The sequence below is a fragment of the Artemia franciscana genome, chromosome 3 (assembly GCF_032884065.1).
Source record: "Artemia franciscana chromosome 3, ASM3288406v1, whole genome shotgun sequence".
In the NCBI taxonomy this organism is placed as follows: domain Eukaryota; kingdom Metazoa; phylum Arthropoda; class Branchiopoda; order Anostraca; family Artemiidae; genus Artemia; species Artemia franciscana.
Genome location: NC_088865.1, coordinates 19,248,600 through 19,320,688, shown reverse-complemented (window position 1 = coordinate 19,320,688; position 72,089 = coordinate 19,248,600). Strand labels below are relative to the sequence as shown.

Below are 72,089 nucleotides of genomic sequence, written 5' to 3'. Positions count from 1 at the left end.
AACGAGTTTACCTCTTTTAGAGCTGTATTATATAACGTTATTAGAAGGCCATTAACATTTACATTAAAAGAAATAAATAAACTGTACAGTTCGCCGATATCTATATTAAATCACCCAGCACCAAGAAAGTAGTAATTAATTAAATCACTTCAAATACATTAATAAGTTGTGTTAACTTTGTTAAAATAAAAATAACTCAGGGTTACACAGAATCGAGGACAAAGCGATGCAAATCCACAGCGGCCTTGTTCCCAAAGTAGTGGTTTGAATCGTCTTCATTTATCTTGGGGAGGAGAGAGAATTAGAAAATAAAATGGAAAGTGAATAATATTTTTCTTCTAGATCTGTATCCTGTGGTTTCATTTGGAGAAGCAGTTTATCTTATAGAAGATTGGGCTGACAAAATTTGTCATTCCAAAATGACATCTAGCTCATGATTTGAGCTAGATCAAGCATAACAAGATTTGTTGCTATACCTAATCGGAGCGGCGTTTTTCATCTACATACCATAGTTTCACATTTCCCCCCTTACTTAAATATTTGAATATAAAGCTATTCTCGTGATAATCTAAAAACTTATATTCATTTTTTAATAAGTTACAAAAATGTTGGACGTCCCCTTTGGTTTCAGCACAAAATATTTATCGTCCTACTACCGATATGGCTTATAGCAAAAAAATGGGCGACAACTAAAGCTGCCATCTGATTTGCGGCAGCTTTGAATTTTAGCTAAAAAGAAAAAAAACTTTGAAGGCACAAATTTGTCAAGTTGACAAGAAAGTAGGCAAGTTGACAAAAGAAGTTGACAATAAAAAATTGAGTATCAATTTTTGCCACCCTACGGTATTAGTGACCATTTGCTGTCCATACAGACTATACAACCCTCGATAAGACACTGACTTTAATATAAACCAATTTTCCATTCCCTGTGGGCTTCAACTTGCTCCAACCTTACGTTCTTAATTATTTTTACTCAGTAGTTCAACTGTAATAATCAGAGAAACTTTAAGTTAATTTCTTTTATCATTCAAGATTTTCGCTTTTATTCAACAAATCGTATGAAAACCGAGTCTCAAATTTCAAATGTAGGATCAAACTTAAAGCCCTCATTTCACAATATACATTCTCAATTTTGCGCTGAGTTATTTCTAGTAATTAAGACCGGCTTAAGGATCTCTTTATTCGACCTCCAATGGCCTAAAACTGATCTAATTTAGTCTATAAATTTTCCCCGTCTGAAGTAAGTCAAGAAATTAAGTTCAGTAACTCTATAGACCTAATGGTTTCCCTCCGTTGAGTTTCCCAAGAGCTTCAAGAATTTATTCATTCAGGAGTTTCAAAGGGCGTTCATTATGCATCGAACCTTAATGTAGAAGACACGTATTGGTAAACCGTCTTAAATAAGATATCAATTGTTATATTAGGTGAGTGGAGTAGCTCTAGAACAATTCAAAAATTATGAAAAAGTTGGTTATGGAGGATTTCAGGTAAGAGACAAAGCTAATATTGAAACTAAATTAACAAAATGTTTTTGTTTCGAGAATACTGTTAGAAAAGGCATACTATAGTCACATTGCGTTTTATGGGACGTATCCTTTCTATCTGATTAAAAACCTTCCCTCGCGATTGTAGAAATTTACTTCAAACATTTCAAACATCTATAGAAGTCTGCCACTACCATTGCGTGTTCAAGGTTTTCATTAGTTAATTATATGAGAAGTACAGCCTGCATATCTTGATAAGATTTCTGCGTAACCCTGATAGATCCAAATGGACATGACCATGATCAACGATTTCAGAATCATGGCTGCCATCCTCGAGTGATTTATCACTATTTCCAGTGATTTTTTAAACTAAAAAAAGAATAGAATATAATACTAAAATAATATAATTAAAAACTAAAAAAAACTAAGACAGGCTAATATATATATTAGGATTATATTTTGGCATCATTAAGTCCATTTTGAATTTAAGGTGAACGAGGACTGACGCTTCCCTTGTTTATTGGGGTACGTCCCGTCTAGTCTGTATAAGCTAACGCTTCCTGAACGTTTTATTTGCTGTGTTGATGTTGTTGCATATTTGCGATGGCCGGTAAGCTCATTTGGAATCCGTATTAAATTTTTGGGTCATGGGTTGCAAAAATTGTAAAAAACAATCATGAAGTCGCAAAGAGAGGAGCCCAGTTTTTCCAGAAAAAAGACATCAGGAAAGCAAAAGAGATCTTATGGACAGAAGCGAATTGTCTTGATCGAATGTCCACAAAGGCTGCTATGAGCGGCAATATTCTGGAAATGATCAAATTGTTTCAGGCTTGTGATGACGATAAGGTTGCTCTACTTACTTTCCTTATTTTCGAACCAGAAGAAGTCCCCTCGATCCAAAGTGAAAGTACAGTGATTGTTACTCGCAAGGTTATGGAAATTTGTAACAAATTAGACATTCTGGTGGAACAAAACTTCAGTAAACCTGTAACTGCTGAAGAACCTGCTGAATATATTTCAAAACCATCCTATCCCGCGATTGTCAAAAATCTACCAAGTAACCTAACCAAACCACAATCAAAGAAGGCCTTCCTAGAACAAGCATGTGGTGACGTTAGCTCAAAAATTGTTGAGCTAAAGTGCACCCGAGGTGACTGGAAAGTAACCACTGCATTCAAATGTGATGCTCACGCAATAGAGAATGCGCTTCGTAGCCTAGAAGTACCATTATTGCTATGGTTAAAAGTCCTTCTGACTTTAGAATAGCTAGACATGTCCCAAATGATCTGTCTTCTGGTGATGTTAAGTCTCTTGTGCCAAATTGTAATGAAGCAAAGCAAAGTGGCTCTAACAGATCCTTCAGGCTGAAATTTGACACAAAAGAGGATTTACTATGAGCAATGAAGGTCCCATTAGTAATTGGTTTCGAACGATTCCCCATTCAAGAGTTTTTGTATTTACCCCTTCGATATTTCTAAGGTCTTGTAGTCCCATGACCTAGTTATGATTCAGGAGTATTTCCTCTCGGAAGACCGTCAAAGCCTGTTAATACTATTTTCTAATTTTTATCTCCTCTATCGTAGTGTTGTGATACTGCGAGGCAGACCATCTGGTGGTCTCTCTCTTCTATCCCAATTCCCTTGCAAACTATTAGCGGAGACTGATTACTTTATTGCCGCTAAGCTTGAAAATCATGTAGTAATTAGCGTTTATATGCCTACAAATTATAACAACGAACAGTCTGATTCACGATTTGCGTCAGCCTGCAAGCTTTTAGGCAGGTTTCTTAAAAAAATTGCCTCTAAATCTGTTATTGTCAGCCGAAATTTTAATGTACACCTAACAAATACAATATCTCCCCTATCATAAATCTTTTGGGGCTGCGTCCCTCCCGACTATTGTGTATGGCCCAAAAATGACAACTTTTCATATATTGGGCCGCTTTCCTCAACTTCTAACTTAGACTATGTTGTTGCTTCGTTTGGCAGTCATGAGTTCATAAGTTTTAATAGAAGGATTCTGCTCCGACCACCTTCCTATCTATACTAGCTTTTACTCATCCCCACCTATGGCTCAAAATACAGAATCAAATTGGTTTTCCTACCAAGATTGGAAAAATGTGGCAAGTGAGTCCTTCAGTAAAGTCTGTGACGAGATGCTGAGCAAAATCAAAGTGCCTTTCCATCTTTTATGCAACCGTGCTGTGCTGCCACTAAGTGAAAAGAAAATTTCAGTTGAACTCACATCCTACCAGGTACAAACAAATCACCTGTTTAAATATGCTGAAAGAAGCACCGTTCTTCTTCGACGTGTTCGTAAAAAGTCTCAGGTACAAGATTGGTAAAAAAAATAAAGATCTAGTGAATGCGTGCAATTCGGCCAAGCTATGGTTTTCTATTTGGAACGACTGTGGTCGCCCGAGAGATGGCTTAGTAAATGATTGGAGGCTCCGTACGAGACGGAAAAAACCATAAGTTAAGGCTGATCCAGAAAAACGTAATCCGTACTGCTGAAGATCCCTCCAAACTCTGGAAGTACAGCAAGGCTAGCAAAGTCCAGAGTGCTAGTGTGCCTGAAAAAAAGTGGGTTAAACATTTCGCGAGGGAGTTAGGGGCTCCCAACAAAACAAAGAGGTGTTCTTTGAAAAACCACTTGACCTTGTTCTTTCAAATAAAACCAAATCTCTCCTCGTTTTGTCACCAAGTGCTGTCCACTATTTGATTCCGAAATTAAAGGAAAAACTTCCTCTGGTGTTGATTCTATTACAGCAAGACACCTGCAACTTGCAGGTTCTTTAATCAAGCAGCATTTAGCACTATTGTTTCAGATGATCCTTGTTTGTGGTGTAGTACCTTTGCAATTTTGTATCATAGTGAGCAGCTGATTTACGAAACTTACTAAATAGACTGGGGGGAGATAATCTCCATTTAAAAGTTTTGATCATTGAGGTTAAAACTGCATCCTTTTAATGCTTACAATCCGTTCAACTCGAGAAATGGCACAAACAAGTGTTATTTTTGGTGCTATACAGTCGCAATTTTTGAGGGCTTTCGAGACCTTTTGAAATCACCATAACTTAATTTTTGCAATGAGCTTTCAACACTAAGATTAACGGAAACAATAATTATCATTTCAGAATCAGTGTAAAATGACAGTTCTTCCCCGTAAGATACATTCTTTAAAGCCAGGTTCATCTCTTTATTTTTTACTAGGTTGCAGCTATCACTACCAGCATGATTCTGTCATCTTGAGACCGTGCGAAGTAAATTTCGACCACATTCACTTCCTTCTGTTGAAGCTTTCGATTAATGCTTGACTCCCACCAAACACAAAAGTTGTAGTCGCGAAATAATTTTTATATCACACTGCGAAAGCCATAGTCTTTGCAAAATTTTGTTACATACACTCCAAATTTCTGTGTCCGATCAAAATTGAATTTTACCAACGACCATTAGAGTTGGTAGGTGAAACTAATAATTTTCGTTTGCTTTATATGCCTGCTGCACTGAATCCTAAGACTACAACTGAAGGTTTTGTGCAATTCACTTGTGAATTTACAAATCCTTTTCTAATACATGTTTTATATTCTTCTTCTTTTATTTCTTTTATCCAGCGGTATTGGTCCATACTGGAATATCCTGGATGTGACTTCTTTCCTCGTTTCCTCTTTTTTAGGTTCCTGATGATCAGTTGGGGATACTTCATGTAATGAATAGAATCAAAGCGGTTTTTTTTTTGCACTCCTGAAAATAAAACAAAACCAGTCACATTTTTTTCTTCTTTTTTTCAAACAGTTCGTGGTAACGAACTGTAGTAAGGAGCGACCCGGCTCAATAGTAAACCAAACTCTAAAAAACGGAATTTTGATGCTAAAAGATACATCAAAAGAATCATATTTTCATGCTGATTTTAAAGATATAAGTTTCATCAAATTTAGTCTTTGTCATCAAAAGTTACGAGCCTGAAAAAATTTGCCTTATTTTAGAAAATAGGGGAAAACACCCCCTAAAAGTCACAGAATCTTAACGAAAATCACACCATCGCATTCGGCGTATCAGAGAACCCTATTGAAAAATTTTCAAGCTCCTATCTACAAAAATGTGGAATTTCGTATTTTTTGCCAGAAGACGAATCACGGGTGCGTGTTTTTTTTTTTCTCCAGGGGTCATCGTATCGACCAAGTGGTCCTAGAATGTCGCAAGAGGGCTCATTCTAACGTAAATGAAAAGTTCTAGTGCCCTTTTTAAGTGACCAAAAAAATTGGAGGGCACCTAGGCCCCCTCCCACGCTCATTTTTTCTCTAAAGTCAACAGGTCAAAATTTTGAGATAGCCATTTTGTCCCGCATAGTCAAAAACCATAATAACTATGTCTTTGGGAATGACTTACTCCCCCGAAGTCCCTGGGGAAGGGGCTGCAAGTTACAAACTTCGACCAGTGTTTACATATAATAATAATAATCTATATATATAAAAATAAGTTGTCTGTGGATGGATGGATGGATGGATGTGTGGATGGATGTGTCAGGTGACGTCACCTGAAAAAACTGGATTAGGTGACGTCAAAACTGAAAAAACTAAAAAAAGGCAAAAACTACAAAAAAAACTAAAAACTAATAAAAAAAATAAAAAAGCTAAAAAACTAAAAAAACTATAAAGGTAAAAACCAATAAAAAACTAAAAAAAAAACTGAAAAAACTAAAAAAAGGCAAAAACTACAAAAAAAAACTAAAAACTAATAAAAAAAGTAAAAAAGCTAAAAAACTAAAAAAACTAAAAAAACTAAAAAAAGGTAAAAAACTAAAAAAAATAAAAAATAAAAAAAACTAAAAAAAAGGAAAAAACTGAAAAATAAGCTAAAATAAAGGTAAAAACCAATAAAAAACTAAAAAAAAAAGGAAAAAACTAATAAATGACGACACTCAAAGAGAAAGCGACCAGGACAAAAAACTAAAAAAAAAGGCAAAAACTACAAAAAAACTAAAAACTAATAAAAAAAATAAAAAAGCTAAAAAACTAAAAAAACTAAAAAAAGGTAAAAAACTAAAAAAACTAAAAACTAAAAAAAAACTAAAAAAGGTAAAAACTAAAAGAACTAAAAAAGAAAAAAATAAATGACGACACTCAAAGAGAAAGCGACCAGGACAAAAGGAATGTTCGATTAGCAATCAACAAAGCACCGGGACACAGGGAGTATAAATGACGACCAGGACACAAGTAAAAAAAAAAATTAACAAAACTAAAAAGAAGGTAAAAACTACAAAAAAACTAAAAAGAAAAAAAAACTAAAAACTAATAAAAAAACTAAAAAATCTAAAAATCTAAAAACCAATAAAAAACTAAAAAAAAAACTGAAAAAACTAAAAAAAGGCAAAAACTACAAAAAAAACTAAAAACTAATAAAAAAAGTAAAAAAGCTAAAAAACTAAAAAAACTAAAAAAAAACTAAAAAAAGGTAAAAAACTAAAAAAAATAAAAAATAAAAAAAAACTAAAAAAAAGGAAAAAACTGAAAAATAAGCTAAAATAAAGGTAAAAACCAATAAAAAACTAAAAAAAAAAGGAAAAAACTAATAAATGACGACACTCAAAGAGAAAGCGACCAGGACAAAAGGAATGTTCGATTAGCAATCAACAAAGCACAGGGACACAGGGAGTATAAATGACGACCAGGACATAAGTAAAAAAAAAAACTATCTATATATATAAAAATAAGTTGTCTGTGGATCGTGGATCAGGTGACGTCACCTGAAAAAACTGGATCAGGTGACGTCAAAACTGAAAAAACTAAAAAAAGGCAAAAACTACAAAAAAAACTAAAAACTAATAAAAAAAATAAAAAAGCTAAAAAACTAAAAAAACTAAAAAAAGGCAAAAACTACAAAAAAAACTAAAAACTAATAAAAAAGCTAAAAAACTAAAAAAACTAAAAAAAAGGCAAAAACTGCAAAAAAAACTAAAAACTAATAAAAAAAAATAAAAAAGCTAAAAAACTAAAAAAACTAAAAAAAAGGTAAAAAACTAAAAAAACTAAAAACTAAAAACAACTAAACAAAAGGAAAAAACTGAAAAATAAGCTAAAAAAAAGGTAAAAACCAATAAAAAACTAAAAAAAAACTGAAAAAACTAAAAAAGGCAAAAACTACAAAAAAACTAAAAACTAATAAAAAAAGTAAAAAAGCTAAAAAACTAAAAAAAACTGAAAAAACTAAAAAAACTAAAAAAAGGTAAAAAACTAAAAAAAAAAATAAAAAAAAACTAAAAAAAAGGAAAAAACTGAAAAATAAGCTAACATAAAGGTAAAAACCAATAAAAAACTAAAAAGAAAAAAAGGAAAAAACTAAAAAAAATTTTCATCTAAAAAACTAAAAAAAACTAAAAAAGGTAAAAACTAAAAGAACTAAAAACCGGGACACAGGGACACAACTACAACGGGGACACCGGGGGAAACAGGGGGATATAAATGACGACCGGGACAAAAAAACTAAAAAGAAAAAAAAAAACTAAAAACTAATAAAAAAACTAAAAAATCTAAAAATCTAAATAAGCTAAAAAAGAAAAAAAAGGAAAAAAATAAAGGAGAAAAACAAAACTAAAAACCGAATGTATATACAGACCGGGACACCGGGATACAAATGACGACCGGGACACAGGGAATATAAATGACGACCGGGACACAACTACAACGGGGACACCGGGGGAAACAGGGGGATGTAAATGACGACCGGGACACCGGGACATGGAATGGTCGATTAGCAATAACCATCAACAAAGCTCAAGGGCAATCATTAGAATCATGAGGTATAGATCTGAATACAGATTGTTTTCCCATGGACCATTATATGTTGCATGTTCAAGAGTCGGTAAACCTGACAATCTATTTATATGCAAAGACAATGGGACAGCAAAGAATGTTGTATATTCGCAAGTTTTACGTAGTTAAAACCATATATATATATCTATCTATATTCACAGGTGGGACATAGGGACACAACTACAATGGCGCGTAACTATTATGGCGCGTAACGACTTACGCGCGCGGGGGGGCTTGGGGGGGGGCGCGAAGCGCCCCCACCAACTAGGTGTTGGGGTGGCGCGAAGCGCCACCCCAACAGCTAGTATAATATAATATTTATTTCTAACCCACTTACATCAAAAAGATAAATAGTGGAGTAAAAACTTGAAGAAAAACGGAAAAAAAAAACGTGATACAAAAAAAAAACGAGAGTCAACAATAGACATTAATCATACAAACGGATCAGACCGTGGTGAGGCAACAAATGCCGATACGCCGTTTCTGAGAGCTTTTTGTGTAGATTAGTCAGCTTCTCAGTAATGTTCGGAAGATGGAACTTTTTGATTATCTCTCGATTCCTATACCACAGAGGAAGATAGAGAAGAAATTTACAGAAACGGAAATAAGAGGATCGAATATCGCTAATATCTTTTTTCTTAAATATAGGGTAAAGCCCAGAATGATCGGAAAAAGTAGAATAAAGCTTACCAAGGGCAATACGATTGTATTTCCCTCGATTGGCAACAATTTTAGAGTAACCAATCTGGATTTTCACTCTAGCATCCCAGACAGCACGCTCCCGAAGAGTTTTAAGATTTTTTTGTAAGTGTAATACCCAACCACCGGATCGAATCAACATGAGGGATAGAAAAATTTTGAAAAATTAGAGGCCTAGGAGAAGAGGCAACATTGGAAGAAAGATACTCACATTTATCAACATTAAGCGAAAGACCGATTTTAGTAAAAGAAGAAGAAACTTTATGAACCATCTGCGATAGACTGAGTTTAGACCGGCTAATTAGAAGAATGTCATCAGCATAAGCAAGGTAAGAAATATCACTCAAACCAACAAAACACATAGAAGAAATATTCTCAAGAATACCAGAGATACAAAATTTGAAAATACTCGGAGATAACACTCCACCCTGCCGTACGCCCCGACGAACAAGAACATTAGAAGATGAAAGGGCACCATTAGTTTTAATTCGAAGATAAGAATTACTATACCAAAACTTTAGAAGAAAAATAACTGAAAGGTTAATACCGTGACTATAAAGAGAGTAAAGAGCCTAACTATGTACAACACTATCGAAAGCCTTAGAAAGATCAAGGGCACAAATATGAAGACCATACCCTTTAGCCGAAGCATCTTTAAGAAGGAAAGCAAGAGCACGGTGAGCGTGCTGGCACCCGATGCCAGACCGAAAACCAAACTGATTCTCCCCGAAATTAGCATTCATACTTCTGAAAGGAAGTAGGATGTGTTCAAGGATTTTACTAAAATTACAAGCAACCGTGATAGGCCTGTAAGAAGAACAATCCAAAGGAGTCTTACCTCGTTTAAGTACAGAAGTGACAGTTCCACACAAAAAGCCGTCAGGAACGAGGGAACAACAAAGGCACATTTGGAAAAACAACTGTAAATGGAAAAACAAAGACGGGCAATTTATTTTTAGATGACAAGCACTGATACCGTCAATATCAAGAGAACTTGATTTCAATTTCTTAACAGATGCAATTACAGCGTCAACTGAAACGGGAATAACTTGTGCCTGAGTCAGGGAAGGCGGGAGAACCGAATCAAGCAGTTTCGAATAAAGCGCGTGCACTACATAATTCACTTTGGAAAATATAACTGAATAGTGGTCAGACCATGCGGAAGGCGTAATGGGGCAATTAGGATTTGCCGAGTTATTTAAATTAGCTGAATTAATCACTTTGTCCCATTCTTTCTTATTGGTAGGATAGTCTAACCCTTTGTAACGGCTCGATCGCAGACATTTCTTAAACTCACGCTTAGTTTTTTGTTTTATTTCAAACACATTCCCAGCTAATGGTCGACCGTTAGCAACCCATATACGCAGCCACAATTTGGCTTTATTTTTCACACTTTTCAGCTCAGGGTCACACGACCAGATTGGTTTCCTTGTACTTTTCCTCACTCGCTCCTGAGGGACAGCAACCTCCTCAGCGCGTTTTAAACACCACACGATTTGGTTGTAATAATGATTCAGATCGTAATTACTTTTAGTAGGACTAACACTCAGCTGGAGTAGATGAAAAGGTACACGTAAAGAACCAAGGAGAATGGCCAGGGTTGAAATATATAATGGGATATTAACATTTTTCCAATTACTCCGCACAAACCATTTAGAGGCAGGAGCAGAAGCCTGGTCAGTAACATCTTTTCTAATCGAAAAGCATAGCGATAAAGGAAGGTGATCAATATCTTGCTCATCTTCGTGGACATGCACTGTTGAAGATGTTATGAACGGGGAACAAATCACGTGATCAATATCCGATAAGCTGCCGGAATTATGCACATACGAGAAAGGTAGATCCTTCGCAATTATTCTGTAATCAGGGAGACAATCAAGTAGGTTCACAGTACGAGCAGAATCACGTTTTACATCAGTGTTCATATCTCCAATAATAATAAATTCGTACCCATTTTTGCTTATACTTTGAAGGAGAGTTTTCAAACTAGAGCATGCTTTGGAGAATTTATTAAGCGATGTCATATTCTTCCCATCGTGAGGCAGGTAAGTGTTTATCAATACGGTTTTACCAAGTCTTATAGCCAATAAATGTTCATCAGAGAAATAGCATGACGGGGACAGAAAGCTGAGCTTTTGTTTTATAATACATGCTAAATCCCCTGAAGGCCTTCCAAAAGTAGATTTAGCATTTGTTGTGAAAACAAAGTGGGCGGAACTGCGGCGCAGGAAATTAACACTCGTTGCGGTCAAAAGATGTTCCTGAAAGCATACAATGTCAAACTTACTGTACAGTTCATCAATGGTCAGGTCCTTGTTTTTCGTCCCATTAATATTGAAGGACACGAGTGATACTGATTCAGACATTAGTTTGTTTTCGGTAACTTGTGACTGACAATTGCTTTCAATTTAGGGCAAGTGAGGCTAAACGAAACATGATCACCTCCACAGTTTGCGCACTTAGGTGACAAATTGCAAGGCGAGTCTCTATCTGAAACATGAGGACCGGCACATCGCGCGCATTTTGGTGTAACACTGGGACAAGACGACTGGAGATGGTCAGGGGATCGGCAATTGTTACAGCACCGGGGAATCGCTTTGAACTCATAAACACTTAGGATTTCGTATCCAACTTTGAGACCATATCTAAATGCTTCGACTCTTGATGTTGCATCGGAGAATTCAAGTTTTACTGCAAGCGATTTCCCTAGCCTAGAGACACCAGAAACACCAGGGCACGATATCAGGTGGGACAGTTCAAAATCAGGCGGGATTCCCTTAAGGAGTCCGTAAAACTTCTTGGTTAGAACTTTCGCAGAAGAGCCAGTAAACGCACCAGTCACCGATAAGCGGAAATCTTCAGCAACTGACTTATCTATATTGATAAACAGTTTGTCGCGAACGGGGCGAATGCTAGTGATTGATTCGTGTCCATCAATCTGATCTATCAGATCTTTTCGTTTTATTGGGTCCGAAAGGGTAGATGGAAGGTTCGGCACAACAATAGTAGCATGCGAGTCGGTAATTGCAGGTTTCGGCAGTTGCGGGTAATTCAGTTCATAAGCATCCAGCTTGGTGGCAACAGCCTAGAATACGCGACTGCGGGCAAAACCGGGACCTCGGTTGGAGACTTGATCACATAAATCGGAGTTGTTACCTCCTCAGAGTCCAGTTTCTTAATAAAATCAAGAATATCTTTCACATTGTTCGCAGAAGCTTTCGCACCAATGCGCCGGGGGCAATTATCATTAGGCGCAACCTTCGCCCAAAATTTGCTTTTCGCATCAGCAATAACACCGCATTCAAAAAAGTCTATTGCGTGTTGAATAATAGTAGCTTCTTCAATACCTTCTTCCCAGTTGTTTTGCAAAAAGTTCATTACCGGGCAATGCACATACTCGCTGTTATCCATTATCCCTTACTGGGAAAAACCAGTCAAACTGGTCAAAGAGCACGACTGATTCATACTTATGCGTCACTATAATCCCTATTGCGAAATTTAGATTTTCTTCACAAAAAACTTACTGAATTAATAATGTCCATGCAATATCCAATTTAGATGTTGACACTTTGAACTCTGAATTGATATTGGGAAGTGTACAGTTGTTTTCAGGGGATTGTTTTTTGGTTTTGAGGGTGGGATTGAGGGGAGGGGGCTATGTGGGAGGATCTTTCTTTAGAGAAATATGTCATGGGGGAACAAAAATTCAATGAAAAAGGCGCAGGATTTTCTAAAATTACTATAAAAAACAATGAAAAAATAAACATGGAAAAGTTTTTTTCAATTGAAAGTAAAGAGTAGCATTGAAACTTAAAACGAACAGAGATTATTACGCATATGAGGGGTTCTAAAAATACTTTAGCATAAAGAGCGAGGTATTTAGGAGGAGATAAATACCTCGATCTTTATGCTATAGTATTTTTAGTAATTTCAACTATTTATTCTACGGCCTTTCTGATTCAGGGGTCATTCTTAAAGAATTGGGAGAAAACTTACGATTTAGTGTAAAGAACGAGGTATTAACGAGGGTACAAACCCCCTCATATACATAATAAAAATTAAAGAACATAAAAGTTTGTTACGTAAGTTACTTCTTAAGTTACGTATATATTTTACTAATAAAAAATTCGTTAAAAATTAAAATTTATGGTTGCCTTTTTATGTAACCGAAAAATTGCAGGGCAACTAGGCCTCCTTCCCCATGCCTTATTTCTCAAAATCGTGATCAAAACTAAGAGAAAGCCATTTAGCCGAAAAAGGAATTAATATGCAAATTTCATTTTAATAATTTATGTGTGAAGAGCCAAAATCAAACATGCATTAATTCAAAAACGTTCAGAAATTACATAAAAAAACTAGTTTTTTTTAACTGAAAGTAAGGAGTGACATTAAAACTTAAAATGAACAGAAATTACTCCGTATATGAAATGGGTTGTCCCCTCCGCAATTTCTCGCTCTTTACGCTAAAGTTTGACTCTTTGCCACAATTCTGCTTTTTAAAACAATTAAAAGCTTTAGCGTAAAGAGCGAGGGATTGCGGAGGGAACCATCCATTTCATATACGGAGTAATTTCTGTTCGTTTTAAGTTTTAATGTCGCTCCTTACTTTCAGTTAAAAAAAACTAGTTTTTTTTTATGTAATCTAAGTAAAGAACGATGTTGACGCAATGCATTATTTATTTTTTAGACCAGGGTCCTTCGCACTGAAGGATTTGTCGTAGAAACTTTGAAAAGGGCTCATTCTATTTGAATGAGCCCTTTGTAGCAGTCAGAAATGATTGGAGGGCAACATACCTCCCCCCTCCCCCATAATTCCCCCAAACACATCCAGTCAAAATTTTGAGATAGCTATTTTGTTCAACATAGCTGAAAAATCCGTAAATTATGTCTTTGAGGAAGACCACCCTACCCATAGCCATCAGGGCAAGGATTGTAAGATATGCCCTGGGGGCTTATAAGGTTTTTGTGGAAAGGGTGGTCGTATAAGTTTCAGGGCTACCATTGGATTGTTAATTAGAAGTTGTAGTACCAGAGGTCGTGTAAAGAGTAACAGAGGTCTTTGGGCACACACACCCCCCACATGCACACATACACCTCGTATTCTCCCAAAATGCATCCAATTGAAATTTTGAAATGGTAGTTTTACTCAAAATAGTACAAAGATAATAACAAAGCTTTTGGGATTGAAACAAACTCCCCAGAGCCTGAAGGTAGGGGTTGTAAGGTATGCCCCGGGCTCATTTAAAGTTATTATTGAAGGCATGGTTGTATAAGCTTTAGCTTTTGTCTCATTTTGTTGAAAATTGGAAGTTCTAGCTCCCTTTTAAGAGTAAAAAAAGATGAAGGGCAACTAATCCCACCCCAGACTACCCCTCTTTTCACCAAACGCATCTGATGGAAATTGTGCGATGGTAAATTTGTTCAAAATAGCCCAAAAACATATAACGATGCCTCTAGGGTTGACACAACAATCCCCAGAGCCCTGGGTCAAGGGTTGCAACTTATTTCATGTGGGCATATAAGGTTTTTATGGAATGACTGGTCGTATAAAATTCAGTTGCGGTTTATTCGATTTGAAATTGAAAATTATAGTTCCTTTTCAAGAGTCAAAAGTGATTTTTAGAGTAACCAGATCCCCCTCCCCCAACGTCCACCATTTCGCAAAAACAAACATCCTAACAAAGTTTTGAGACATCTATTTTTTCAGGATTGTTGAAAGGTTCAATATATATGCGTTTGGGATGTCAACCCCCCCGCCCACGAAGTCTCAGGGCAAGGGTTGTAAGTTAGGCAATTTGATCATTGTTTACATATGGTGTATGTTATTGAGAAAAGGTATGTATGTATGACTTCTACTTTCCCAAAATACGAAGGATATTAAGGTGAGTCTTTTAAGGAATGTTGAGGGGAGTGTTGAACTATATCAAAACATGTTATGTGCATATGGGTTGTCAAAAGTTGAGAACTCAGGAAAGACTGAGAATATTAATTTCGAACATTCAGGAAATAAAAAGGGAGATGATGAATTGACCAAAAAGGCAATATTTGCACACTACTACTACCGTTACTGCTACTACCACTGCAATCACTAAGACTGCTATCGCTATTGCGGGTACTACCAAGGCTGAGGATACTAAAATAAAATCTGAGGAAACGTTGAGGGGAAAGTTGAACTAAACCAAAGCATCTAAATCCATGCATAGAGATTGCTTATACGGGTGTATCAGCAATATTTTTGGAACGGCTCATCCTATCAAGAGGAAACTTCAGGGGTATCATGAGCGGGATATTCAGTTGACCAAAAGCCAAAACTTACCTGGCCGTGATTAAGTGAACTTGAAAACATCGAGCTTCAAAGTTGAAGTTAGGTTAGTCTTCTGTCTTTTAATTCTCTAGAGACCGTCGAATGTCAAAACTTCAAATAGTACCAATTATAAAGTCTTGTGAGAGGTTTTGATAGACAGCTTCCTTTGGTGAGATGCTTCAGCCGAGGAATAGTAATATATTTGGCTGGGTCTTGCAAAGCTTGGTCAAGGAGGCACACTCGTGCCTCTTTAAAGAGCCCGAGCTCCAACTAAGAAACCTGCCAAATTTCATCCCCCTCCGACTTTTCCTTCATGGGGAAAATCTGGCCGAAAGTTTCGAGCCAACTTTAGCGTTGTCCGATCAGGCTGAAATTCACAAGTTAAGGTCCCCTAGGGCCCAGGAGCTTATCCGCGAAATTTCAGCTCGATCCGATGACTCCTTCCCTGTTTTCCAGAAACCACGCATAGCCACTTAATGTTCATTTTCTTTTTTCTTCGCCACGCCTACAGGTCACAGCCGACATCGGATCTGGGTGTACGAAGACTCATTCGACGCGGAATTCTCCGAGTAATTTTTCTGGAAAGTTTCGTTGGAAAATCTTTACCCCCCGATTTTCTAGCTTAGAAAAACCCATTTCCCCATAATTCTTATATATTTTTCCCATATATAATTCCCTCTTTATATAATCTTTATATAATTCCCATAATTTTTGAAATTCTTAAAAGTTATTTAAAAGTTATATTTATACACATGCAGGTATTTCGACTTCAAACATGTCCGGTTAGCTCAGTCGGTGGAGCGTGGGACTTCTAATCCTAAGGTCAAGGGTTTAAGTCCCTTATCGGGCGGTTTTTTTCACATGTCCAAAAGAACTGACTTTTGACCCTGTTGGGGGACTTTGCAACTGGGGCAATCCTCAGTGATGTCCGAAATAAGTGTGATATAAATATGCTTTAAGTATATATTTTATAGCCTTTAAGTGCTCATTGCCAATTTTTAGGTGAATTTTCAAATGTTTTGAAGAAGTTTGAGTTTTTCTCGATTTAATGAACCGTGGATATTTACTTATTTTATATAAATAGTTGCTAAATAAGATAAATAATATATAATTTACTATAATTACCTAAAGATGTTTCCTATATGAGAAGGCATTTTTAGAATAAATTCTTTATTATAGGCTTTTGGACGTAGCGATCAAAATAAAAGTGTATAATTTTGATAACACCTGGACTGCTTATCATTTGAGAGATAACAGAATATTAGCTTCTTATGAGCAAAAGAAACATTTCGGTCATTCTATCTATTTTTTTCTATTTTATACAATGATTTAAAAGCGGGGGGTTTGGGGGGTGGCAGCCACCCAACTTCCCCTCCTAATTCCTGTACGAGGAGTACAGGAATTATTAAATTACATCCACCATGGATTGTAGAAAAACGTACAGAAATAATATGAAAAAAACTTCGTTTTCTTAAAGAGTTAAAGAGGCTGCGTCCCAAAGTCGAACCTTAAAACGTCCAGGAATTAGGAGAGGCAGTAGGGGGGCTGCCGCCCCCAAACCCCCCGCTTTTAAAGACTCTTTTGTACAGGTTTTTTGTTGTGGGGGGGACTTCATTGTTACTAATTACTAGTTTCGGCCTAATGGTTCTCCTGTCCTTTTGTGTTTAACATTTTTCGAAGTTATTCCATTATTCATTCATTTCAATTTTTTGTTAATTAAAAGAGGGCCTTTCCGAAGCCAAGAGCGGGGGGTTAGGGGGGCGGCAGCCCCCCACAACAAAAGACCTGTACAAAAGAGTCTTTAAAAGCGGGGAGTTTGGGGGGCGGCAGCCCCCCTACTGCCTCTCCTAATTCCTGTACGTTTTAAGGTTTGACTTTGGGACGCAGCCTCTTTAACTCTTTAAGAAAACGAAGTTTTTTTCATATTATTACCGACCAAGGGAGAAGAGAAAATGAGCAAATGAGCACTATCATTCTTAAATACAAAATGCCCATGTATATAAAACTGGGACGGCATGCACAGAGTGCATTTGAAAATTTATTGTTTTTTTCACTTTTTTTCCTAGGAATAGGCTAATTAAAATACCTCAGTTGATTAATTCGAAACTAAACACCAAACTTAGTTGAAAGCTTTCTTCGAGGATTCTTAGAAAACCAAAGTTTACTTATGAATTGAATTGAAAAAAAAAACTGAAAGTAAGGAGTGACATTAAAACTTAAAACGAACAGAAATTACTTCGTATATGAAAGGGACTGCTTCCTCGTGAACGCCCCGCTCTTTACGCTAAAGTTTTTTACTGTTTTAAAAATAGAGTTAAGAGAAAGAGTCGGACTTTAGCGTGAAGAGCGGGGCGCTGATGAGGAAGCAGCCCCTTTCGTTTTGAAGTAATTTCTGTTCGTTTTATGTTTTAATGTCACTCCTTACTTTAAGTTAAAAAACACTTGTTTTTATTTAATTTAATTTCTGAACGTTTTCGAATCAATGTATGTTTTGATTTATGCTTTCCGCAGGTGAATAATTAAAACGAAATTTGTGTATTTATTTTTTTTTTTTGATCGAATGATCTTGAGGAAAAAAAGAAGCGCGGATGGATGTCTAGTTGCCCTCCGATTTTTTGGTTACTTAAAAAGGCAACTAGAACTTTTATTTTTTTATGAATGTTTTTATTAGTGTTTGAATGTTTTATTAGATTATTAATAAAAATAAATTTTATTAGTTAAAGATATACACAACTTAAAAATTAGCTTACGTAAAGAAACTTCTGTATTCTCATATTTTTATTACATATATGAGGGGGTTCACTCCCTCGTCAGTACCTCACTCTTCACGCTAAAGCTTAAATTTTGTCCCAGTTTCTTAAGAATGACCCCTGAATAACAAAAGCCGTAGAATAAATAGTTGAAATTTCTAAAAATATTTTAGCGTAAAGAGCGAGGTATTAGGAGGAAGAGAGCCCCTCATATGCCTAATAATTTCTGTTCCTTTTAACAGAAATTATTCTGGAATATTTACAGGAATTAATATTTACAGGAAAATAATAACAGGAATATTCTGTTCCTTTCAGTTGAAAAACTTTGTCATATTTATTTTTCCATTGTTATTTAAATAATGCTAGAAAATCCTGCGCTCCCTTCAAGGAAATTTTCTTCCCCCATGACAAATTCATCCATGAAAAGTTCCCCCGACATATCCCCCTCTTCTCAACCCCTGCCCCCAACCAAATGAAAACGCCCCAGAAAACGTCTCTACACTTCCCAATAACCATTACTATATGTAAGCACTGGTCAGTGTTAGTAACTTGTAGCCCCTCCCACGGGGACTGTGGGGGAGTAGGTCATCCCAAAAGGCATAGTTGTAAGGATTTTCAACTACGCTGAATAAAATGGCTATCTCAGAATTTTGATCCTGTGACTTTGGGAAAATAATTAGCGTGCGACGGGGGCCTAGGTGCCCTCCGATTTTTTTGGTCAATTAAAAAGGGCACTATAACTTTTCATTTTCGTTAGGATGAACCCTCTCGCAATATTCTACGACCACTGGGTCGATACGATCACCCCTGAAAAAAAAAACAACAAAAAAAAACAAAAAAATAAACACGCATCCGTGATCTGCCTTCTGACAAAAAACACAAAATTCCACATTTTTAAACAGTTCGTGGTAACGAGCTGTAGTAAGGAGCGACCAGGCTCAATAGTAACCAAAACTCTAAAAAAAATGTAATTTTGATACCAATAGTTATATCAAAAGAATGGCATTTTAAGGCTGATTTTAAATATATACGTTTCATCAAGATTAGTCTTACCCATCAAAAGTTACGAGGCTGAAAAAATTTGCCTCATTTTAGAAAATAGGGGGAAACACCCCCTAAAATTCATACGATCTTAACAAAAATCACACATCAGATTCAGTGTATCAGAGAACCTTGTTGTGGAAGTTTCAAGCCCCAATTTATAAAAACGTGGAATTTCGCATTTTTTGCCAGAAGACAAATCACGGATGCGTGTTTATTTGTTTTTTTTCCCAGGGGTGATCGTATCGACTCAGTGGTCCCATAATGTCGCGAATGGGCTCATTCTAACGGAAATGATAATTTCTAATACCCTGTTTAAGTGACCAAAAATTGGAGGGTACCTAGGCCCCCTCCCACGGTCATTTCCCCCCAAATTCACCGGATCAAAATTCTGAGATAGCTATTTTATTCACCACAGTCGAAAAACCCAATAATTATGTCTTTGGGGACGACTTATTCCCCCGCAGCCCCCGTGGGAGGGGCTGCAAGTTACAATCTTTGACCTGTGTGTACATATAGTAATGATTACTAAGAAGTGTACAGACGTTTTCAGGGGGATTTTTTTGGTTTGGGGGGGATATTTGAGGGGGAGGGTTACCGGGGAGGATTTTTCCATGGACGAACTTCTCATGGGGGAAGATAATTTCAATGGAGGGGGCGCAGGATTTTCTAGCATTGTTTAAAAAAAAACAATGAAAAAATAAACATGAAAAGTTTTTTTTCTACTGAAAGTAAGAAGCAGCATTAAAACTTAAAACGAACAGAAATTATTACGCATCTGAGGGGTCTACCTCCTCGTAATGCTTCACTCTTTACGCTAAAGCATTTTTTGTAATTTCAGCTATTTATTCTACGGCCTTTGTGATTCAGGGGTCATTCTGAAGGAACTGGGACAAAATTTAAGCTTTAATATCTAGAGCGAGGTATCGACGATGGGTGAACCCCCTCATATACGCAATAAAAACATACGACTATTGAAGTTCGCTACGTAATTTAATTCGTAAGTTACGTATATTTTTTACTTATGAAAACGTTCGTAAAAAGTTAAAAGTTATAGTTGCCTTTTTAAGTAATCAAAAAATAGGAGGGCAACTAGGTCTCCTCCCTCGCTCCTTTTTTCTCAAAATCTTCCGATTAAAACTGTGAAAAAGCCATTTAGCCCCAAAAAATTAATATGCAAATTTCGTTTTAATTATTTATGTGTGGAGAGCCAAGATCAAACCATGCATTAATTCAAAGACGTCCAGAAATTAAACAAAAAAAACGAGTTTTTTTTAAATGAAAGTAAGGAGCAACATTAAAACTTAAAACGAACAGGAAATTACTCCGTATATGAAAGGGGCTTTTCCTCCTCAACGCCCCGCTCTTTACGCCAAAGTTTGACTCTTTCTCTTAACTCTACATTTTAAAACAGTAAAAAACCTTAGCGTAAAGAGCGGGGCGTTGAGGAGAAAAAGCCCCTTTCATATACGGAGTAATTTCTGATCGTTTTAAGTTTTAATGCCGCTCCTTACTTTCACTTAAAAAACCTTTTTTTTTGTCTAATTGTAGATAGGAGCTTGAAACTACAGTAGGATTCTCTAATACGCTGAATCTGGTGGTGTAAATTTCGTTAGGGTTCTATGATTTTTACGGGTTGTTTCCTCCTCACCTGTGCTTCCAAACTTAAGTCTCTAGCCGGCAATCCTTCAATTCGTCGCAATCCAAGTTTCTACCACCAGTCACGACCCGGTAGGGCAACGGGGTTCTGCTCCGCCTCAAGGTTTGTCGCTTGACCTAAATCTCTTGACTTGTCTAGTTCTTCACCGTACTGCATTATTAGGTATTTTGAATATTTACATCTACCAAGCTCCAAATACTTTTTACAAAGGCGCTGTCTATGTGTGGTAACACTTTTAAGATGTATACCTCGCTTTGATTTAATTTTCCCCATGATTTCGGCTTTGTGTGCACAACTTTACTGAAGGTTCCTGACTATTTCTCATTACTAGGTTTCTTCATTGCATTGAAATAATTTATGAAAATTTTACACTCTATTAACAAGCAGCTGATTATACCAGCTTGTCATTTTGGTCTCTGGGGGGTATTATCAGTGATCTGAAAAGATTCTTTCTGGCAACCGACTTGTAAAAATTTCAGGTAGCTGAAAATATTCTAGGGGACTGTTAGAAAACAGGAAAATAAATCGAAAAATGGTTCCAATCATCTTACAGGTTATTGTCTTCTGCTCATGATAGTACCGATTTTGTTCTAAAAGCAATATCCTTTATCGAGTACACTTGTGAAAAAGACCTAGACGTTTTCTAAGATTTCTAAGCAATTAGAGGAAATAGAGCAAAATCCTTTCAAACATTTTGTAGCATCTTCAAGAAGCTATGGCCTGATATTAAAAGCGGCATCTTCCGCCAATGAATACTTGAGTAATTTTTAAATATAAATTTTCAATTTAACATGGGATTTTCGAGTTCCATCAGTTCACTTAATCACGGTCTTAACAGCCTACTGCTGCTATTACTGTTTCTACTACTACTATGATACTACTACAATTAAGGGTAAGCATATGAAGGTGAAAGTTTGACAGAATATTGAGGAGGAATTTGAACTAAATCTAAACACACTATGTGTGTACAGATTGGCAAAAGGGTGTATTTCAAGAATGGATTTGGGTATTAAGTTGGTACTTTCAGAGAATACTTAAAGGGGAAGATCAATTGACAAAAAGATAATATTGTAGCCTATACCACAATTAACACTACTACCGCTGCCAATTTTGCTAATGCTTCTACTGCTACTAAACCACTCCAACCACTACTTCAATTGCAGCAACTTGTAAGGCTTAGAGCATTAAGATGAAAAAGGTGTCAAAAGAGGGCTAAAAGTGCATATCAGCAATATTTTTGGAATTGTTTGTCTTGCCAAGGTGAAACTCCCGGTGCATCATGAAAGGGATCTTCAACTGATCAAAAGGCAAGATTTAAATGGTACTACAGCTATTAATACTGCTGCTACTACTGTTACTAATACTATTAAAGCATCACTAACACTGAAACTACTTCTCCTACTAACACCGCAACTACTGTGATGCTAGTACTAAGTAAGCAAGTAAGTAAGTAAAATATTTATTACCCGTATTTTTCACATGGAACAAAACGAAGTACAATGAAAAAAAATAAAAGAAAAAAAGGGAAGAAAAACGGAGAAAAATTTAAAACACAACATGGAAAAATACATAATCAAGAACTGTAGAAGTGTTTAAGCCAGGGGTGGTTCCATTTTGCCTGAAAATTAGAAATCAACCGGTTTACCGCGATACTGGGGTCTGCAATCCTGTGTTTATCAATCATATAAGTATTTCTCGTCCACAACACAACAGGAACTTCGCGAGCCTAAAATAAAGGGACCGGAGCTTCTGTTTTTGGGTGTCAGTTAATAAATTCCAAAATGGCGCAATATATAGAATGTGCGGCAGTGCGACAGCGTTATACATATTCGCGAGATACTTTCGGCATAAGAGAAGTCTGCTGGCGAAGATAGACCAATACGCGGTGTGGAGTTTTTTCTCGACGTGTTTGACGAGCAGTAGACGAGTTTCGTTAAGGTTACGGCCTATGGGTAGACCCAGATACACGACGTGAGATGAAACGGTAATTGACTCGCTACCCAGAAGGAGGTGTTCAGGCTGAGAAGGACTATCGTTGAAAAAAAGAACTGCAGATTTAGAAGTATTGAAAGCCAGGCCGATTTTTCGGTATTCATCACGTAGGATCAAGAAATTCGATTGCAGACCCCTAATAGACCGACTTAGATTTAATAGATCGTCCGCGTCTGTAAGTAGCGACACATTTATATTCTTGGAGATACATGAAACATTGACACATGCCTGGGCATTTAGAACACTGCTATTGTACAAACTTGGGGATAATAATGAACCCTGGCGGACACCTTTCTTTACTGAAAGAACCACTGATGTGATGCGGTTACCTATCTTTATACGCGCTTTTAAACAGCAATACATATCGTACAGTACGCTAGTGACACGGAGGTTTCCACCTAGCTGGTAAGCGGCTAAAAGGGCCTGAGCGTGAATCGACGAATCAAACGCTCTACTCACGTCAAAAGCACCAATCACTATAAGGTCACCATATTCGTGAGAATCTGCTAGAATAGCGGCAAGACTGAAGAGAGCGTGAGCACAACCCAGACCGGGTCGGAAACCGAACTGGTGGTCAGGCATTCGGCACGAATATTGAATTTCTTTTGAGACTAAGATCTCTATAACTTTACAGAGCACTGGAGCAACAGTGATTGGCCTGTACGAAGAGCATTGGTCTGGAGGTTTCCCTTTTTTAAGGATGAATGAGAGCAAACCGACACAAAGTACTATTAAAGCTAAGCCTATGAAGGTAAAACTTGAGAGAATATTGATGGCAAATTTGAAGTAACGAACACTATGTGCATTTAGATTGTCAAAAGAGCGTATATTAAGAATTGATTTGTGTATTAAATTGGAACATCGTGTGTTGAAGGGACGTTGAAAAAAACAAAGGTGATATGTGCATACTGCTACTAATGCTACTACTGCTACTACAACTATTACTACTGCACAAGCCAAGGGTATTAAGCTGAAGCTTTCAAGGAAAAATTACGCAGATGTTGACCTAAATCAAAACAAACTATGATTGATTGTCAAAAGGTCAAAAGGGTGACGAAGCAATATCAAAATAACGGCTTACATTATTAAGTTAGATATTTTAGGGTAAGTTGAAGAGGATTTTGAAAAAGCCAGAAGGCACTATGTGTATACTTCTATGCTTACTGTAGCTAATGACACCAAGGACAATAAGTTGAAAGTTTTAGGGAACGTCTAGAGGGAGTTTCAATTAAACGAAACAACTATATGCACTCAAGTACTAACAGGCCATATAGATAATATCATAGGCAGCGCTGCTCAATCATAACTACTAATATCACCGATCAAACAGTTCGTGGTAACGAACTGTAGTAAGGAGCGACCCGGCTCAATGGAAACCAAAACTTTAAAAAATGGAATTTTGATACCAATAGCTACATCAAAAGAATTGCATTTTAATGCTGATTTTAAATATATAAGTTTCATCAAGTTTAGTCTTACGCATCAAAAGTTACGAGCCTAAGAAAATTTACGTTATTTTAGAAAATAGGGGGAAACACCCCAAAGAAGTCATAGAATCTTAACGAAAATTACACCATCAAATTCAGCGTATCAGAGAACCCTACTGTAGAAGCTTCAAGCTCCTATCTACAAAAATGTGGAATTTTGTATTTTTTGCCAGAAGGCAGATCACGGATGCGTGTTTATTTGTTTGTTTGTTTTTTTTTCCAGGGGTGATCTTATCGACTCAGTTGTCCTAGAATGTTGCGAGAGGGCTCATTCTAACGGAAATGAAAAGTTCTAGAGCCCTTTTTAAGTGACCAGAAAAATTGGAGGGCACCTAGGCCCCCTTCCACGCTAATTACTTTCCCAAAGTCAACGGATCAAAATTCTGAGATAGCCATTTTATTCAGCGTAGTCGAAAAACCTTATAACTATGCCTTTGGAGACGACTTACTCCTCCAAAGTCCCCGTGGGAGGGGCTACAAGTTACAAACTTTGACCAGTGCTTACATATAGTAATGGTTACTGGGAAGTGTACAGGCGTTTTCAGGAGGATTTTCGGTTGGAGGGAGTGGTTGAGAAGAGGGGGATATACTAGGGGAACTTTCCATCGAGGAATTTGTCATGGGGGAAGAAAATTTCCATGAAGGGAGTGCAGGATTTACTAGCATTATTTAAAAAAAATAAATATTAAAAGTTTTTTCAGCTGGAAGTAAGGAGCAGCATTAAAACTTAAAACGAACAGAAATTATTACCCATATGAGGGGCTCACCTCCTCCTAATACCTCGCTCTTTACGCTAAAGTATTTTTAGTAATGTCAAGTATTTATTCTACGGCTTTTGTGATTCAGGGGTCATTCTTAATGAACTGGGACAAAATTTAAGATTTAGTGTAAAGAGAGAGGTACTGACGAGGGGGCGAATATGTTTAATAAAAACATGAGAATAAATAATTCTTTACGTAAGCTAATTTATAAGTTACGTATATCTTTTACTAATAAAAAGATTCGTAAAAAATTAAAAGTTCTAGCTGCCTTTTTAATTAACCAAAAAATTGGAGGGCAACTAGGCTTCCTCCCCCGCTTTTTTTTTCTCGAAATCATTCGATCAAAATTATGAGAAAGCCATTTAGCCAAAAAAAAAAAAAAATATGCAAATTTCGTTTTAATTATTCCTTTGCGGAGAGCCAAAATCAAAACATGCATTGTTTCAAAACGTTCAGAAATTAAATAAAAAAAACAAGCTTTTTCAGCTGAAAGTAAGGAGCGACATTAAAACTTAAAACGAACAGAAATTACTTCATATATGAAAGGGGCTGCTTCTTCATCAACGCCCCGCTCTTTACTCTAAAGTTTTTTACTGTTTTAAAAAGAAGAGTTGAGAGAAAGAGTCAAACTTTAGCTTAAAGAGCGGGGCGCTGATAAGGAAGCAGCCCCTTTAATATACGAAGTAATTTCTGTTCGTTTTAGGTTTTAATGTCGCTCCTTACTTTCAGTTGAAAAAGCTTGTTTTTTTTTATTTAATTACTCTAAGACTCCGTGCTTCTTTGTAATTTAATTGGTCATTATTTCACCGTCATTTCCTTCACTTTACTACCTGTCTACCTGTCTTACTCGGCATTCCATAGGTCTCTACGTTTCTAATTCTTCAATAATATAATTTTTTTCTCGTTTTATATTTTATCTACCTTTTTCCTAAAAATGATTATTTTTTTCACAATTTCCCCATTCATACGATTCTCTATTCATAAATTTACTGTACAACAATTTCAAAATTCACATTCTAGCTATTCACAGCGACAAGGGGCTGCTCCCATTCCTTAGGCCTACAACATCTAACATAAAAATACAAATTTACAATACATATACATTTTTGAACTTTAAAAATGCTTTCACTTTTTTAAAAACACTTTAAGACCTTTTTCACTACATTTACATAAAGAAACAAAAAAACAACTAAAAAACAGAAAAGAAATATAACATCGTTTTTTTATAAATAGTTCCTGTTTCATGACATTCTACTCTCGCTGGGCCTTTCGTTATTAATTAGCTACAACAATCCTCAAAAAAATTTCCAAGAATCAAAATGTTACAATCCAGGCGAATCCTATCCCCCTCAATATCTAAATAAATTCTGCTGTTTTGAATTAAATTTCAAAATATCATCTCTTAAATCACTGGAAATCTTTCTTTTAGGTCTGACCAGCTCTTAAGATATAACATAGGAACAACTACCTATTAGAAGTAATGCATGAATGACTCAACTTACCTGACTTACCTCTCTTGCTAGGGGTTTGGCGTAGAGGAAGTCTAGACCAGGCGTCTCCAGCTTGACCTATCACTTGCCAGGCTCCTGGTTCCTTCTTCTGGGATGTAGACCTAGGCAGGAAATTCGTTCGACTTTCATGTGTGGGCTCGAAGTTAAACAGAAACCGTGCTGGAGCATGATGTGGCATACGATAGAGGTGGCCGTACGAGCGAATAGTGCGCTGGGTGAGCTGCGTCGAGAAGGGAGTCTGCAAAACACACTTCTCTCCGTTCCCAGGAAACTTTTCGCCATTGAATACGGAGCAAATCTTCACTATGTGCCATTCTTCCGGAAAAAACGTAATAGAGTCTAAAAACGTAATATCTAATTGAGTCCAGTGACACCCTCGATTCTCTGAAGAAGTTTGATTAGAACAACATTGACGGCTTTGAGGACAGATTTTGCAGCTGACCACGTCTCCACTCTAGACAGCAGCGCTGTACTGACTGGCGTTTTGAAATTTTGATTTTGGTATGATGGCTTGTATTTGGCTTTTGCCATATGCTGTTCAGCCTCCCAAAAACTGCTTGCGCTTTGGCTATTCAAGATGTAAGCTTTCTTGTGATTTAACCATCCCACAACAGAATGAATTCAAGGTAAGTGAAGTCTTCAACCACAACTATTGGGTTATTTTCTATGGTGGCTTCCTTTACAGTAGAGAGGGACGTAGGGGCTTGGCGCGTACAACTTTTTGTTTTTCATCAGCTAATTTGGATACCGACTTTCAGCAAAGTCGGTCTCAGTAGGTACACGGTCTCCAAACTGAAGATTGAATCAAACACAATTTGCTGTAGAAGTCATGACTTATTCTATCATGCAGTTGAAGAGGTCAGGAGTGATGATGGAACCTTGCCGGACGCCTGTCTTCACTGAGAATGTGGGGTTGCGTGTTCCATTGTCTTGCATGCCCTCTTTGTCCCATCATATGGCTTTTCAAAAAATGAACAGTATTCCTGGGGTAGGCCTGTAGTTCTCAGTATCAGCCAGAGAGAAGAGTCACAGTGTATTTTTGTATGTGTGTTGATTATGAATAAAACTTATCTTAGCTCGAATTGAGGAGAGGTAATAGCCAATATCCTAGTTTTGATTTTTAGGCACTCTGACCTCTGTGTGTGTGTATAAGAGGGGGGGAGGAAGGAGAGAGGCTAAGGTAAACCCACATTTCAGTTACTAGGATATCCACGAAATTGGATTTTAAGATCACTAAACATAGCCAGAATGAGCATTTAATGTCCTTGTTTTGCCTTTTTCACAGTTGGTGATCAACTGACCTTGTACTTACAGTCCTTTTATGCATTTTCATCAGAAAGGAAATAGGGACCATGGCATGATTCTTTTTTAGAACTCATTTCGTAGAAGGATCTCATCTAAGACTTAAAATTTGAGAAATTAATACAAACTATTCTGTGAATTCTGAACAGAACAACTGTTCTGTGACAAATAAGAGATGGCAGGCATAAAACAATGCTACCAAATATCATGCACAAATGTCCAACACTTATAAAGTTATAATACTGTGCTACAGAACTCTGACGAATTTGAGTCATAATTTCCTACCACACTAGCATATCCAAAGTCATTGATCAAAAGATCAATAAAAGCAGCTCATATCCTAGGATTCATAGCCCTTAATCAAAATTCGTAACATTTCAAGTGCTTTAAACTCCAAGAAACTTTATCATCAGCACTCCTCACGTTAATTAAATTATATTTGTAATTTCACCGGTATGCCAACATTTCAACGTTGTTTATAGTCGTAGATATTTCTTTATCTCAAGGATATTCTACAAGTGGAGGTAGACTATTTCCTCCATGTCCCATATTTTCTACGAAATTTCCATTTAACGTTTAATTATCGCTTTTAATTTATTTTTTGTACAGCAGCATTTCACAAGTTAAATGTCTCGTCCCTAAACACCATTTATGTTTAATTTTCGATGTTCAGTACTTTAATTGAATCCATTTCCGCAGTGATGTTTATGTTGGATAAAATTCTAGTGTAAAGATCAGTAGATTTCTGGCCAAGTTTCAATTAATAGGGAGGCTCCTGGAATAGTGTAAACGTTATTAACAGGACCCTTAAAATTATTTTAATTTGTTGGAGATTAACTCGTTTTTGTAGAGTCATGAAAACGAAGTTTTGAAAGTGTTTTAAGTTCGTCCCATCAATTTTGCATGTTATAATTTTGCTTACTATCATTTTGAAACTAAGAACTTCTTTCAATTAAATTCACGCATGCATCTCACCCACACAAGCCGTGTTATTCCCAATAAGAATCTAAAAAAAAACAGTTTTCAATGCATGGCAAATAGTTTAAATTTTCCGTTGAATAGGCGACGATTTTTTTTTTGTATTTTTGTTTGAATGAACTTTCTACTTTTCCATGTTTTTTAAGGAGGGAGACTTTAATTCATCTTCATAGAGGATTCTATCATAGTGATCCCAATGGTGCGCTTATCATTTTGATTTTGACGCCAAATTTGAATGGTTTCAGGCTCTTTTTCGAAATTTAAAAGGTTAATAATAATGGAAACGGTAGGCACTATTCCCGAATCATTTTCTAATGTGAAATTTTTCTTACCAGACAGTTCGTTTTCTTCCATTTTCTCTCGCTTTTTGCCATAAACTATTTTTTACATTTTTACAGCTTCTCCTCAAATTTCTTTTAAGTGCATAAGAGTTATTTGAAACATATTGATAATAAAATCTTTTTGTCATCAATTCATGCTGTCAGTTCGAAAACACTAGCGTTGACTGTTTCTTAGGAATGGCCAGTTCCCAAAATTCCTAGTCTGCAACTGTATAGATGCAGCTACAACCAACTATACTTCTACTGAAACTGTTCTTTTGTGAAAACTGTTCACAAGAGAACAGTTTTTGCAGACTTTGGTTTTTCTTAAAGCAGAGCCTGCTTTATCCTTTTTTTTTATCATATGTGTAAAGTCAACAGAAAAGTTTAAAATATTCTTTCGGATAATGCCGACGTTATTATTAAGAATGATATAGAAGCTGAACATAAAATCCAGTCCTTAACCTGCTCACGGTATAATTTGAAGTAATGGTAAACAAAGCTTCTAAATTGAAAGTACTAACTTTATATAGTGATAACTGACGATGAATTTGTCTGAAACAAACACTTTGTAAGTTTACGACAAAACAGTTTACGGCCGTATTTGGAATTATTTTACAACTGCACCTGAGAGCATCATAATAGCTCTGTTTGGAAGGGAGAGAATATATATTCATTTCTTATGTTTAATGTCCCTGCTATAACAAATTTATTTCATGTTACGGCCGATTAGAAGTAGTAGATTTAATGATCGCTTTAACAGCGGTAAACGATTTTTTATAGTGTCGTAAAGTTCGAGGAAGCATTGGATAGACGCATAGCAATTTGATGTATCGATGAGATGCATACTTTTTTGGGGCCTTTTTAATACTAATACATGACCTCAGCCTAGAATATAGAAAAGTTCTGCTTCAATGTCTATCTGATTTAAAAACACACAAAAGCCTATTTTAATGGATTGCATTTTCTTCCTAACGAAAACTATTTCTAATTTTATTTTAAAAAGTACTGCCTCAAAAATATCTTTTCAGAGACAACCATTTAAAATTCCTAATATCGAATCCAGGGATATTAATTGAGGGAGGAAAACTTTCTCCTTCCCCATGAGGTTGAAGGATTATTAGTAACGGTTCTAAAAGAGTAAATTTACCTCGAAAAAAGTAAAAATCGAGTTTTATAAATTTACCCATAAATTTAATAATTCGTTTAAAGTTCAAAGGTATTGTGCGAAAACTGTGGGCGCCAGAACTTGAAAATCTAGCTTAAATAAAAATTTTGAGTAGAAAACATGGGTAATGAAAAGATTCTGGTTGCACGTTCAAATTTTGCTTTAAAAGTTCTCTTTGAATCATATATTTCAGTTCTTATAAAATTTTCTTATAAAATTTTCTAATAAAATTTTATTTTGATGCATTGTGTTAGAATAATAGATATTTTAAAATTTTGAAACTTTAAGCACTTTTCTTTGCAAAAAAATAAAATATTTATTCTTTCATACGCCATCTTGCATGCTTGAACTTGATTAGGCAGTTTCTAGAGAAAACACAGAAGCAATAATATAATAATACAAGATAGAAGTACATAAGAATGGAGTAATACTTTAGTAGTAGTACTACTACTACTACTAAAAATAAAGTACATTAAAAAAAGTACGGAGCATAATAAATAAAATTTGTAAGATGAATTTCAAATTATTGTAATTCAAATTTCTGTCTCATCAGACGTACAGGGTTCTTCCAAAAAATCCCTTTTCAATATCTTGGATTTTTCTTTCTCTTTGACAAAAGTAGGTAAGTTGTCAATGTCAATTTTGAATAGCCAATTGTCAGTAATTGGTACAGAGTACATTAATATTCGGTATATATGTCAATATTCGGAAACACTAAGCAAGTTGTGAATGTTAATTGTGAATCGTCAATTGTCAATAGCCAACTGTGAATGTAAGTTGTTAAGAAAGCTGTAAAGACAAAATAACAAAGTGAAAATATTAAGAATTTTTTCTATTCTTAGAAATTTTTTCAAAATCAAAACACAGTTACTGGAGTATCCAATTCTCAATCACCGAACAACTTCACTTTCTCCCAGGAGCAAAACACTTTGCCATGCCAAGCACTCATGATTGACACCCGGTGAAAACTAAATCACTAGATTTGAGTGATTTTTTTGGTTGACATAATGAATTTCCTAGATAATCTAATAATTTGTGTGCTGGTTTGTTAATTTTTTTTTGGAATACAAATATCACTAGAAATAGTGATGAATCACTAAGGGTGACAAGCCCGCTTGTACTAATGGGCAATAAAGCTCGACCCGGTATCATTAAGATTTTCAACATAATAATAAAGAAGACTCACTGTTTAATTTTTATAGAAGATTGCCCTTTTTTAAATTTGCATGAAATATACTAGATCAGAGGACACAACCATGAGAAATATAATGCGCATCAGCAATAATAAAATTGCTGATAATGGTGAAACATGCGCTCATCGGTGTGTCTATTTCGACCGCAAATTCTAATTTGTAGTGCCCTTTTCAATGGACGAAGCTTAATGGAGGTCAATCTGGGTATCGTTCTACGCCTCATGCATACTGACACTTGAAGCCTCACATGGAACCAGATCAGAATTGCTTTGTAGTCTTGAAGTGTTTTACGTACAACATTTCTCGAAAATGTGAAATAAATTTGCTACCAACAGAGACCAGTATAATGCCTCGATAATTACCACGCTCACTCTTATCACTTTTCTTATACAGTGGTTTAATTAGATTTTTCCTTAAATCGCTAGGTACTTAACCTTTTTCAGAAATCATGTTCATAATCTTCGATAGCTTATTTTTAACATCAGAGCCACCATATTCAAGCAACCCATTTACCAAACTATCAGTACCTGGGACCTCAGTAAAATCAATTTACTTTTATTAGCTTAACATGAAAAACATTTTAAATAATCTTTTTTTCCATTGCTCCCTTAAAATGCACTCTTGTTAAGTGTATTTCAGATTGACTCACCAAACTGAACTTTTACTTTAAGCTATTTTTTTGGTTTCCAGTAAAGTGCATATGGTCCTCTGTCCCGGTTAATGTGAGGGGTGTCATAATTGCACTCATTTGTGGTATAAAGTTTTCAGCATAACAGATACGTATCAATATATTGAGATATATACTTTTTTTTAAAGCCCTTTTTCCTGGAACTGTTTTCTTCTTTTTAAACAAATTCTTTTCTGGTTTATAATATTGAAAAAAATGTCTAAGCAAAAGTTTGAATTTAAGCAATTTATTTGGTTTCCAGTAAAGAAAAATACTGCAAATATTCAACACTTTTTTGGAGAATTGAGGGGGGGGGGGCTAAGGAGCTACGACATCATTCTGTGTTTTGTTTAGGTATATATTGCGTTCGCTGTAAGTTTAGCTTCATTGTTATTGGTAAGTTCTGCTCGTTGTGTTCTGTTTGAAGACTCATGGTGCGTCTAAACATTTCTGTAAATTATGAACTAATCTTAAAAAGTACTTTTTGAAATGAAGAATGAAATTTGCGAATAGTTTCGGAACGATGACTCGTCTCTTTATTGCGGATAAGAACCTATTTTTGTCTATTCACAAGTTTTGTCTCTGGTTCACTCTTTATTTTTACACTATAAGCTCATATAAGATTTATGTATAAGATTTAAGATGGTGTACATACACCAGTAGTCGGCAAACTTATTAGCCAAAGAGCCAAATATGAACGATAAAACAATTTTTAGAGAATTTGGAGCCAAATGTGATTGTTTAGCTAACTTTTTTTGCACCAAACAAGTAGTAGGCTTCAATAAGTAATTAAATAAAAAAAACAAGTTTTTTTAACTGAAAGTAAGGAGCGACATTAAAACTGAAAACGAACAGAAATTACTTCGCATATGAAAGAGGCTGCTTCCTCATCAACGCCCCCTCTTTACGCTAAAGTTTGACTCTGTCTCTCAATTCTTCTTTTTAAAACAGTAAAAAAATTTAGCGTAAAGAGTGGGGCGTTGATGAGGAAGCAGCCTCTTTCATATACGAAGTAATTTCTGTTCGTTTTCAGTTTTAATATCGCTCCTTACTTTCAGTTAAAAAAAAACTTGTATTTTTTATTTAATTTCTGAAGGTTTTTGAATCAATTCATGTTTTGATTTTGGCTCTCCGCAGAGGAATAATTTAAACAAAATTTGCATTTTTTTTTGGCTAAATGGCTTTCTCATAATTTTGATCGAATGATTTTGAGAAAAAAAGAGCGGGGGAGGAAGCCTAGTTGCCCTCCGATTTTTTGGTCAATTAAAAAGGCAACTAACTTTTAATTTTTTACGAATATTTTTATTAGTAAAAGATTTACGTAACTTATAAATTAGCTTACGTAAAGAACTTTTGTATTCTCATATTTTTATTACATATATGAGGGGGTTCGCCCCCTTGTCAGATCCTCGCTCTTTACACTAAAGCTTAAATTTTGTCCCAATTCATTAAGAATGACCCCAGAATCACAAAAGCCGTAGAATAAATAGTTGAAATTACTAAAAATACTTTAACGTAAAGAGCGAGGTAGTAGCAGGAGGTGAGCCCCTCAAATGGGTAATAATTTCTGTTTGTTTTAAGTTTTAATGCTGTTCCTCACTTCCAGCTGAAAGAACTTTTTCATATTTATTTTTTCATTGTGTTTTTAAATAATGCTAGTAAATCCTGCGCTCCCTTCATGGAGATTTTCTTCCCCCATGACAAATTATCGATGGAAAGTTCCCCCAGCATATCCCTCTCTTCTCAACCCTCCCCCAACCAAAAAAATCCTCCTGAAAACGCCTGTACACTTCCCAATAATCATTACTATATGTAAGCATTGGTCAAAGTTTGTAACTTGTTGCCCCTCCCATGGGGACTGTGGGGGAGTAATTCGTCCCCAAAGACATAGTTATAAGGTTTTTCGACTACGCTGAATAAAATGGCTATCTCAGAATTTTGATCCGTTGACTTTGGTAAAATAATTAGCGTGGGAGGGGGCCTAGGTGCCCTCCAATTTTTTTGGTCACTTAAAAAGGGCACTAGAACTTTTCATTTCCGTTAGAATGAGCCCTCTTGCAACATTCTAGGACAACTGGGTCGATACGATCACCCCTGGGAAAAAAAAAAACAAATAAACACGCATCCGTGACCTGCCTTCTGGCAAAAAATACAAAATTCCGCATTTTTGTAGATAGGAGCTTGAAACTTCTATAGTAGGGTTCTCTGATACGCTGAATCTGATGGTATGATTTTCGTTAAGATTCTATGACTTCTAGGGGGCGTTTCCCCCTATTTTCTAAATAACGCAAATTTTCTCAGGCTCGTAACTTTTGATGGGTAAGACTAAACTTGATGAAACCTATATATTTAAAATCAGCATTAAAATGCAATTCTTTTGATGTTGGTATTGGTATCAAAATTCCATTTTTTAGAGTTTTGGTTACTATTGAGCCGGGTCGCTCCTTACTACAGTTCGTTACCACGAACTGTTTGAAACTAGATTTAATACTTAATAAATATTTACTAATGCGAGCAATATGCTTTTATCTCCTTGTAAAGAATAAATTCAGTCAGGTTTGTATATTATTGCTTTTAATTTTGGTACGATCCAAAGTTCTCATCAATAAGACGACTTCTCAGTTTATTCTTGACAATGTTCTTCCTTGAAAAACGCATATATATTCAGAACCGAAAAGGGAAAGAACGACAAACGCAAGCTATTTCTGCTGATAGTAAGAATCAAGGATACTATTCCAAGCGCTGAAACTGCTCATGTCTTCCTTCTCCAAGTAATTCAAAGCAGGCCACTTGTGTTTTGAACTAATGTCACATTTTTTCTTCTCGATATTTCCAATTCAACACAAAGAAGTTCGAATTAATATTACCATATCTCCTTGTTTGTTTTTTTTTTTTTTTTTTTAATTCAGCAGCTGTATTTCAAAGCTACAAATGTCAGTTTCAAAAGAAGACAACTTCAACTCGGTTATCGTAGGAATGAGAGGATTTTTGACAAATGCTAAAGTTGTTCTGCTGTTTTTAAATTTCTGAAACCTGCAGACAAAAGCTTCCCTCATATTTGAAATTATTGTCTTAAAATGGTGCTTATCAATGGAGAAATTATTTTTTTGGTCATGCTTCATCAGGCTTGGAAAGCAAAACAACGTTTCCCTTTTAATACTTTGAGCAAAATGGACATTTTTTTCGAATATTATCGCCTCTTCTAACTTGGAAAAGTTAAGTTTCATTTCCCTTGTAATTTACCATTGTGCTGATATAAATGATGCAAAACGTCTACCATGACATAAAAGTTTTGCATCCACTAATCATTGGTTAGCTCTGGGTGTTGAACGTCCTTCTCAAGGAAAAATGCAATTATCTCTGTATAAAGGGACGAGAAACGTTCTTTCTCGTCTGAAAGAACGGACGAGTGAGAAGTGAGGATTCGTCCCTGAGAAGGGACGAATCGTCCCGTCTCAATCAACAACTTACTACTACTACTACTACTACTAATAACTCACTGCAGCACCAAGCCGCCTGAGGCCAACACAGCTACGCACGCTCCTCCTCCAACCTAATCTATTTAAAGCCTCCCTCTTTACACCCTCCCAGGAAGTTCCCATTTCCTTTAAATCCTTATTTATGACATCCTCCCAACCCAGACAAGGACGACCTGCTTTCCGTGTAGCCCCAGACGGTTGGCCAAAAAGGACAATCTTCGGTAATCTGTCATCCTTCATCCGTAGAACGTGGCCTAGCCATCTCAACCTTTCTTTCATTATAGCCCCAGAAAGCGGGATTGAACCACACTTTTCGTACAACCTACTGTTTGAAATACGGTCAGTCAGCCGGGTACCCAGAACAATCCGTAGGCAATTTCTCTGGAAAACATCTAGTAAATTTTCATCTGCTTTTCGGAGTGTCCATGCTTCAGAGCCATATTTGACCACTGTCATCACTGTAGCTTCCAATATTCTAATCTTGGTTTGTAGGCTTATCTTTCTATTCTTCCAAACTTTTTTTAACTGTGAAAAAACACCCTGAGCTTTAGCTATTCTACTTTTAACATCTTCACTGCTCCCACCATCTTTACTAATAATACTACCAAGGTAACTGAAGCTCCCAACCTGATCAATCTTTTCGTTACCTAAGGTCACCTGTTCATCTTCACTTATTCCTAACCTTAGTGACTTAGTCTTCTTAACATTAATTTTCAAGCCTATTTTAGCACCCTGAACTCGTAAAACCTCTAAAAATTCATTCATTTTGCTCACACTTTCATCTAATATGCTTAAATCATCAGCATAATCTAAGTCCAGGAGCGTTCTTCCTCCCCATTTGATTCCATGGTCTCCAATTGCCTTTCCTGTGCTCCTTAAGACGAAGTCCATCAAAATGATCCATATAAAGGGGGATAGAACACAACCCTGCTTAACTCCTGATTTAATACAAAACCAGTTGCTAACCTCATTTCCTACCTTAACCGCAGCAGTATTATTCTCGTACATAGCGCAAATCACTTTAATGTATTTTTCTGGTATACCATATAACGATAAGACCTTTGTTAACGCTGTTCTATCAACAGAATCGAAAGCTTGCTCATAATCGATAAAACTAAGGACCAAAGGTGTTTGACAACGAAGGGACTTCTCAATTATTAACCTAAGAGTGAAAACATGGTCGACACATCCTCTACCTTTTCTAAAACCACATTGTTCTTCCCTTAAAACTTTGTCTACAGCATGTCTCAGTCTAAAAAGTATCATATTACTCAGTAATTTGCTACCTACAGAGACCAGACTAATGCCTCGATAATTCCGACATTCACTCTTGTCACCTTTCTTATACAGTGGTTTAATTAAGGTTTTCCTAAAATCATTGGGTACTTCCCCTTTTTCAAAAATCATGTTCATAATCTTCAGTAGCTTATTCCTAACCTCAGAGCCACCATATTTAAGGAACTCATTAATCATACTATCAGCACCTGGGGCCTTATTATTTTTTAATCCTTCTAGTACTGTCGCTAATTCTTCCTCACTAAACAAATCTTCCTTCACATCCAAGGTATCACAAACTTTTTCATTTTCATCTATATCTTTTCCTGCAACTGTATCTCGGTTTAGCACATTCTCAAAATGTTCCACCCATCTTTCTTTAACTTTTTCCTTATCACTAATTGTGACCCCATTTCTATCTTTAACTGGGACTAGTCCGGATCGGCTACTCCCTTTCAATTTATTAACATGCCAGTATAATATTTTACTATTATGCCGTCTAGCCGCATCTTCCAGATCCTCAGCAATTTTATCCATCGCCTCCATTTCACATCTCCTTAGTTCATATTTTAATGCTTTCTCCACTTTCTTTACATTCCTTTTGTTTTCATACGACCTATCGCTCAGATAATTCTTATACAAACCCCTTCTACTCTCTATTAAACCTAAAGCTTTTTCACTAATATTCCTAGTTGCTGTCTTAGCACTCTTCCCTAGGACACCATCAGCAACTTCACAAATTGTTTTTCTGAAATTATTCCAACCATCTTCCACATTGTCAAATTTTAAACCCTCAAGTTTAGTACTCAACTGTTCCTGGAATTTTTTTCTCAAATTTTCATCCTGAAGTCTACCAACATCATAACTTCCCGGGAGGGAGTTACTCTTCCGAAATTTCAGCTTTAAATTAACCTTAGACACTACTAGATGGTGATCTTTACTTTTAACATCAATAACGGCACTCCTATACACCCTAGTATCTTGTATTGATCCTGCTAGTCTTCTGTTTACAATAACATAATCAATAAGGTTTGCTGTCTTACCACCACGTGAATACCATGTCAACTTATGGGCCATTTTGTGACCAAACACCGTATTGGTTATAACTAGGTTGTTATACCTACAAAATTGCAAAAGCCTATAGCCATTACTGTTTTCTTTTCCTACACCAAAATTACCTAGGCTAGGATACCATCTATCCCTATTTCTACCAACCTGGGCATTAAAATCTCCTAGCAAAAACACCATATTTCTACCTGGTGCCCTGTCTATTTGCTCCTGTAACTGTAAGTAAAATTCATCTGAGTCACTAGTATCTCCATCAGTTGGTTCAATGGGGGCATATACTACTATAACTGATACCCTAAACTTTTTAGTCATAAAATGAGCAATTAGTATTCTATTATTAATACCTTCCCAGCCTAAACAAGACTTAGCAGCTTCCTTATTCATCATGAGCCCTACTCCCTGTCTATGTACCCCATCCTTCCTTCCTGAGTAAACAAATTCTATGTCACCTAATTTCATGCTTCCTACCCCTGGGATATGAGTTTCTGAAACTCCTAATAAATCCAGTTCAAACCGTCTGAATTCGTCAGTCAAAATGTCGATGCGATAGTCATTTTTTAACGTCGTAACATTCCAAGTTCCAATTTTCATGTTTTTTAAATCTTTGAAATTATTTTGGCCTCAAGAAAAGCAGTGTTATGAAGCAGAAGACCAGCGTACTCACTCTTCATTTCAAATAAAAATTTTTGGAATTGGCTATGATTAAGAAATTTAGCTAAAATTGAGTAGATGACTGTTGCCACTAATTTCGTAAATTTACAAATTTTTTTCCGAGAATGTTTGCTCACAAGGCACTTTTTGATGAATGATAAACAAGTATTTCATGATTAAATTTTTCTTTCAAAATAGTAACAAGCCCTTTTTTTACGCCGGTCATATTTTTGGCCCTATTTGTTGGAAACACCACGATTTTATCGAGGGAATATGATGTTTATCCATACACTCAATTACAGCACTTGCGATATAGTCTCCACTGTCTGACCTTTGAGTGGTAAATAAAAAAAACAACAAGTTTTTTCAACTGAAAATAAGGAGTGAAATTAAAACTTAAAATGAACCAAAAATATTCCGTATATGAAAGGTCTACCCCCTCCTCAACGTCCCGCTCTTTACGCTAAAGTTCGACTCTTTGTCACAGTTCTACTTTTTAAGCAATAAAAAACTTAGCATAAAGAGCGGGACGTTGAGGAGGGGACAACTTCTTTCATATACGGAATAATTTCTGTTTGTTTCAACGCCCATAAATCAGAGACACGATGACCCCTGGAAAAAAAACAAAAACAAAAAAAAAACAAATTAACACGCACCCGTGATCTGTCTTTTGGCAAAAAATAAGAAATTCCACATTTTTGTAGATAGGAGCTTGGAATTTTTGCAATAGGGTTCTTCGATACGCTGAATACGATGGTGTGATTTTCAAGATTCTATGATTTTATGGGGTGTTTCTCCCATTTTCCAAAATAAGGCAAATTTTCTCAGGCTCGTAACTTTTGATGATAAAGACTAAATTTGATGAAACTTATCAAACAGTTCGTGGTAACGAACTGTAGTAAGGAGCGACCCGGCTCGATAGTAACCAAAACTCTAAAAAACGGAATTTTGATACCAATAGTTACATCAAAAGAATTGCATTTTAATGCTGATTTTAAATATATAAGTTTCATCAAGTTTAGTCTTACCCATCAAAAGTTACGAGCCTGAGAAAATCTGCCCTATTTTAGAAAATAGGGTGAAACACCCCCAAAAGTCATAGAATCTTAATGAAAATCACACCATCAGATTCAGCGTATCAGAAAACCCTAATGTACAAGTTCCAAGATCCTATCTACAAAAATGTGGAATTTTGTATTTTTTGCCAGAAGACAAATCACGGATGCGTGTTTATTTGTTTTTTTTTTTTTTTGTTTTTTTTGTTTTTTTTTTCATAGGGGTGATCATATCGACCCAATGGTCCTAGAATTTTGCGAGAGGGCTCATTCGAACGGAAATGAAAAGTTCTAGTGCCCTTTTTAAGTGACCAAAAAATCGGAGGGCACCTAGGCCCCCTCCCACGCTCATTTTTTTCCCAAAGTAGTCGGATCAAAATTCTGAGATAGCCATTTTATTCAGCATAGTCGAAAAACCTTATAACTATGTCTTTGGGGACGACTTACTCCCCCACAGTCCCCGTGGGAGGGGCTGCAAGTTGCAAATTTTGACCAGTGTGCATATATTAATTGTTATTGGGAAATGTAGAGACGTTTTCAAGGGGATTTTTTGGTTGGGAGGGGGAGGTTTGAGAAGAGGGGGCTATGTGGGGGAAATTTTCCATGGAGGAATTTGTCATGGGGGAAGAAGATTTCCATAAAGGGGGCGCAGCATTTTCTAGCATTATTTAAAAAAACAATGAGAAAATAAATATGAAAAAGTTTTTTTAACTGGAAGTATGGAGTAGCATTAAAACTTAAAACGAACAGAAAATATTACGCATATAAGGGGTTCGCCTCCTCCTAATACCTCACTCTTTACGCTAAAGGATTTTTAGTAATTTCAACTATTTATTCTACGGGCTTTGTGATTCAGGGGACAAAATTTAAGCTTTAATGCAAAGAGTTATTGACGAGGTATTGACGAGTGGGCGAACCTTCTCATATACGTAATAAAAACATACGAACATAGAAGTTTGTTACGTAAGCTAATTCGTAAGGTACGTATATCTTCTACTAATGAAAACGTTCGTAAAAACTAAAAGTTCTAGTTGCCTTTTTAAGTACCCAAAAAATTGGAGAGCAACTGGGCCTCCTTCCCCTCCTTTTTTCGCAAAATCATTCGATCAAAACTTTGGGAAAGCCATTTAGCAAAATAAATAAATATACAAATTTCGCTTTAATTATTCATCTGCGGAGAGCCGAAATCAAAACATGGATTAACTAAAAAACGTTCAGAAATTAAATAAAAAAACAAACTTTTTTAACTGAAAGTAAGGAGCGACATTAAAACTTAAAACGAACAGAAATTACCCCGTATATGATAGGGGCTGCTCCTTCTTCAACGTGCTGCTCTTTACGCTAGAGTTTTTACTGTTTTAAAAAGTAGAGTTGAGAGAGAGAGTCAAACTTTAGTGCAAAGAGCAAGGCGTTGAAGAAGGAGCAGCCCCTATCATATACGGGGTAATTTCTGTTCGTTTTAAGTTTTAATGTCGCTCCTTACTTTCAGTTAAAAGAATTTGTTTTTTTTTATTTAATCTATTTAAAATCAGCATGAAAATCCAATTCTTCTGTTAGTATCAAAATTCCGTTTTTTAGAGTTTTGTTTACTATTGACCCGGGTCGCTCCTTACTACAGTTCGTTACCACGAACTGTTTGATAGAAAGGCTAATTTACGTTTGACTCTCGTTTTAAAAATTGTCAACAATAATTACTTTGAAAAATAAATTATGATATGTTTAATTTTTGCAAGTAAAATAGTTCTACCGTAAATAAAAAACCTTTTTCGTCTAAATATTAAGGCTGACCTTCAAAATATCATATGTTATTTGCCAACCTTCGAATTGTTTTATATTGTTCCTTTCTCTTTAAATAAAAGGAGAATGGAAATGGAAAAAGGAAAGAAAAAGAAAAATTTCTCCTCAAAATGTGAAACAAAAGGTTTTTTTTTTTTTTTTCAGGGTTAAGTTCAATTCTGTATGACTATGCAAAATATTCGTTAGCAATTTGACCTTATGAAGACCAATATCAATTTAAAAATATCGCACCGCCCCGATAAAGAATTGATCGGTAATTAACTACGAGCAATAAAATATAACCCATAAATTTTTACGATGCACTTTCATGGATTGTAATAAAATCACAGGAAAACTTTTAAAAATATTATCAGCATTTCCTGCATAGAAAAAGGGAGTCATAAAAAAGAATAGGGGATTACCATTATAATCGTAAGGATTCCAGATGCTGACGAAGTTATCGTTGGCTTTAAGTGTTTTTCACTTTACAGCCTAATCGAAAAAGAATTGTAAATTTTGTGATTTAACTTTTGAAATGAATGCTTATCACATTTAAGCTCTTTTTTCATGTTTAAGATCATTCTCACTTTACGGCTTTGAGTTTGAATTTTACAATCTCCTACTTTATTTGCTTGCATGGCTTCATTGACTTTTAATTCCCATGGATTTTTTTTTTAATTCCAATACAGTAATCATTATCTAATTTATCTGGATGAGTTTATTACTTTAGCTGTGACACTTCATTCTAGCTTTGAATATATATGAAGTATTCATAATGTTAGTAGTGTAACCATAATGCTTTTACCAGCCAGATATCCCATGGAATTCCAGTCCCGACACTTTTTTTAAGATTTCTTCAAGATGCAGGTGCTTGTTACGTAATAAGGAACGTTTTGTTTGCTTATGTTGATGATGACGTAATCTCACGTAACTTGCTAGATCTAACAGTCACTTACCTCATCATTATTTGTGCACTGGAGGAATAAACACCTACATCTTATTTAGTTATCTACATCTTAAGTGGCACCAACAGTATTCTTTTCAGTGCTATATCCCACTTACGAATGGTGGAATTGATAAGAAAAAAAAGCACTTAAATATGAGCAATAGCTGTCGAATGAGCCATTAAATACCACTCTTACAAGTTCTGCTAGCCCAATAGCCCCAGCTTTTCCACTTGAGACATGGCACCAAAAGTGTCATTTTTAGAGCCATTTGGAGCTTGCAAATAGTGGAATTTATAGGAAAAACGTAGATATGAGCAATATCTTTTATATGAGCTATAAAAAATCTTTCTATGATATTCTGGTAGCCTGCTAGTGCCACCTCTTGAAAAATGTCACAAAAAGTACCATTTCATTACCATATGTACATTGCAGATGATGGAATTTGTAAAAAGAATGTAGATGAAAATAGCGACAAAGACCACACTGCCTTTCCATAACAAACAAATACAAAGTAGAGACAATAGGGAAAATCTTTTCAAGACAGTGGAAATCAGTTCCGTGAATATTTCGGCCCTATGTCCAAGGGCCGTCTTCAGCACAATAATTCTCACAATTTGATGTAAGTTCATTTATATATATATATATATATATATATATATATATATATATATATATATATATATATATATATATATATATATATATATATATATATATATATATATATATATATATATATATATATATATATATATATATATATATATATATATATATATATATATATATATATATATATAGTTTCTCTCTTATTCTTGTATTGTGCTGAAGACGGCCCTTGGACATAGGGCCGAAATATTCACGGAACTGATTTCCACTGTCTTGAAAAGATTTTCCCTATTGTCTCTACTTTGTATTTGTTTGTTAAAAATGTAGATATGAGGAATGGCTTTTGAATGAGCCATTAAGCAACTCGCTGTGATGTTCTGGTAGCCCATTAAACCTACTGAAAAAAAACGGGAGAAAGATCAGTGCTAACGATTAAAAAGGGGATTTTTATTGATGCTCAAGGAGGGGAACTATAATTTCCCTGTATTAGGCTTTCGATCACGCTGATTCCAATGGAACACTTTTAATTTTGATCTGATACCAGTTTTGAGAGGTTTCAGGCTGTTTTTCAAAATCACCATAAATTTCTTTTCGCAATTAAAAAAAAAACAAGTTTTTTTAACGGAAAGTAAGGAGCGACATTAAAACTTAAAACGAACAGAAATTACTTCGTATATGAAAGGGGCTGCTTCCTCATCAACGCCCCGCTCTTTAAGCTAAAGTTTGACTCTTTCTCTTAACTCTACTTTTTAAAACAGTAAAAAACTTAAGCGTAAAGAGCGGGGCGTTGATGAGGAAGCAGCCACTTTCATATACGAGGTAGTTTCTGTTCGTTTTAAGTTTTAATGTCCGCTCCTTACTTTCCGTTAAAAAAACTCGTTTTTCTTTATTTAATTTCTGAACGTTTTAGTTTTGGCTCTCAGCAGATGAATAATTAAAACGAAATTTGTATATTTTTTTGGCTAAATGGCTTTCTCATTTTTTTGATCGAATGATTTTAAGGAAAAAGAGCGAGGGAGGAGGCCTAGTTGCCCTCCGATTTTTTGGTTACTTAAAAAGGCAACTAGAACTTTTAATTTTTTACGAATGTTTTTATTAGAAAAGATATAGGTAACTTACAAATTAGCTTACGTAACGAACTTCTGTATTCTCATGTTTTTATTACGTATATGAGGGGTTCACCCCCCTCGTCAGTACCTCGATCTGACCTAATTTCTGTCCTAATTTTGTCCTAATTTCTTAAAAATGACCCCTGAATTACAAAAGCCGTAGAATAAATAGTTGAAGTTACTAAAAATACTTTAGCGTAAACAGCGAGGTATTAGAAGGAGGTGAGCCCATCATATAGGTAATAATTTCTGTTCGTTATAAGTTTTAATGCTGCTCCTTACTTTCAGTTGAAAAAACTTTTTCATATTTATTTTTTCATTGTGTTTTTTTAAGTAATGCTAGGAAATCCTGCGCTCCCTTCATGGAAATTTTCTTCCCCGATGACAAATTCCTCCAAGGAAAGTTCCTCCAACATATCCCCCTCTTCTCAACCCCCCCCCCCCCCCAGCCAAAAAATCCTCCTGAAAACGTCTGCACACTTCCAAATAACCATTACTATATGTAAGCACTGGTCAAAGCTTGTAATTTGTAGCACCTCCCACGGGGACTGCGGGGAAGTAAGTCGACCGCAAAGACATAGTTATAAGGTTCTTCGACTACGCTGAATAAAATGGCTATCTCAGAATTTTGATCCGGTGACTTTGGGTAAATATTTAGCGTAGGAGGGGGCCTAGGTGCCCTCCAATTTTTTGGTCACTTAAAAGGCCACTAGAACTTTTATTTCCGTTAGAATGAGCCCTCTCGCAAGATCCTAGGACCACTGGGTCGATACGATAGCCCCCGGAAAAAAAACAGAAACAAAAAACAAACAAACAAATAAACGCGCATCCGTGATTTGCTTTCTGGCAAAAAATACGAAATTTCACATGTTTGCAGATAGGAGCTTCAAACATGTGCAATAGGGTTCTCTGATACACTGAATCTGATGGTGTGATTTTCGTTAAGATTCTGTGACTCTTAAGGGTTGTTTCTCCCTATTTTCTAAAATAAGGCACATTTTCTCAGGCTCGTAACTTTTGATGGGTAGGACTAAAGTTGATGAAACTTATATATTTAAAATCAGCAGTAAAATGCAGTTATTTCGATGCAGCTATTGGTATCAAAATTCTATTTTTTAGAGTTTTGGTTACTATTGAGCCGGGTCGCTCCTTACTACAGTTCGTTACCAAGAACTGTTTGATAAACTTTATTCCAAGACGAACCGAAATAGTTACCATTCCTGAGTCAGTGTCAGATGGCAATTGTTTCTCACTTGGCAGTGTTTTTTCAAAACGCAAATTTTTAACTTTTGGTTACTATGGGCTGGGGTTCGCTCTTTAATAGGTTGCAACTACCGCTGCAACCATGATAAAAGCAAATGCATCGATTTGTTTCTGTAGATGCTTGAATTATGAACGCTATATTAGTTTGGATAAAATTATTGAAGATGCTAAATTTTAGCTGGCTGGGGGAAAGCTGGGTTATGGAAAGGCCCTATTTCAAATTACGCCCTTATGTGCATGTTGTGGCGTGGGTAAGATTTCGCTCCTAAAAACTGGAAATCTTCTTGTTCAATATCCTCCCTCAACATTCCCTGATAGTTTTAACTCAATGCCCTTTGCTGTTCTTGAGATGTTTCACATACATCCTTTGCAAAAATTTCACATACAACCAAATGCAAAAAATGATTTTTGACCTATTTCAACGTCATCCTCAACATTCCTTGAAAGCTTCAACTTAGACGATTTTTGACCTATTTCAACGTCATCCTCAACATTCCTTGAAAGTTTCAACTTAGATCCCCTAGTCGTTCCTGAGAAGCATTAAAAAAAAAAATGCTGTATGAGAGAAGTAAAGAGCGAAGTTGAAACTTAAAACGAACACAATTATTGATTCACAGTCTATCTAAATAATATCAATAAAACTAGTACAAATAAACAAAATAATCATATTTCCTTATGTTTATAGAATTATAGGAAACTAGCACTGTACTGAAAACACAAAAAAAAAATACGGGAGTTTTGGTACAGTAAAAGCAAACGGATTAAGGACATTTTTAAAATTATAAAAATAAAGCATTTATGATTGTTGCTTAGTTCTTCTGTTCGTTTCATTTGGTAACACTTTTGCACAATGGTTCAGTCTAATGATTGGCTCTCGTTTTGGTTTTGAATTAAATAAAAAAAAAACTAGTTTTTTAGCTGAAAGTAAGGAGCGACATTAAAACTTAAAACGAACAGAAATTACTCCGTATATGAAATGAGTTGTCCCCTCCGCAATCCCTCGCTCTTTACGCTAAAGTTTGACTCTTTGCCACAATTTTACTTTTTAAAACAATTAAAAGCTTTAGCGTAAAGAGCGAGGGATTATGGAGGGGACAACTCATTTCATATACGGAGTAATTTCTGTTCGTTTTAAGTTTTAATGTCGCTCCTTACTTTCAGCTAAAAAAACTAGTTTTTTTTTTATTTAATTTCTGAACGTTTTTAAATTAATGCATGTTTGGTTTTGGCTCTCCGCACATAAATTATTATAATGAAATTTGTATATTAATTCTTTTTTTGGCTAAATGGCTTTCTCTTAGTTTTGATCAGACGATTTTGAGAAATAAGGGGTGGAGAAGGAGGCCTAGTTGCCCTCGAATTTTTCGGTTACTTAAAAAGGCAACTAGAACTTTTAATTTTTAACGAACGTTTTTATTAGTAAAAAATATACGTAACTTAAGAATTAACTTACGTAACAAACTTTCATAATCTTACATTTTTATTATGTATACGAGGGGGTTTGTACCCTCGTTAATACCTCGCTCTTCACTAAATCGTAAGTTTTGTCCCAATTCTTTAAGAATGACCCCTGAATCAGAAAGGCTGTAGAATAAATAGTTGAAATTACTAAAAATACTTTAGCATAAAGAGCAAGGTATTTATCTCCTCCTAAATACCTCGCTCTTTATGCTAAAGTATTTTTAGAACCCCTCATATGCGTAATAATCTCTGTTCGTTTTAAGTTTCAATGCTACTTCTTCCTTTAATTTGAAAAAACGTTTTCATGTTTATTTTTCATTGTTTTCTTATAGTAATGCTAGAGAATCCTGCGCCCTTGTCATTGAATTTTTCTTCCCCATGACAGAGTCCTCCAAGGAAAGATCCTCCAACATAGCCTCCTCTCTTCAGCCCCACCCCCAAACAAAATAAAATCCCCCTGAAAACGTCTGTACACTTCCCAATAACCATTACTATATGTAAACACTGGTCAAAGTTTGTAACTTGCAGCCCTTCCCCCAGGGATTGTGGGGGAGTAAATTATCCCCAAAGACATAGTTATTATGGTTTTCGACTATGCTGAACAAAATGGCTATCTCAAAATTTTGATCTGTTGACTTTGGGAAAAACATGAGCGTGGGAGGGGGCCTAGATGCCCTCCAATTTTTTTCGTCACTTAAAAAGGGCACTAGAACTTTTCATTTCCGTTAGAATGAGCCATCCTGCGACATTCTAGGACCACTTGGTCGATACGATGACCCCTGGGGAAAAGAAAAAAAAAAAAAAAACAAACAAACAAATAAACACGCATCCGTGATTTGCCTTTTGGCAAAAAATTCAAAATTCCACATTTTTGTAGATAGGAGCTTGAAACTCCTACAGTAGGGTTTTCTGATACGCTGAATCGGATGGTGTCATTTTCGTTAAGATCCTACGACTTTTAGGGGGTATTTCCCCCTATTTCCCTAAATAAGGCAAATTTTCTCAGGCTCCTAACTTTTGATGGGTAAGACTAAACTTGATGAAACTTATATTTTTCAGTGTAAAAATTACTTTTTGAATCAGGTTTTTTAGCTCTAGAAAAAAAAAATGTCCAATTTGAAACTCAATGATTAGCCTATTCTAAAATTTTGTTATTCTCCCTCTTTTGTTTAGTCAGTGATTTTTCTGTATTTTTGATTCCCCGGCAAAAGCTTACCCTTCAATATCAAAACGTATTAACATTTTGTGTAAGACAATGTATGCTGGAACAGATTATGTCATGTTCATTAGAATATCATGTTACTAGTCTATTTACGACATTAATAAGGGTATAAATTTACAATAGGGCAAAAAGTAGCCAAAGGGGCCATAGGGCAAAAAAAAAAAAAATCAACAGTCGGACTTATCTGGGAGGATCTTTCCATGGAGGAATTTATAATGAGGGAAAAGAATTTCCATGAAGGATGTGCAGGTTTCCATAGTTCTAAAAACATGGGGAAATATGATTATTTTGTTTATTTGTACTAGTTTCGTTGATATTTGTTAGATAGATTGTAAAGCAATAAACTTATATATTTACATATTTATATTTATAGGAATATATTATATATATATTTATATATATTTATATATTTATGTATTTATATATATTTATATTTATATATTTATATATTTATATATATATATATATATATTTATATATTTATTTATATATTTATATATTTATAGGAATATATTATATATTTATAGGAATATATATATTTATATATTTATAGGAATAGTCACTTATATATTATATAACTTATATATTTAAAATCAGCATAAAAATGCGATTCTTTTGATGTAGCTATTGATATCAAAATTCAATTTTTTATAGTTTTGGTTACTATTGAGCCGGGTCGCTCCTTACTACAGTTCGTTACCACGAACTGTTTGAAAGAACATTTCATGGTTATTTTGTAGGAAAGTTCGAAGTAAAACCATCTTGATAGTATGAGGACTGTAAAGTAGCTTTAAAATTATTAACATAGCTTCAATTTTTCTGTAGTATAGAGAGAAATTACCGGACTTCCAGAGTTCGTCTTGTGGCTTATTTGATCCTCATTTTGAGCAATACCAAAGCGTATTTCTTACAATTTAAGATTGTTTAGTACTCACTATTGGTATTATAGCTGATGAGATCAAAATTTTACCTGATAAATCAATCCAATATTTCTGTATGCTGTTCAGTGTCTTTGCATTTATTAAAAAAGTGTTTATTTCTTAAGATAATTTTAATTGTATACTGGAAGTTGCTGATATCAGAGGTTGTGTAAAACTATAAAGCGCTAGGTTTCCATAGTTCTAAAAACATGGGGAAATATGATTATTTTGTTTATTTGTACTAGTTTCGTTGATATTTGCTAGATAGATTGTAAAGCAATAATTTTTGTTCGTTTTAAGTTTCAACTTCGCTATTTACTTCTCTCAAAAATCTTTGTTTTTTTAAATCAATTTTTGCCTGTTTTTAATTTAAATTTAATTCAGAAGCAACAATGCAACGATCTTTTTATTTTTTCAGGGAGGCAGCCCCCTCATATGCGGGATAATTTTATTCGTTTTAAGCTTTAATATTGCTCCCTTCTTTCAGTTGAAAAAGTTATTTAATTTCTGATGGTTTTTCAAATAATGCCGAGAAATTTATGCTACACAAGATGGTGTACCCATTTTTTGAAAGTAGGCAACCTTGACAGTTAGGAAAGAGGAACTATTTTTCTAAAGAAGATTTTTAAGGTTTTCAAAACCTAAGCAAAATGTTGGTATGTCTAAAATATTTCATTAAAAATCCCCCCCCTGATAAACACCAAAAAACACCAAAAAACATACAGGCTTGGAATAGCACCAAACAAGAGAAAGTTAGAAAGTAACCTGACAACTAGAAAAATATCCAGAAAACAATGAAATAATTGTCTTAATCCTATGATTTCTCTATATACATTACAAATATTAAATAGTTGTGTTAAATATTGTATGAATAAATAAATCTAATAATAAGTTATCCTTGTTTGGAGATACAATTTTGAGTGGTTCCAAAACCATATGCCTACACTTCTCAGATCCCTAAGTGGCAAGGGGTTAGAACACGACGAACTGAACTATGACGGCTGATGATCAAATTTAATTTCTTTGTTTTTGTAGGACCATACTTGTGTAACTTATAGCTATTTTACCAAAGAATATGGAGAGTTATGTCATCACAAAAATCATAGTTCTTGGACCTTATTCAGAAAATACGTTTGTCATTGGCTAGTATGAAACATTGTGTCAATAAAAGTTTCTATTATAAGGAGTGAGAGCATTAAACTATATTTGGTGAAGCTGAACTTTGCAAACAGGAGGAGGGTAGGGGGTACTCCAAGGAATAGTCATTTAGAATTTTGAGATTCAATTATTTGTTATTCTATGAATTTCTTCTTCTTAAGAGCATTCGATATTTTACAAATCATTTTGTGAGCCTCAACGTCGGCTGACCGTGTTGAAGAGTTCGTAGTAAATTCTCCCAGCGGACTAATGCACGTAAAATGCACGTAGATATAAGTGATAGCTTTCAAATTAGCGATTAAACATCTCTCTAAGAAGTTCTATTACCGAACTAGCCCTAGATTTTCCACTTGAGACATGGCACCAATAGTGCCACTTGGCACTTGCAGGCGGTAAAATTTACAGGGAAAAAGTAGATATGAGAAATAGCTTTTATGTGAGCTAGTAAACATCTGTCTAGGATTTTTTAGTAACCCGTTAGCCTCACCCCTTGAGAAATGGCACAGAAAGTGCCATTTTTGTGCCGTATGACACTTGTAGAGGACGGAATTTATAAAAAGCACGTAGATCTGAGAAAGAGTTTGTGAATAAGCTGTTAAGAATCTCTCTATGATGCTCTGGTAAACCGCTAGCCCTGGAAAAAGAGAGAAAAAAAATCGGGAGACAGAGATTAGTGCTATCCATGCAAAAAATTGCACTCCCACACGAACGATTTTTGACTTTGATCCCGTGCTGCATGGCGGGAAACGCCCAAGAGGTCGTCCCCCAACCAGATGGCAGGACACGACAGGTGCCTTCTTAATCATGGCAAATATTCAGGAGGATGTCCACATCCTTGCAAGAGACCGGTCCAAATGGAGGCGCCATGTAGCATCACTCTCGACGCCGGAAGCATTTCGGCAGGAGCAGTAAGTCAAGTAAGTAAGTCAAGTAAGTCTACTATAAGCAATTGTTCGCTCTTTAATAGGTTGCAGCTATCGCTGTAACCATGATCATCTTAATGCCCTTAACTATTCTTGAGATGTAGCAGAGACACCTATTTTATAAGATGCATTTAGTGCATTTTGATGTACGGTAGTTCATTATACCCGTCAACCTTCAATGAGAGTTTCAACTTAATACACTTGGTAATTCAAGAGATGTTGCCACTTGATATACTTGGCCATTCAAAGCAAAATAATTAACGAATTGAACAAATTAATCCCTTTGCTTGGAATCCACGCCGTTCAAAATTTGCTGCGTTTTGTTTCATTTTGTTCTTAAAGGCAGTTACTCTTTTTAATTTAAAACCTTTTTGTTTACAATAAATTTATTTATAACAAAATGTATTCTAAATGTATTCTATTACCCCCCCCCCCTATACAACAATTTTGGTATCTGCTCCTCCCCCCCTCAATCTGCAAAATTTTCAGTGAGCACCCTTGTAGCCTCCATTACATTCTTTGTTAATGAACAGAAAATCAATAAAAGAAAGTAATTTTTCAAATGAAAGCAAGTATCATTGCTAAAACTTGAAAAAAAACAGAAATCATTCTACTTATAAGGGGAGGGGGCTTCCCATTTTCATCTTTCACCCTTTACGCTGAAGCTTAATTGTGCTTCTTGTGCTTGAGCGGGAGACTGAGGAGGGGAGAATCCCCCTCATATACGAAATAATTTTTGCTTCTTTTAAGTTTTAATGTTGCGCTTTACTTTTATTTCAGCAGTCACTTTTAGTTTATTTGTTGGCCACTCTAGAAGGAAGTATAATAGAATTCTGAAAACCAACATAATGAATTCTAAAATGCTAACTTGGGTACATAATTCCTAAAAGCGCTTAACTTAGTTTAGCTCATACCTAACGATAGACCAAATTATAAAAGACCCCAAATTATATATATTCATGAATTTCTTGAAACATGATATACAAATAAAATAGTACCGTTGGATTCCTTATTTTCTGCAAAGTTTATTTCCGTTTTTAAATATATTTTTTCAAATATTTTAAATTATAGTTTTAATTACAACTATATTGCTCACACTCAGACAAAACTAAATTTTATACAAATTGAACCCCAAAGACCTATAATTCAAGAGCTGATGACTTATCACGAGATCAATTAAAGGATAAATATACTATTAGGTGTATATCTGAGACCATCAGGGAGAAAGAGATAAACCGTCAGAGCAGTAACCAAAATATTTAGAAATGGCATACAGTAAGACATCTAATGGTACTATTTTTACTTTTATAGCATGTCTCAGAAATTTCCTGAGAGTATATAATTTGGGCTATATATTTAAGCATTAGAGGGGAGGGGGGTAAAATAAATTAACCCGGAGTTAGAGATGATATAAGTAGGCACTTTAATTCTTTTTTTTTATAATCGCACTGTTTCCTTCTGGAAAAGCCAGCCACTAAACTGGAACCAAGGAACCTTTTGTTATTTATTTATAAAACTACATTAACTTAAAGACTTTGTAAAACATAAGACATAAATGATCGAATTAACAAAATATAATAAGCGCTTACCGTTATTGTTCAGACTTCCAGCCACAGTCAGGGTTGGCACCCAGTGACAAAAATCGCTAGATTCTTGAAAAAAAACACTAAATTAGCACACAAATCGCTAGATTATTGACTAGAAATCACTAGAATTAAAGTACTCTTCATCATTGTAATTAAGAATCGTTTCGTTTCTTTACCATTTTCTATAGAAAGGAGGTAGAATTCCCACTAGATATGGAACAATACTTTTAGATTGATATTTTTCCCTAGTGAAAATTACCCTTTAAGTGCCCTTCGTATTTTTACGCAGACAATAACACAAAATCCTTGCTTCCTCCCTGTATTTTCCCAAATTGGTACCCTTGGCTTATACCCCGATCGCTGAAAATTGGTTATCGGTGACCTAATCGAAATTTTTACTCGTTCTTTTTAATTTTCTTTCCTTGTCGATTCAAGACTCCAGTTTTTCCCAAAAAAATTTAGATACTATTTAGTATCTACTCAAGAGTATCTAAAAATTTAGATACTCTAGCTGAGCTAGTATACTATTTAATTTTAACCCTAGCTGAGCTAGTATAATTACTGGAACACAAGCGACAATTTTGAAAATGGCCTTTTCATATTTTCATGGACAAAATTTGGCCCAATCTTCACAAATTTTGATAAACATCAGTCTTGTTGCCTCTTTAATAAAAAAAGAAGTACTTTTCAATTATGCGTAACACACCCAAGAAACAAGTTATGTTAATCTTAATGAAATATACCAAAATATGATGAAAATAACATACTTTAGTTTATATAGTAATATAATTTGGACTTTATATTTGCACATTACGGGAGAGAGAGGGGGATAAAGTAGCATAGCCTAACCTTACTCCCACCATTTGATGTGCAAATATATTGCCCATACAATTCCAATGCATTCTATCAACCGTTATTTGTCTTTATGGCTATGAAACCGGTTTTCATAGATCCACCTATCCTCAGGGGCTGAGTGATTCATGTTAAATCTAAAGCTATAGTTTTGGAACCTTTAAACTATCCTAAACAAAATGGCTATTTCAAACGTTTGATCAAATAATTTGGGAAAAAGGGTCGTGGAAGAGGGCTAGCATTCGTCTGATCTTATTGGTCAAACAAAAGAGCACCAGAAACTTTAATTTCTTTTCAAATGAACCCTAAACCAATGTCCTAAGACCGTTGGTTCGATACGACCACCTATGGGGAGAAAAAAAGCAACAAATTAACACGCGTCTGTGATTTTTCTTCTGACAATACGCCGAATCTAATGGTTTGATTTAAACGGAAATTCTTTTACTTTTACTGGGTGTTTTCTCCCTCTTTGAAGAATCAGGTGAATTTTTGCAGTTTCGTAGCCTTTATAGTTAAAACTAAGCTTAATGATCAATTTACGTCAATTTGAAAATAAACTGTATTTTGTTTTTGTCTTTTCTAGCACCACTGAAGGTATCAAACAATATTCTGAAGAAACTTAGCGCAAATATCATCTAAACTATTTGAAATAAATATTATTTACATAGTAACTAATTTTTAGCAAATCTGCTTGAATAGTTTTTGACTAGTCATTAAAAATATAGAATCTGAAAAGCAAAAGTTTCATCATTACAGGTCAAAACTTCATCAATCTAAGATGAGGGCTTTCGCTCAGGGGAATTCGATTCCTGAAACTCCTGACAAATTAGTGATTCGAAAACAGCAGCCTCTTCCTAAGTTCCAGAGACAATTAAATATTAGGAGAGTCAGACCCAGGGGCAATAGTTGTTTATTAGACCTATACTTGATCTGATCAAACTTCAAAAGGGAAACTTATGGAGTGAATAATTAACGTTGTTCAATACTTCTAAGGAATTTCGCAATAGATAGCAAACATAGTTTGTCTACTATTAAAAAGCCGTTTTTCTTTTGCTTCTATTATGTTGTTGTTTTCTTGCAATTCTTTTCAAGACAGCCTACGGCTTGTCTTTTGCTTATTGTCTCACTATAAAACGAAAAATTTGACAAAAAAAAAACAAACAATCACAGCAGATGTCTTCAGCGGACAATCAGCGGATGGTAACCTACAGCTTGTCTTTTGTCTATTGTTTTACCATAAAACGATAAATTTGACAAAAAAAAAAAAAAAAAAAAAAACAATCACAGCGGATGCCTTCAGCGGACAATCAGCGGATGATAACCTACAGCTTGTCTTTTCTCTATTGTTTTAGCATAAAACGAAAAATTTGACAAAAAACAAAACAAAAAACAATCACAGCGGATGTCTTCAGCGGACAATCAGCGGATGATAACCTACAGCTTGTCTTTTGTCTATTGTTTTACCATAAAACGATAAATTTGACAAAAAACAAAAAAAAAAAACAATCACAGCGGATGCCTTCAGCGGACAATCAGCGGATGATAACCTACAGCTTGTCTTTTGCCTATTGTTTTACCATAAACGAAAAATTTGACAAAAAAAAAAAAAAAAAAAAAAAAAAAAAAAAAAAAAAATCACAGCGGATGTCTTCAGCGGACAATCAGCGGATGGTAACCTAGAGCTTGTCTTTTGTCTATTGTTTTACCATAAAACGAAAAATTTGACAAAAACAAAACAAAAAACAATCACAGCGGACGTCTTCAGCGGACAATCAGCGGATGATAGCCTACAGCTTGTCTTTTGTCTATTGTTTTACCATAAAACGAAAAATTTGACAAAAAACAAAACAAAAAACAATCACAGCGGATGTCTTCAGCGGACAATCAGCGGATGATAACCTACAGCTTGTCTTTTGTCTATTGTTTTACCATAAAAAGTAAAATTTGACGAAAAAAAACAAACAAATAACAATCACAGCGGATGCCTTCAGCGGACAATCAGCGGATGGTAACCTAGAGCTTGTCTTTTGTCTATTGTTTTACCATAAAACGAAAAATTTGATAAAAAACAAAACAAAAAACAATCACAGCGGATTTCTTCAGCGGACAATCAGCGGATGATAACCTACAGCTTGTCTTTTGTCTATTGTTTTACTATAAAACGAAAAATTTGACAAAAAACAAAACAAAAAATAATCACAGCGGATGTCTTCAGCGGACAATCAGCTGATGGTAACCTACAGCTTGTCTTTTCTCTATTGTTTTAGCATAAAACGAAAAATTTGACAAAAACAAAACAAAAAACAATCACAGCGGATGTCTTCAGCGGACAATCAGCGGATGATAACCTACAGCTTGTCTTTTGTCTATTGTTTTACCATAAAATGAAAAATTTGACAAAAAACAAAACAAAAAACAATCACAGCGGATGTCTTCAGCGGACAATCAGCGGATGGTAACCTACAGCTTGTCTTTTGTCTATTGTTTTACCATAAAACGAAAAATTTGACAAAAAACAATCACAGCGGATGTCTTCAGCGGACAATCAGCGGATGATAACCTACAGCTTTTCTTTTGCCTGTTGTTTTACCATAAAACGAAAAATTTGACGAAAAAAAAAACAAACAAAATACAATCACAGCGGATGCCTTCAGCGGACAATCAGCGGATGATAACCTACATCTTGTCTTTTGCCTATTGTTTTACCATAAAACGAAAAATTTGACGAAAAAAACAAACAAAAAACAATCACAGCGGATGTCTTCAGCGGACAATCAGCGGATGATAACCTACAGCTTTTCTTTTGCCTATTGTTTTACCATAAAACGAAAAATTTGACGAAAAAAAAACAAACAAAAAACAATCACAGCGGATGCCTTCAGCGGACAATCAGCGGATGATAATCTACAGCTTGTCTTTTGTCTATTGTTTTACCATAAAACGAAAAATTTGACGAAAAAAACAAACAAAAAACAATCACAGCGGATGTCTTCAGCGGACAATCAGCGGATGATAACCTACAGCTTTTCTTTTGCCCATTGTTTTACCATAAAACGAAAAATTTGACGAAAAAAAAACAAACAAAAAACAATCACAGCGGATGCCTTCAGCGGAAAATCAGCGGATGGTAACCTACAGCTTGTCTTTTGTCTATTGTTTTACCATAAAACGAAAAATTTGATAAAAAAAACAATTTATCCTCATAAAATCCTAAGAAGGGGGGGGGAGATTAATGCCAGAATTGCCTCTCACTCAACTGGACTTAAAATGGACTCAATTGGAATTAAAATGGAGTAGTTGTGGGCATCAAGCCATGGCTAATTGTGGAAAAAGCCAAGACCGATAGTCCAATTAAGTGAAAGGCAATTCTGGCATTAACCCCCCCCCCCTTATTAGGATTGTATAAAAATGATTTTGGTTCATTTGTTAATAGATATGTCTATCTATTATCCGTCCGTGCGTCATTCCTAGGGAAGTAGAACCTGGTCTTGTTTTCGCCATCAATTTCTTTAGCACGGGATTAAAGTATACATGGATTAAAAAAAAAAATATATATTAATAAGAGTAATAAAAAAAACTGGGAATAGCACTAGCTCTAATGACCAAGATACAACAGTAAGAAAACAAAATAAATTAACTCTAGTGTTCCTTTTTAGTATTTTTTTCTTCTTCTTTCATTTCAGTGTTGATATTTTGTCTGTTTTTATCCGAGTTTCATTCAACGATCTGAATTCATAATTTGTTTCATCAGCAGCAACAATAAGAAAAAGAATCGACCTGTTTAGAAAATAGGCTACTGGTAACTTTGGAAATTCTTGTAAAAATAGTAAGTCTGAGGAGGGGGGGAGGAGATTGACTTCAGAGGACATTATTCTCGTTTCGACTTATATCTGTCTTACTGTAATTTTATTGCTGGCACTGCATGTTTGGAAAAGGAGATTGTATACTATGTATTAGGGCTGTAATGGTTCTCTAAGAATCTATTATACGGCATACTTTGAATCCATTTGTATTTGAAAATATTTTTAGATTACGTGTGGTATCCCAAGAGTTTGGCCGCCATGTAGGCCTACACCAAAACTAGTTACCCCTTTACAACTTGGTAAGGTAGCACAAATTATACTGCTACTATCTCACGTACATGAACATCTAATATAATATTCATTTTTTGATTAACAAATAAGAAGTTTATTTGTGTAATATTTGCAAATCTTAACTGACTTTCATAAAATCAGATGTTTACGCAGGCCCCTGGCTAAAAAAAACTACGGCTATAATTCCTAAGAGAAATTATTATATAATTATTATAATTATAATTATCATGAAAAGAGAAATCACCAATGCAACAGCACAAAAAAAAAAAAAAAAAAAAAAAAAAAAAAAAAAAAAAAAAAAAAAAAAAAAGAGACAGAAGGAGAAAAGGAAGACTGTTTTCCTAAATTAGTGATTAATATAGACCAGCACTTGAATGAGGCCTTAACCCTACTCATCCATACAATCACATAGGTCAAACAGCATAGCCATACACAATTAACCATAAAGAATAATCCATGGACAGGCAGTCATTTCGTCAATAAGCATAAGTCGTCACTTACCAAACAATAGAAAAAATAATATAGACAAATAATTCAGAGGCAACAACCCAACACAAGGGCTCATCAGGAGAATACACTGGCCTATATAGGGTTTCGCCACTTTATATAAATTATATAATTATTATTGGATATTATTGTTTCTCTTCTGAAGACTCAAACGGAATGGAAAAATTTTACAGAAAATAATTTTAACTCCTCATAATGCCGCCATAAAGAATATTCAGATTATACCCTCTGCGTATTATTAATATTTGGAATTATAACTCTATGCTTATTTCCAAGCACACCATCAGACAATAAAATGTATGTTCTTTTCTCTGAATTTGACGTCAGCGATTTTGGAAGTGGATTTTCGCTCGAGCCATAATAGTAGAACAGTGCTTACCAGAACAAATTGTAGCATCTATTTGACAAGCCAGAGTAATTATGTTTATGATTTTCTGATAGATTTTTACCTCTAGCAATGGATACCTGAAATGGTGATAAATAATCATTAATTGAAATATGATGCTCCTTCATGTGATGCTGCGGAGCAACACTTTTACTTTGATAGCCTCTTTTTCTGTCGCAACCTTTAATTTGTTGGCTTTAAAGGTACCACCCGTCAACAGGTGGTGCTGTTGACCCGGCAATTGACGGGGGAATATGTTTAATTACACTTGTTTGAATTACATATAGTGAAGTATGGATGTTGTATTTATTTAAAGAAGTTTTTTTTCCATTCCGTTGGATTACGAATTTGTCTTCTCAGCCGGGCTCTGAACATTTTATAACTTATTTTATTGTTAAAATGAACCTGAACCTGAATATATATTCATATTTGAAACTTTACCTCTAATGGAATTGGAAAATAGAGAAAAAAGCTCCACTAAATTTTTAAATCTCTATTATTTTTAATATTTTTTTCTATCCTACTAACTAACACTCAAAACAATTGCCTCCCCCCTCCTTCCAAAGTAAGCTTCGTAGGAACTATAAAATTTCAAATTCAATTAGAACACAGGATTCTTAATTCAAAATCATAAATAAAAAAAGCCCCAGGTGGCACACAAATAAAAAAGCTCCAGTAGCCCCAGCAGTGGTGTCCCCTGCTGCGTGGCTGCCCCCAGTCACGGTACCCCGTGTAACTGAATCCCTTGCAATTAAATACTCGTGAAACGTAACCCTTGTGCAACTGAACCCTCGCGTAACTAAAACTTGGTGCAACTGCACCCTGTACAACTGAACACCCGTGTAACTGAATCTCCGTGCAACTGAATGCAAAGAAGCAATTTTCGTCTTTTTTCAAAATGGGGGAGTTTGGGTATTTATATTCCTTATATTCTTATATTCTATATATTTATATTCGTCTTATATTCCTTGGTATTTTGACCCTCTTTTGGTAAGAGTGGAAGCTCTATGGCACAAACTGGTAATAACGCCACTTTGCCGTGGCACGATCTCTTTTATTACTTGAATCACCCTACCTGCAAGAAAATCCACAGGCCATCCTCAACAATAGCTGATGCTCTCTCCATCGATCTCATCCCTTGGTATTAAACCAGAAAGCCTTTAATTGTAAGACTTTAAAGCCTTAATATCATCCATAAAGATTTAAATCTTTAAAACCTGTATTCTCATTCACTACGCAGTCACAATGTGGGTGAATAGATGATTCTTCTTGAAGACTATTAACATATTTTGATAAAGCACTCATAATAGCAAGTTCGTTGTTTGTTGTTGGTGTTTTGTCTCCATTAACACAAAAATCCACTGACCATCCTTAACAACATCTGATGCAAAATTATGAATTTAAATAATATCAATAAATACTATTACATGAGAATACCTAATTTGCCGTTTTTGTAAAACAAGGTCCCTGTACGTCTTGGGCGAAGTTAAGTCTCATATCTTTGACCAAATGAAAAGAAAAGAGAATCAAAACTAAAATTTAGTCAGATATAAATATTCTTTATTTATTTGCATAACAAAAATACCATTAAGCCAGATAGAAACCAATATTTGAAAATGATTAAAAAAAATTAAATTGAAATGGTTTCGCGCTAACTAATTCACACTTCCTTACAACCCGCAGGATTGAACCTCTGAACCTTTAATGGTAAGACACGACCTCATCCACTAAAAAACCACAAGGTGAGTAAATACATGATTCTTCTAAGAGGATGTTAGCAAAATTTTGATAGAGCACTCTTAGTAGAAGGCTAAGTTTGTTGTTGTTATATTCTTCTCTTTTTGGAGGGAGGGGTAATGGTGAAGTGGCTAAGAGGACTGACTCGTTTTTAATTGATAATTCGGTATTTTGATTTACCTTTTGGCATAGTTATGCTTAACTTAAGAAAAAGTTTCTTTCGTTTCTTAAACATTTGCGTTATTTTGTCTTATCATTCCTCATCTGCCGTAAATTCACTTTTCTGTGCTTTTTTGGCATTACGAAATTGTCATTTATTCCATATTTTATTACGATCCACTAACCGTTAGTAGTGAACTATCTTAAGGTCCAACACCACAATAACCGCCTTCAAATCCTGATCCGGACGCTTTTTGAAACTTCCTCTAGATTTATTTAGTTGTTACGTAATGGGAGTTATATTCTTCAGAATACAAGTGATTGTTACGTAATAGGGACTTTTTTGTTTACTTATGCAAATGTTTTATTCAAGATATCTTTGGTTGCTATGTAATAGGACTTGCTAGAGTTCAGAATCCGCTAGTCAAGCAGGGAAGTCCCGGTTGTAAAAAAATGATCTTAGCCCAATATTTACATGTGCTGATGGCTTAAAATCACGTGACTTGTTTCTTTAGGGACCATGGGAAGCCCCCATTTGTAATTGAGGATGACACAGGCGTGGGTGTTACGTAATGGTGGCACACACGTAGGATGTTATGCAATGGCAACGCACGCGTAAGATGTTACGTAATGACGTTGCACATGTGGGATATTACGAAATACTTTAAGAGTTTTTTTCTTCAAGATTTCATTTTTCTTCAAGACGTTTATTTTTTTTCCTCATGAAGTTTTTTTTCCTTCAAGATATTTTTCTTCGATTTTTGTCCGCTATTGGAATCAAATGTAAGACCAGAGATTTCCCCAATTACATAACCAGAGCCCAAGACAGCTCGACCAGCAAAATATTCATAATATTTTGATTGGAGAAATACCTTCTACGTGACAAGCTGTTTCACCTGCCCATACAATTTGCTGAACAGTTCCTAGAGCGACTAAAAGGATCGTGTGTTTCCAAACCATACCATCTGAGAGCACACAAGTATCCCAATGCTATTGACTATTGATCTATTAAGTGCATTTGCGTGTTAAGTAATGGATTAGGGGGTATTTTCACAGCGATAAAATTGTGGATTATTCTTTGCATATTTTTAGCAATGAATGCTTTTACAACATCGGAAATTAGTTGTGCTATCCGAGATAAAATAAAACTAACAGTATCCTTATGGCTAGCTGGTACACTTTCATATACGCAGAGTTGTTTTCTTCAGGAAGTAAGTGTGTGTTACGCAATAGATGTTGGTATACTTATGCAGATATTTTATTCAAGATTTATTTGGTGGTTATGTAAAAGGACTTGTTAGAGTCCAGGATCCACTAGTCAAGCGGGGAAGCCCCGGTTGTAAGAAAAAGCTGATCGTAGCTCAATATACATATGTGAAGACGACGTAATTTCACGTGACTTGTTTCTTCAGGGCCCGTGGGAAACCCCTGTTTGTAACTGAGGACGTCACAACGTGGGTTACGTAATGGCAGCACAGATGTTATGTAATACTTTACGAGATATTTTTTAAGATTTCATTTTATTGAGGCGTTTTCTTTTTTTCTTTTCTCCTCAAGGAGTTTCTTCCTTCAAGGCATTTTTTTCTTCAAGATTCTTTTCCGCTTTAGGAATCAAATATAAAACCAGAAATTTCCCCAGTGACTACATCAGCGCCTTAGACAGCTGGACCAGCAAACTATTCATAATATTTTCATTCGGGAAACACCATCTACCTGACAAGCTGTTTTCCTCGCCCAGAGAACTTGCTGAAAAGTTCCTAGAACGATTCAATGAATCGTGCGTTTCCAAACTATTCCACTTGAAAGCGCGTAAGTATTCCAATTCTATTGACTATTGATCTATTAATCGCACCTGCATGTTAAGTACTGTTTCAGGGGTTTACTATCAGAGTGGTAACACTGAGCATTGTTCTTAGTATATTTTTAGTGATGGATGATTTTACTCATTCGGAACCTGAATACGCTCTTTTCAGGGTCAATCTTTTTCTCTTCGCAACACAGAATTTTACAGTTATATTAAAGACAATCTTGAACGGCCATACCCATGTAGATAGGCTACAAGATGCATAAATTGCATTAGTAAAGATTCATTAATAAGATTCATTCTGGAACAAGAATTCTAAAGAATGAAGACTATTTTGTGCAAACAGGTATTATTAACAAAAGCAGGTACAAGCATTATTAAAACATATTATTCTTAGGGCAGTGAAATCAACGCTATACAGGAAATTTAAAACATTAAAAAGACATTTAAAAGGATATAGAATTTAAAACATTCCTTGAATGGGCATCCTGCTCATTTCTACTGATTTTGTAATAATTGCCTTTCCCGTGATACTCGTGTCGTACATATTCCCATTCCTAAGGCTTTCTTAGATCTTTTCATGATAAATGTATACTTTAAATCCATTTATTCGTGTTTTGGAAAGCCATCCCCCTTGTGTTCTAGTTGCACCTCTTAAGTATTAACGTCGACTTTTAGATTTAAAAAAACATTTCATCTATTGAATCATGTTTCGTCTTTCATATTTATACATCCTTATTGTTTAAAAAGGACATAAGATCCTTATTGATACTTGTTTTTTCATTGTTAATTTTTTTTTCTTTGTAAGCATTCAATGCTAAGACGACTTTATCATGAAAACACACTTTCTTGATATATTTAATCTTCACCTTTTACAATAAGATTTAAATGTTTTCAGCTTTGAACAATTGCCTGAGACTTATGTACCGTAGTCCCAAAGCATTTATTCAATGTATTGACATACCAATCGAAACAAAACAAAACGATTTTACACAATTCTTTAAGATTACCCGGAGTTTCAGTCACTCCTCCCATTTCTTAAGTGAGCCGATGAGTGATCAGCATCAGTAATTTACTTTTGAACACCACCTAGACATTTATTTTTAGAACAAAAGACCCTTTTCAGGGCCAGCAGAATCGGTGCCCATTGCTCCATAAATTTTACAATAGAATTATGCTAGAACTTAGGTAGAATTTCGAGTTATGCCAATATTCCTGGGGATAATTTGCTCATATCTTCATATGAGAGACTACTATCAGGAGCTTTGGATATAATTATGGTAAAATTTGGGTAGAATTTTGCTAAAGTTACGAATAATTTTCAATAATTTCTGGTGATAATTTGTTTGTGTTTTCATTTAACAGACTAGTATCAGTGGCTTTGGGTGGAACTACGATTGAATTATGGTAGAATTTTGGTTGAATTAAGAGTGATATCAATAATTTCAGTGATAATTTGTTTATACTTTCACTTAATATCAGGATAACCAGGAGCTTTTGGTAGAATTACAGAAGAATTTCGGTAAAACTATGGTAGAATCATGAGTAATATCAGCAATTTCTGGTGATAATTTGTTATGTCTTAGTGAAAGAGACTAGTGATATTGGTTTTCAGTGTTAATGTTGCTCAATTAAAGGACCTGGAAGTAGCAGGTTCTTTACTGAAATAGAATCAACACCAGAGGAAGATGTTTTCTTTAATTTAAAAATCAAAGACTGAACAGCACTTGGTGACCCAAACAGGAGAGATTTCGTCTTATTTGAAAGAATAAGCTCAAGGTGTTTTCAAAAAAACTCATTTGCGCTAAAGTTCACTAGTACATTAGTACTCTGGGCTTTGGCGGGCTTGCTATACTTCCAGAGAATGGAGGGTCTTCAGCAATACGGGTCACATTTTTCTGGATCATCATGAACTTCTGGCTTTTTAGTTCCTTGTTTAATTTCTGTCTCGTACGAAGCCTGAAGTCATTTACTAAGCCATCTCGCGGGCAACCACAGTCGTTCGAAACCTAAGGCCATATCTTGACCGATAAGACATTTAGTTATCTTATCGAAAAGTTTAAGGAAGGTAGGAAGTTAAACCTGCATTTAGTATCGTATTTTAACAAAAAGCCTACTGACTTCTTTAGTTTTATTGCTAAAATTTAAAAACAGTTGTGAAAATCCATTGAGTATGTTCAAAAAACTGAAACTAGCAAAAATGAATAAAAAAAACATTTTTTTACGGAGGTAAAGAGCGAAGTTGAAAAACCAAAATTATTTCTACCACTACTGCTACTAACAACTCACTGCAACACCAAGCCGTCTGAGAACAACAGAGCTACGCACGTTCCTCGTCCATGCCAGTCTATTCGAAGCCGCCCTCTTTACATCCTCACAATAAATTCCCTTTTCCCCTATATCTTTCATTATGGCATTCTTCCACTCCATTTGGGACGACCCGCTTTTTGTTTTGTCCTAGATGGCTGGCCAACAAGAACAGTGTTTGGCAATCTCTCATCCTTCATCCGCAGAATGTGCATTAGGCATCTTAACCTTTCTCTCATAATGGCGCTAGAAACTGGGATTGAACCATATTTTTCATACAGCTTGCTGTTTGATATATGGTCGGTAGGTCCGGTACCCAAACAATCCGTAGGTGGTATCTCTGGAAAGCATCTAGCAAGCCCTCCTTCGTTTTTCAGAGCGCCCGCGCTTTGGAACCATACTTGACCACTGTCATCATTGTAACATAAATAAACTGACTCGCGATGTCGGTTAGTAGGATTCTAAAAAATTATACTTTTTGAAAACTTAGGTTGGTACCCGTTAATTATAGTAATTAAAAGTGATCGATACCATAACGAATCAAAGACCACTAAAATCCTTTTAAATTAGTCTTTTATTTTCTTCAGGCTACTCAGGGAATTTTCTGGTTTTAACAGAATATCTTGTTTGTTAGGGGGTTGGTTTTGTGTTTTCAGCAATGCGCCATTTTTCAGAATTCTATAGATATAGGAAAAATAACACAATTCGGTTACTTTCAGATAGTTTTGTAGACCTTACGTATCTTACGTAATCTTTAAAGCAATAATTTTCCTGTGTTTAAAGTTTCAAAATTGCTCTTTACTTCCGTAAAAAAAACTTCTTTTGTCAATTTATTACACTATTTAGAGCCAATCTTTTTTTTTTTTTTTTTTTTGATTCATGACTACTCATTCACATCTAACATTACTGAGACACGGCTGAATACAAATTTTATTGGCAACACTGTTAAATTCTCAACAAGAACCACCTGACTGCCTGATCCTATTCATTTTAGTCCAAGTAGGTTAGCACAGGCGAATGAAAACTTGGATTGGGTTGAAAACAAGAGTCAGATTTGATCATTGCGACAGACAGCTTACACAGCCATTGGTTTTCGAAAGCATGACAAGGTACTAACCAAAGAGTATGGGTAACTTATAAGAGCAGAAACTGGCACTAGTGTCAAACAAAAAAAAACAATCCACGCCATCTAGCATTTGGTGACACTTAGTATTTTTTTCAGTTTTATAATCGTTTTCATTCAGAAACTGAGATCAGATACATATTACTGCCCTGATTTAACAAGTTCTACTAATTATATTAATTATTCCTATTATTGCATTGAAAAAAATGCCAAGGGTCACCAAACGCTAGACGGTGCTGATAGTTTTTTTGTCAACAATAGTGCTAGTTTCCACTCTTATATGTTAACCATGCTCTTTGGCTCCAGCTTGTACTGGAAAAAAGACACAAATGTAAAAGACGGTGTTCCATTTACCTATAAAAACTATTTTATATTTTCCTACAATTTATTTTTCTAACTTACAAAGAATTCCAATTAGTTCTCAATTGAATACATGTGTGGGCATTAAAAGCAATAAAAATCGAGTTCCGCTTAAAATTAATTTCTTCTCGTCTATTAGGAAGTAATATTTAAACGATTCCTTCTTATATCAAGAGAACTTAGAAATACCTTTAGTTTTCATTTTATAAATTCCAAAGATTCCAAAAGATTATTACCTATACATTTTCCTTTCGAAAATGGAATATTCCGGCATTTATTTAGGAGTAGAAAGATACATTCAGACCTCTCCTGCAATCAAAAAGAAACTGGTTAACTGAAAAAAGGAAATATTGAGATTTATTTCCACATTTTTAAACAGTGAATATACTTTGAATTGATCTGCATTCCTTGAAGAGCGTTAGGATGCATGTGTCCTTCTCCTTTCGTATCCCTCTCTCTCTCTCTTTCCTGCTCTCTCTTCAACTTTCTCTTTCTTTTCTCCCTCAGTTAAATTACTACGCAAGCAAAACCCTGCTATTAGCTTGACTACGTCCCCGTTCCCCATAAGGCATTCTGGTAATAAGATATTCAATCATATCTATAGATCTACTGCACCTCCCAAAGAGCATGGGTAACATTTAAGAGTGGGAACTGGCAGGAGTGTCGACAAAAAAACTTTCAATGCCATTTGGTGTTAGGTGACACCTGACATTTTTTATTCAGTGTAATAACAATGATTGATTTACTTACAGCAATTGGTAAAATCAGAGTAGTTATAAATGTCTGGTCTCAGAAAAACGTTCTTGACAGAAAAACGAATAATAAGTTAGAACAAATGCCAAGTGTCGCCAAACACTACATGACGTTTTTTTTTTTCTGGTCGACAGTAGCACTAGTTCCCACCCATATAAGTTACCCATATTCTTTGGCAGGCACCTCGCTTAACTAAGCTAGATTGGCTTTGTGTAAGTTTCTCTACCCCTGGTTTATGAGCAGTAAGGTAGTCTTATATCGTTTTAGATTTTCAGCTAAGACATTAATTGGCAAATGCAGGTTCAAACGCCCTTTCAAACAGTTCGTGGTAACGAACTGTAGTAAGGAGCGACCCGGCTCAATAGTAGCCAAAACTCTAAAAATGGAATTTTTATGCCAATAGTTACAGCAAAAGGATCGCATTTTAATGCTGATTTTAAATATATAAGTTTAATCAAGATTAGTCTTACCCGTCAAAAGTTAAGAGCCTGAGAAGATTTGCCTCATTTTAGAAAATAGGAGGAAGTACCCCCTAAAAGTCATACGATCTAAACGAAAATCACACCATCAGATTCAGCGTATTAGAGAACCTACTTGTAGAAGTTTCATGCCCCTGTCTACAAAAATGTGGAATTTAGCATTTTTTGCCAGAAGACAAATCACGGCGTGTTTTGACATGCGTGTTTATTTGTTTTTTTTTTTGTTTTTTTTTGTTTGTTTTTTCCCAGGGGTGATCGTATCGACTCAGTGATCCTAGAATGTTGAAAAAGGGCTCATTCTAACGGAAATTAAAAGTTATAGTGCCCTTTTTAAGTGACCAAAAAATTCGAGGGCACCTAGGCCCCCTCCCACGCTCATTTTTCCCCAAAGTCACCGGATCAAAATTCTGAGATAGCCATTTTATTCACCATAGTCGAAACAATAACTATGTCTTTTGGGGCGACTTACTCCCCCACAGTCGCCGTGGGAGGGGCTGCAAATTACAAACTTTGACCTGTGTTTACATATAGTAATGGTTACTGGGAAGTGTACAGACGTTTTCGGGGGGATTCTTTTGGTTTGAGGGGAGAGTTGAAGGGGGGGGGTATGTGGGAGGATCTTTCAATGGAGGAACTTTTTATTGGGGAAGAGACTTTTAATGGAGGGGGCGCAGGATTTTCTAGTATTATTTAAAAAAAAACAATGAAAAAATAAATATGAAAAGTTTTTTCTACTGAAAGTGAGGAGCAGCATTAAAACTTAAAACGAACAGAAATTATTACGCATGTGAGGGGTTTACCTCCTCTTAATACCTCGCTCTTTACGCTAAAGTATTTTTAGTAATTTCAACTATTTATTCTACGGCCTTTGTGATTCAGGGGTCATTCTTAAGGAGTTGGGACAAAATTTAAACTTTAGTGTAAAGAGCGAGGTATCGACGAGGGGTGAGCCCCCTCATATATGCCATAAAAACATACGAATATAGAAGTTCGCTACGTAAGTTAATTCGTAAGTTACGTATATTTTTACTTATGAAAACGTTCGAAAAAAATTAAAAGTTATAGTTGCCTTTTTAAGTAATCGAAAAATTGGAGGGCAACTAGGCCTCCTCTCTCGCTCCTTTCTTTTCAAAATCTTCCGATTAAAACTATGAAAATGCCATTGAGCCCCCCAAAAAATTAATATGCAAATTTCGTTTTAATTATTTATGCGTGGAGAGCCAAGATAAAAAAAATGCATTAATTAGAAAACGTCCAGAAATTAAACAAAAAAAAAGTTTTTTTAAATGAAAGTAAGGAGCGAGATTAAAACTTAAAATGAACAGAAATTACTCCGTATATGAAAGGGGCTATTCCTCCTCAACGCCCCGCTCTTTACGCTAAAGTTTTTTTTACTGTTTTAAAATGTAGAGTTAAGAGAAAGAGTCAAACTTTAGCGTAAAGAGCGGGGCGTTGAGGAGGAAAAGCCCCTTTCATATACGGAGTAATTTTTGTTCGTTTTAAGTTTTAATGTCGCTCCTTACTTTCATTTAAAAAAAACTTTTTTTTTTGTTTAATTCTGAACAAGTGGCTGCCTAGTTGATAACTGTAGCATTAAACGGGCATTGCATTCAGAGACTAATAATTTGTATTTAGCTATCTGTAATCTCATTTATTACTACCTTCAAGTGACCAGTATTATTCGAATCAAAGGAGAGCCTTTTGGCTTCTCGATAGTTGAAAGATTTATACAATTTTTATTTCTTTTATATTTTTTTTGTGACTTGGTCAGGAGTTTTGATAGAGAAATATAACAATTTTGTCTTCTTTTTTAATCAGTCTAACCACTAACTATGCTTAATCAGTCAATTGTAATTCTTTCTACATATCCTTACATTATAAATGTGAGAAGCGATTCTTTGAAATTAAGATCTGTTTCTGTCATTAAAACACTTTATTAGGGCAATCCTCCTCGAAAAATCTTCCACTATATATCCATTTATGGCTCTATTTTTTTCTATTTGATCATTTTTGGCACAAGCTCGTACGCTGGGATTATTTATGGGAATTACAACTTCTGAGAAAGGTGAATTACAAGAGATATGTGAGAAAATATTAATAAACCGTGGGATTTGGAAGAGACATTGCCTAAAAGCCCCACTCTACCCTTGTTCCTGCTAGTTTTGTCTTTGTATACAAGTCAAAACAGGACCGTTCACTCCCTCCCTTCTCCTGATAAAGACTTCCCATGGAATGCTATCGGGAAAAGACCTAGGTTTTGCATGTATAATCTGTGAGAACAAATTATTTTTACTAGGGCCAGTGTTTGACATATAACCCATCAGATCTCATGACCGAAGGTTGAGCACATTAATTTTAAAAGGCTTGAGAAATCAATCATGTATTGCACTCCGATGAGTTTTAGGATTTTTAATGCTGTACCACCAAGACATCTGTCAAAATCCGTAGATCCATCTTACGGAGTCCACAGGGGGCAACAGTTTCTTTTCATGTAGTATTTAACTAACATCTACTGTCCTTTCGAGCGAAAATAGAGGAACATGACGCTTGTCCGTTTCCCCGTTTTTCAGTAGTAATGTATAGTTTTTCCATTCGTCATGGGATAGGGAAATGAAGATGAATGACTTGATGATTGGATCCTCTTCTTCTTCTTCCTAAGATAATATTAGCGCATTGAAAATGTAGAGAAACCTAAATTGTCGCCAAAAGACTTGAAAGAACTATCAATAAATGTTACTGCGGTTGTAAGAAAAAGGAACCCGTTGACTCTTTTCTTCCAGCTTCTTTGGGTAGTTTTATTCTTCAAATTTTTAGTCGACTAAATTATGCTGATCTTTATGCTGAGCTAAAAATAATTAAGTCTATGTCGATTAAATGCACACCCAAGCGTCAAAATGATAGCTGCTGAAAAGGTAGACAGCTTGTAGACTTTAGCCTAAGGCTACCCTTGTAGCCTTAGAATAAAAAAACTACAATATCCAATAAACTATCGGATTTTGGACACCCAAAGATTTAGAAAAATAAATTGTATAGGGAAAGGATTATCGCTGAATTTGGATGTCGCAACCCACTGATGCTTCGTGGGCTGTATAATCTGAGAAGCAGATTGCTAATTTTAAGACCCAAAGGCATCAAAAGTCGGGTTAGTAGCTTGCTAGTTCTAGTTACCTTGAAAATTCAATAGATCAATTAAATTTTGAGATGGTATCTCCTTGAATATAAGGAGTTTCCTGAGCAGCTCAGAAACTGTTTGACTTAAATAATTATCAGTTTCGACAAGTTTTTAAATTTGATTTTGAATGACAAGGTTTCCGGGAAATTTTCAGAGTAATCATGAATACTTCAAAACAAAATAACTTTTGACTCGTATGACCTTTATATTTCAGCTTCTTGAAGGGAAACTAGTGGACGTAGAGCCTATATGAAGGTTTGATACCAGCTTTCTTTCAATTTTATTTCGATCTTCCTAAGATAATGGTTTTGCGAGTGATAATTCCATCTCTAATCCTTTTTTGTGGAGGTACAGTCATGTCATCTAATTTGTTTGAAAAATTTCAAATTATCAATCAGCATCCTCACGTCTAGATGCTTGGGTATGGATAGCGAAGTTCTTTGGACAACGGATTTAACATGCTGCTCTCCTTACTTTATAGTCAGGAATACAAACTGGGTATCAAAGAGCCGACTTTAGTTTTACCACTGGGAAAGTGGGAATAATGAACTTAAACCGGATTGAGATACTCAGGAGCAGGACGTGCTTTGATTGGCGAAAGCCGTTGTCACACATACTGGTTCGGAGACACGCAAGCAATTTTGTTCCTTATATAGGATGGGCCAAAAGTCACTGACCCTTTTTATTTTTCAATTTCTTTTTATTTCTTAATATTTTTTATTTTCTTAATATATACTTTTTTTAGATCCTGGAAATTAATTACGGAGAAATTCAGCACCGTACAACGTTCACAAACTATAAGATTTTACTATCAAATCAAGGCTCAATAATTCAAACCCAAAACTCAATCAAACTCAATCCCAGTGCCTTTGGTCCAGCCTGTATATGCCACTTGATTTTGATCAGTTTATCGAAAAAGTTTGCCAACACATCCGAATATTGACCAGTTAATGATTGGATGATAGCTCTAGAGACGGCCCCGTTTGGGGTAGGTAAGAAGGCGGCCGTAAAAATCCCTTTATTTGAAAAAAAAAAGATTATCCCTGTTAGCTGTAAACTGGTTGACATCGTGTCTTTTAAGTTAAATTTTTAAAGTTAATAAAGAGTAAATTCCATTGCTTCGGTGTATCTGTCAGATAGGAATTTCTTCGTTGAATCTCGATATGCCAGCCAGATCGCCAGTTTCCTTTAACATTTTTTTCCAACGAGTGTCTGCTTTTATTAGCCTCTTAGAAAGACTAAAATAGCAGTTTCGACAGCACTGTTTTTCATTGGATCATTTTACAGTAAACAGATTTCAAAATAAAATTTTATCGTAGTTATTTATTCTAATTATTGTAATTAATCTTTTTAAGACAAACAAATTTGCTTTACATTAATGTTTACATACACCTTTTTTGCTTATTAGAGCGGTTTAATCGTAAAAACCTACTTAATATGGCAAACCATATACTATATTTTTCGTTTTCACGAGAACCATTTAATTGGAAGATTCAATGATGCCAGAATTCCTATTGGTTAGTTTTATTTGGTCTAACTTAAAACCTGATTTTTTTTTAAAGAGGATGCATTTGGATCACAGTCCCCTTCATAAGTTGATTATGGACTATGTGTTTATTTATTTATAAAATTGAGTCCACGAATTGTCTCTTCAAAGGAGGAACGGAAAACAGAGGCCAATACAAAAGAGGCCTTGGACCATTTACATTTGTATACTTCTTAGATTA

General features: G+C 35.3%; 1 long non-coding RNA gene and 1 other non-coding gene across 2 annotated transcripts; one reads left to right on the top strand and one right to left on the bottom strand.

Annotated features, from left to right (window-relative positions):
• The first annotated feature begins 16,075 nt into the window (after nt 1-16,075).
• Nucleotides 16,076-16,148, top strand: Trnar-ucu (transfer RNA arginine (anticodon UCU)). Its single transcript has one exon. It is a non-coding gene; the product is annotated as a tRNA-Arg (tRNA).
• A 14,799-nt stretch (nt 16,149-30,947) lies between these two features.
• LOC136024981 (uncharacterized) lies at nt 30,948-58,530 on the bottom strand. Its single transcript, XR_010616990.1, has 3 exons — nt 58,463-58,530; nt 52,634-52,696; nt 30,948-31,057 (listed from the first exon to the last, which is right to left on the bottom strand). It is a non-coding gene; the product is annotated as an uncharacterized LOC136024981 (long non-coding RNA).
• Between the last annotated feature and the right edge of the window lie 13,559 nt (nt 58,531-72,089).